The sequence below is a fragment of the Entelurus aequoreus genome, linkage group LG07 (assembly GCF_033978785.1).
Source record: "Entelurus aequoreus isolate RoL-2023_Sb linkage group LG07, RoL_Eaeq_v1.1, whole genome shotgun sequence".
NCBI classification, from domain to species: domain Eukaryota; kingdom Metazoa; phylum Chordata; class Actinopteri; order Syngnathiformes; family Syngnathidae; genus Entelurus; species Entelurus aequoreus.
Genome location: NC_084737.1, coordinates 78,336,586 through 78,395,766, shown reverse-complemented (window position 1 = coordinate 78,395,766; position 59,181 = coordinate 78,336,586). Strand labels below are relative to the sequence as shown.

General features: G+C 37.3%; 1 protein-coding gene across 1 annotated transcript; it reads right to left on the bottom strand.

Moving 5' to 3' along the window:
* Positions 1-3,539: 3,539 nt before the first annotated feature.
* On the bottom strand, positions 3,540-52,979 carry clcnk (chloride channel K). The gene is made up of 21 exons (XM_062054532.1): positions 52,851-52,979; positions 52,468-52,630; positions 52,224-52,380; positions 45,967-46,098; positions 45,006-45,134; positions 43,101-43,240; positions 39,452-39,529; positions 35,351-35,426; positions 35,053-35,178; positions 28,193-28,277; positions 27,794-27,895; positions 24,812-24,896; positions 24,571-24,729; positions 20,288-20,357; positions 17,561-17,671; positions 11,830-12,046; positions 11,623-11,759; positions 9,727-9,800; positions 7,805-7,885; positions 3,872-3,958; positions 3,540-3,780 (listed from the first exon to the last, which is right to left on the bottom strand). Exons 3-21 carry the CDS (start codon positions 52,372-52,374, stop codon positions 3,742-3,744), a joined length of 2,079 nt encoding a protein of 692 aa, XP_061910516.1. The 5' UTR covers positions 52,375-52,380; positions 52,468-52,630; positions 52,851-52,979; the 3' UTR covers positions 3,540-3,741.
* Positions 52,980-59,181: the final 6,202 nt, after the last annotated feature.

The following is a 59,181-nucleotide window of genomic DNA, read 5'->3' as shown; positions in this document are numbered from 1 at the left end:
CCTGTTGGTCCGCCGAGGCGGTGAAAAGCACACCAAAAGGTCATGTGATGATTTCATGGCGGAAGAAAAGCCTACAGCAGAACCGTCTACTCATTTGAGATGGTTTCATTTCATTATTTGCAACACTTCAATGACCATATTGGGAGAGGAAGATGACTTGCATTGCAATTGTTGGTTGAAAGGTTTGTGTTTAAAAGAGTAAGATGGGGTCTTTCACTCTATATTCAACCGGGTGACGAGGAAAAGTATGATCATTTTCTACAGTTTTACTGATCATTTAAATGCTGAAACCTTCAGGAATACAGGAACCACACTGAGTAATTGGGCAATGAGACTTTAAGGCAGGGGTCCCCAAACTACGGCCCGCGGGCCGGATCCGGCCCCCCAGCACCCAAAATCCGGCCCACGGGAAGTCCCAAGTTAAAAGTTTTTATTTTAAAAAAAATTGTTTTTTTAAAATCTTTCCTTTCTAATCCATTTTCTACCGCTTGTTACTCTCTGTGTCTCCTAGCCACTTAGGCAAATCATATTGTCTAAAAATGAATTTTCCCATCGATAACGTGACAATGTTAAATGTCAAAACGGATTAAAAAGACAATGTGTATATATATGTATATATACTACCGTTCAAAAGTTTGGGGTCACCCAAACAATTTTGTGGAATAGCCTTCATTTCTAAGATCAAGAATAGACTGTCGAGTTTCAGATGAAAGTTCTCTTTTTCTGGCCATTTTGAGCGTTTAATTGACCCCACAAGTGTGATGCTCCAGAAACTCAATCTGCTCAAAGGAAGGTCAGTTTTGTAGCTTCTGTAACGAGCTAAACTGTTTTCAGATGTGTGAACATGATTGCACAAGGGTTTTCTACTCATCAATTAGCCTTCTGAGCCAATGAGAAAACACATTGTACCATTAGAACACTGGAGGGATAGTTGCTGGAAATGGGCCTCTATACACCTATGTAGATATTGCACCAAAAACCAGACATTTGCAGCTAGAATAGTCATTTACCACATTAGCAATGTATAAAGTGTATTTCTTTAAAGTTAAGACTAGTTTAAAGTTATCTTCATTGAAAAGTACAGTGCTTTTCCTTCAAAAATAAGGACATTTCAATGTGACCCCAAACTTTTGAACGGTAGTGTACATATAATATATATATATATATATATATATATATATATATATATATATATATATATATATATATATATATATATAGATATATATATAGCGCGGCCCCCGGAGTCAAAAAGTTTGGGGACCCCTGATTTAAATGCTGAAACCTTCAGGAATACAGGAACCACACTGAGTATTTGGGCAATGAGACTTTAAGGAGACAATGAAAGAAAAATATATTTAGTTTTAGTAATAAGAATTCATCGCCAATATTTGTTGCAATACCTCACAGGAATTGAGTCATAAAATTTAAAAAAAATACTTAAAAAAAACAGTAGTTGTAATAATACGACAAAAAAGCATCCTGTTTTAGAAATGAGTACTTGTTGTAATATGATTTTATTTTTATTTTTTAATTTTATTTGTTATTTGTTAAATATTTCAAGAATAAAGTCACAATTTTATAAATAATTGCCAAAATAAGAAGACACATTCTGTCATATTATCTTTTTTACTCCAAGAAAAAATACATTTACGAATTGTTTTTTATGATCAATACTGAAATTTGAAATACAAAAAAACAACAAATATTATGTCTTAAGAAATATTGTTCATAACTTAGACAGATTGTTTTACTTTAAAGAATTTAGACTAAATATTACACAATTTTGTTCTACAAGAATGAAACCAACATTTTATGAGACATAGGTTGGACAAGAAAATATATATTTTTGGTAGTAATATGATAACATTTTAAGTCGTAATATTATGAAAACCATATTTTTTTGAGTAATTTCAGCAACCATTACAAATGGGTTATTCTGGTATAGCGCTTTTTTTTACCTTCAAGGTACTCAGCGCTTTGACATTATTTCCACATTCACCCATTCATTCACACACTGATGGCGGGAGCTGCCATGCAAGGCCCTAACCCAGGGGTGTCCAAAGTGCGGCCCGGTGGCCATTTGCGGCCCGCAGCTAATTGTTTACCGGCCCGCCCCACATTCTGGAAATACTAATGTAAAAATAAAAAAGAACATTAAAAAAAGTGGAATAAGGTGAAATATAACGTGAAAAAGTTGCAATGTTGACACAAAAGCTGCCATGCAGGCTGTTTTTTTCTTTTGTCTTTCTTTATTTTTATTTTTTTGCCATTGCTCAAAAAAAAAAAAATAATGACAAAAAATACATGTTATAATGAATTATTTTCAGGGCTCCAATTACTTCAAATATTTCACTTTAAAATGTTTTATGTGGTAAATATTGCATATATTGTGTAGTAGCCATATAAAAACATCAAAGTTTTCTTTGTCAAAAGCACATAAAACAAACAAAATAATAGTTCCAGCATAAAATCGACAGATATATCTGAAGTTGATCTCGTAACTTAAGTGTTGAAAGTAAAATAAAAACCTAATAAAAATGTATCACTTTATGAGTGGGGCACCTTTTGGATCCCAAATATATTTAGGGATTTTTTATTTATCTTTTCACTGTGATTACTCAAAAATATGAAATAATTAAAATCAATGGTGTCCTGCATTGCTCTAATTACTAAATACTGCATATTTCAGTTTTACTATAAAAAAAACTAAAAACCTAATAAAAATGTATCACTTTATGAGTGGGGCACCTTTTGGATCCCAAATATATTTAGGGATTTTTTATTTATCTTTTCACTGTGATTACTCAAAAATATGAAATAATTAAAATCAATGGTGTCCTGCATTGCTCTAATTACTAAATACTGCATATTTCAGTTTTACTATAAAAAAAACTAAGTTGTTTTTGACAGAAAAGCCATAAAACATTTTTTTTAATTTGTATTACTTTACATCAACTTGAAGTTGATATAGAGATTTACTGTAAGCGTTAAATAATTAAAAATAAATAATAATCTGACTTAATTTTAACATTTTAATGATTGAGACCCTTTATGGTCCCCGGGACCCATAAAGGTAAAATAGATAAAAACTCCATATATTTTGTTATGGTTTGAAAATGAAAAATATCAAAATGGCCCCCACATGCTTTAATTTTGCCGTGTGCGGCCCTCAGTGGAAAAAGTTTGGACACCCCTGCCCTAACCCATCAGGAGCAAGGGAGAAGTGTCTTGCTCAAGGACATAACGGATGTGACTGGGATGGCGGAAGCTGGCAATTGAACCAGGAACCCTTAAGTTGCTGGCACTGCCGCTCTACCAACCGAGCCACGCCGTCTCAATGTATTTATTGTTAAATGAGCTAAAAAGCAAGACAAGTGTGATTACTTCGGTAAAAAGGGCAAATTCCTCATAAAGATCAAATGTATTATTATTCTTGGAAATCAATTTTTACTATTGTTCCCCGTTGAGGTAAAACTTGCAGAATTATAGGAACACAAATCAGTACATTAAGTAATCATTTTATTAGTTATTGTTTCTGTTGTACACACATGTAATGTGTCTTTTGTTAGTGAATCCTGCTGATTAGAACAAGAAGTGAGGAGTCAGTGATAAATGTGTGTCAAAGGCCGCTAGTGACCATTATTAGGAAATATTGTCATGTGAGGCCAATAAGCAACTGACAACATTATTAGAGCCAGGCCAACCATCCAAAGATGATTTATGGGCCGGAGGAGTGTTCTAGATTTCTTTAGCTGCGTCTTCTAATATTCTCTTCATCTGGAGGAGAAAGGAGAAGAAGACTTTTGGCTTTTTTCCTTTTCCACGAGGCCAAATGTTAATAAATACATGTGGATGAGCGTATGTGCACCTCTAACCATGTGATGAGTCCAAGCAGCCTTCCTCTGTCGGTGACAAACACAGTCTGAGCTCCAGAAAGGCTCAGGATGCTGTATGCCTGCAAGGTACATTGTTATGGACCGACTGACTGGAAAATGTTATTTTATCAAACACAATATAGTAGAAGTTCTAAAGTCAAATAATATTCATTCATTGATCAACCTTTGATTTGTTTGTATACTATTTACCCTACAGGAATGAATATAAAGTGAAATAATCTGTTCAAGCTGTCGACATCATCAAACATTTCTTAAAGGCCTACTGAAAGCCACTACTACCGACCACGCAGTCTGATAGTTTATACATCAATGATGAAATCTTAACATTGCAACACATGCCAATACGGCCGGGTTAACTTATAAAGTACAATTTTAAATTTCCCGCGAAACTTCCGGTTGAAAACGTCTATGTATGATGACGTCTGCGCGTGACGTCAATGGTTGAAGCGGAAGTATTGGTACACCATTGTATCCAATACAAAAAGCTCTGTTTTCATCGCAAAATTCCACAGTATTCTGGACATCTGTGTTGGTGAATCTTTTGCAATTTGTTTAATGAACAATGAAGACTGCAAAGAAGAAAGCTGTAGGTGGGATCGGTGTATTAGCGGCTGGCTGCAGCAACACAACCAGGAGGACTTTGACTTGGATAGCAGACGCGCTATCCGACGCTAGCCGCCAACCGCATCAATGATCGGGTGAAGTCCTTCGTCGCTCCGTCGATCGCTGGAACGCAGGTGAGCACGGGTGTTGATGAGCAGATGAGGGCTGGCTGGCGTAGGTGGATAGCTAATGTTTTTAGCATAGCTCTGTGAGGTCCCGTAACTAAGTTAGCTTCAATGGCGTCGTTAGCAACAGCATTGTTAAGCTTCGCCAGGCTGGAAAGCATTAACCGTGTAGTTACAGGTCCATGGTTTAATAGTATTGTTGATTTTCTGTCAATCCTTCCAGTCAGGGGTTTATTTCTTTTGTTTCTATCTGCAGTTAAGCCCGATGCTATCACGTTAGCTCCGTAGCTAAAGTGCTTCATCGATGCATTGTCGTGGAGATAAAAGTCACTGTGAATGTCAATTTCGCGTTCTCGACTCTCATTTTCAAGAGGATATAGTATCCAAGGTGGTTTGAAATACAAATCTGTGATCCACAATAGAAAAAGGAGAAAGTGTGGAATCCAATGAGCCAGCTTGTACCTAAGTTACGGTCAGAGCGAAAAAAGATACGTCCTGCACTGCACTCTAGTCCTTCACTCTCACGTTCCTCATCCACAAATCTTTCATCCTCGCTCAAATTAATGGGGTAATCGTCGCTTTCTCGGTCCGAATTTTTCTCGCTGCTGGTGTAAACAATGGGGAAATGTGAGGAGCCCTTCAACCTGCGACGTCACGCTACTTCCGGTACAGGCAAGGCTTTTTTTATCAGCAACCAAAAGTTGCGAACTTGATCGTCGATGTTCTCTACTAAATCCTTTCAGCAAAAATATGGCAATATCGCGAAATGATCAAGTATGACACATAGAATGGATCTGCTATCCCCGTTTAAATTAAAAAAAATAATTTCAGTAGGCCTGAAACAATGTTTTAAGTCGGAGTGTCACCATCCAATATTGTTATCAGTCTGATATAAGCAAAATAAGAATAAATTTAAAAAATAAAAAATAAAAAATAAAAAATAAAATATATATATATATATATATATATATATATATATATATATATATATATATATATATATATATATATATATATATATATATATATATATATATATATATGTGTATATATATATATATATGTATATATATATATGTATATATATATATATGTATATATATATATATATATGTATATATATATATATATGTATATATATATATATATATACATATATATATATATATACATATATATATATATATATATATATACATATACATATATATATATATATATATATATATATATATATATATATATATATATATATATATATATATATATATATATATATATATATATATATATGTATATATATACAGTTGTGGTCAAAAGTTTACATACAATTGTAAAGAACATAATGTCATGGCTGTCTTGAGTTTCCAATCATTTCTACAACTTTTATTTTTTTGTGATAGAGTGATTGGAGCACATACTTCTTGTTGGTCACAAAAAATATTCATGAAGTTTGGTTCTTTTATGAATTTATTATGGCCCTACGGAAAATGTGACCAAATCTGCTGGGTCAAAAGTATACATACAGCAATGTTAATATTTGGTTACATGTCCCTTGGCAAGTTTCACTGCAATAAGGCGCTTTTGGTAGCCATCCACAAGCTTCTGGTATAATTTTTTTTACCACTCTTGACAAAATTGGTGCAGTTCAGCTAAATTTGTTGGTTTTCTGACATGGACTTGTTTCTTCAGCATTGTCCACACGTTTAAGTCAGGACTTTGGGAAGGCCATTCTAAAACCTTAATTCTAGCCTGATTTAGCCAATCTTTTACCACCTTTGACGTGTGTTTTGTTACGGCGCACGCGCATTCTGCTTCCCCCTCCTCGGCGGGAGCACCTAGAGCAGTGGTGGGCAATTAATTTTTTACCAGGGGCCGCATGAGCAACCCGAGCACTGCTGGAGGGCCACATCGACAATATTTCACTACAATTTTGCTCAATATTATTTTTGATATACCGTAAGATTAAAAAAAATAATAATAATAATAATATTTTCATTTAACCTAACTTAACTTTATACAAAAGCAGATTGCTTTTGATGGTTTTATTTAAACTCTTAATCCTTAAATATTTAGATTAGGCCATGTGAAATGGTCTGAGATGGTCTCAACCCGCCTCGTTACAGTGCGTCAGGAGAGTGACACGTTCTCAAATGCGCCCCTTTTCTCTGGGCATATCAGCGCAACAGAGTCCAATAAGCACTCCTTAATAAACTCTTTGTCAGAAAACGCCTTACTTTTTCTGGCGATTTTGTGAGAAATTACGAAACCTGTTTTGACGTCTTCATCTCTGGGGGTGTGAAATTTGGCAAAAAGTCCTTGTTGGGTTTGCAGTTTTACCATCAACGCATCAGCCTCCCTTGCACGCGCTTCATCAGACAGATTCCGGTATTTTTCCTCGTGCTTCGTCGTGTAGTGGCGATTAAAATGATATTCTTTAAACACAGTAACCTGTGTACCACAAATTAAGCACACGGCTTTACCTTTAATTTCTGTAAAGAAATACTTGGCAGTCCATGTCTTGTTGAAAACACGCCATTCGTCATCAACTTTTCTTTTTTTAGCGTGAGCTGACATCTCGGGGGTAACCGGGCATCACTTGTCGCTGTGCACCTTCACTCACAGGTTACATACGGACATACGTCCATAAATAACACTTTTCAAAATAAAAGCAGCGCATTTGTATTGCACGCACAACATAGATGTTTTTGAAAATGTATTTTGTAATTTGTGATTGCCGCATACGTCCACACGGAAGTAATACAAATAACGCTTTTCAAAACAAAAGCAGCACCATTGTATTGCACACTCGACATTGATAATTTTTAAAATGTATTTTGTAATGTATGATTGGCCTCACGCGGGCCGGACAGGGACGCACAAAGGGCCGGATGTGGCCCGCAAAATGCCCAGGTCGGACCTAGAGGATCCGCACGACACACCCCCGCACTTGCCGCGCAGACCGCGCCCACGCGCCGCCGCAGCCGGTCGCAATCTGCAATCTACGCACCTGGACCTGACGAGAGACAGCAGTATAAAAGATCACTCCGCTGACTACTCCTCGTCGGAACGTAGCCCTGTATACAGTAAGCGTTACGTCTCTGGCTCCTCTCCTGTGTCTCTATCTCTCGCTCGCTTGGTTGAGTTATTCATCAAAATGGACTATTGTGTTCCTACCTCTTGTATGGTGTTGTGAGGTGACAACAGGGCCAAAGCAGAGTGAATAGTGCAGACGTCCTCCAAATGTGGATCCACATTCTAAAAGAGGACACAAACATGTTTTTTCCTTGCAAAAAAACCCCTAAAAAAATAAAAGCAAAAAAAACGCTGTGGGCAAAAATACTTTCTAGCTGTGTTTTCCTTACCATTGTGTCAATTCTGAAAAACAGCATTTACGCTCATTTTTCTACTTTATATTTTTGCACTCAACATGCCATTACTCAACATATTCAAACATAATCAAAGGACAAAATGTGCTTCTTGGCCAGGACTGCAGGTGAGCTTTTACTTAATTACTGTGCTACCTCTGGTTTTTTTTTAAGCAATCTCTTCTAAAAGGTCAAAGTCGTACAACAAAAAAACGAAGCAAATTTTCCAATAAAACATCATGCTAATCCAATTAATTCCTTCCAGACACCTACAAATATTAATATAAAGTTATATCATGTATATACAACCTCAATGGAGGGGTTTGGATGTTTTTTTTAAAGGGCTTTGAGGGTGGAATTGTGCAGCTTCCATACACTGCAAAAAGTCAGTGTTCAAAAACAAAAAAGACCACACAAATTAGGGGTATTTTACTTGAACTAAGAAAAAATGTCTAACAATAGAACAAGAAAATTTGGCTTGTCAAGACTTTCCAAAACAAGTAAAATTAGCTAACATCAATGAACCCAAAAATACCTTAAAATAAGTATATTCTCACTAACAACAAGTGCACTTTTCTTGATAGAAAACAAATATATAAGACCTTTTTTCTCAATATGTTGAAAAATATTCTTAAATGAAGTAAATGCTAGTGCCATTATCTTGACATAATGATATGCGCTCGGCATTACATTTCTTGAAACCAGCAAACTTACACTAAAACTAATTTATTGTTCTTAATGGAAAGGCAACAAGGCAACCGCTTGTTACTCTCTGGGTTTCCTAGCCGCTCAGACAAATTATACTGTCTAAAAATGCTTTTTCCCATCCATAATATGACATCATCGCGCCAAGTGCGTGCTCTTTCAGTCAATTAGTGCGCAAGGAATATATATATATATATATATATATATATATATATATATATATATATATATATATATATATATATATATATATATATATATATATATATATATATACAGCCTGGCCCCCAGCCCAATTTTTTATTACTATAATTTAGAAGAATTTACCTGAATGTACATTAACTATTTCTGTTCAAAACTGTTTGAAATGTCAAATGTTTAAATATTAACAGTCAGTTTACTGTACTGTGCCAACTGTACTACTATGTGAGTACATATTATCTATTGTTTCATTGAAAATAAAACAACAAAGTCCATTTGGCTGTCATCTGTTTTAATATGAGACACAATTGTGTCAAAGTCATGATTTTTTATTTCATGCTTGAAATAAGTAATTATTACTTTAAAAAAGTAGTTTTATACTTGTGAGTGTTGATGACACAGCTTTGCAACAGTTGATATTCTAGTTTCAAGCATGTTTTACTCAATATAGGTCAACAAATCTCAGCAACAAGCTGTAATATCTTACTGAGATCTTCTAGGACCAAAACACTTAAAACAAGTAAAACACTCTAACATAAAATCTGCTTAGTGAGAAGAATGATCTTATCAGACAGAAAATAAGCAAATATCACCCTTATTTGAGATATTTAATCTTACTTAGATTTCAGTTTTTGCAGTGTAGGCTCCATTAACTTTTATCGCATTAATTTAATATTTAAAATGCAAAAAAAATAAATAACAGCTGTCGTCATGTCTTTCATAATGATTGTGAACAATAGGCAACATCCCAAAAAAGTGCAGTTCCCCTTCAATGTGTGCTGATCAAACGGCGGAACCTCACAATTCTCTTCTTTTTTTTTTTACCTGAGCATCTCTGCAGTGACGCAGGAACATCAGCAGCTCTGCTCGCACAACAACGCCCAGCAAGATTGGAGAGTCTTTCAGGGGGAAAGGAGTGGATAGTAAATCAATGTTCTTTCTTTGTCACAGTCAGGAGTTACTGCAGCATTACACATGTGTGATTGCTCTTGAAAGGCTCATGCAGCAGACCGTTTTATTATTTTTTCCTTACAATTTGCTGCTTAAAGTGCAATTTCAGGCTGCCTTTTCATTTTCATGACCATAATGTGTCTGCTGGATCAGTCTAGCATATATTTTTACTACAAACCCCATTTCCATATGAGTTGGGAAATTGTGTTAGATGTAATTATAAACGGAATACAATGATTTGCAAATCCTTTTCAATCCATATTCAATTGAATATGCTACAAAGACAACATATTTGATGTTCAAACTGATAAACTTTTTTTTTGTTGCAAATAATCATTAACTTTAGAATTTGATGCCAGCAACACGTGACAAAGAAGTTGGGAAAAGTGGCAATAAATACTGATAAAGTTGAGGAATGCTCATCAAACACTTATTTGGAACATCCCACAGGTGAACAGGCTAATTGGGAACAGGTGGGTGCCATGATTGGGTATAAAAGTAGATTTCATGAAATGCTCAGTCATTCACAAACAAGGATGGGACGAGGGTCACCACTTTGTCAACAAATGCGTGAGCAAATTGTTGAACAGTTTAAGACAAACCTTTCTCAACCAGCTATTGCAAGGAATTTAGGGATTTCACCATCTACGCTCCGTAATATCATCAAAGGGTTCAGAGAATCTGGAGAAATCACTGCACGTAAGCAGCTAAGCCCGTGACCTTCGATCCCTCAGGCTGTACTGCATCAACAAGCGACATCAGTGTGTAAAGGATATCACCACATGGGCTCAGGAACACTTCAGAAACCCACTGTCAGTAACTACAGTTGGTCGCTACATCTGTAAGTGCAAGTTAAAACTCTCCTATGCAAGGCGAAAACCGTTTATCAACAACACCCAGAAACGCCGTCTGCTTCGCTGGGCCTGAGCTCATCTAAGATGGACTGATACAAAGTGGAAAAGTGTTCTGTGGTCTGACGAGTCCACATTTCAAATTGTTTTTGGAAACTGTGGACGTCGTGTCCTCCGGACCAAAGAGGAAAAGGACCATCCGGATTGTTATAGGCCCAAAGTGGAAAAGCCAGCATGTGTGATGGTATGGGGGTGTATTAGTGCCCAAGACATGGGTAACTTACACATCTGTGAAGGCGCCATTAATGCTGAAAGGTACATACAGGTTTTGGAGCAACATATGTTGCCATGCAAGCAACGTTACCATGGACGCCCCTGCTTATTTCAGCAAGACAATGCCAAGCCACGTGTTACATCAACGTGGCTTCATAGTAAAAGAATGTGGGTACTAGACTGGCCTGCCTGTAGTCCAGACCTGTCTCCCATTGAAAATGTGTGGTGCATTATGAAGCCTAAAATACCACAATGACTGTTGAACAACTTAAGCTGTACATCAAGCAAGAATGGGAAAGAATTCCACCTGAGAAGCTTCAAAAATGTGTCTCCTCAGTTCCCAAACGTTTACTGAGTGTTGTTTAAAGGAAAGGCCATGTAACACAGTGGTGAACATGCCCTTTCCCAACTACTTTGGCACGTGTTGCAGCCATGAAATTCTAAGTTAATTATTATTTGCAAAAAAAAATAAAGTTTATGAGTTTGAACATCAAATATGTTGTCTTTGTAGTGCATTCAATTGAATATGGGTTGAAAAGGATTTGCTAATCATTGTATTCCGTGTATATTTACATCTAACACAGTTTCCCAACTCATATGGAAACAGGGTTTGTACTTTGGACTCAGTGACTTCCTTCCTGCCCACCATGTGAGTCCACCACCGGGATTTGTGTCTCAGTGCTGGTGTTGTCCAGGACATGTTGCACCTCCTGTGGGCTTGCTGCTCTCTGAAGCTGCATCGTCCTCACACCCAGGAGGTGTCCAACCTGTGCGGAGACAAGCCTGGAGAAAACACACATTATCAAGCAGCCACGATTCATTGTGAAAAAGACATAGATATACAGTGATGTACTTGGGGTGTGCCAGCATGAGAGACGGCAGGTGTGGCAGCCTCTTGCTGATGGAGACGGCGTCATAGAAAGATGGGCGGTTCCCAGAGCGAGCGACGGCGTTGGCTAAGAGAGTGGCGAGGAGGGCGGGGACAACATGGCTGAACTGACCGGTCAATTCGACAGCCAAGAGAGCTGGTGATAAAGTGTGTGTCACAGCTCCGGAGAATGCTGCTGCACCTACAGCACACACAACAACACATACACTGTAGAGCAGGGGTGTCCAAACTTTTTCCACTGAAGGCCGCACACTGAAAAATCAAAGCAAGCGGGGGCCATTTTGATATTTTTTTAATTTTAAAAACCAATACAATATATGTATAAAAAATATACATTTAGGCCTCCACTCAGGCTTGATCCCGGGGACCCCAAAGGGTTTAGGTAAAAAAATATATAACAAATTTGTCATTATTTAGTATTATTATTATTATTATTATTATTCAAAGTTTAAATATCTAGATCAACATTAGGTATATCTGTCAATATAACGTTTTCTTTTTTTTTTAATAAAGATTTAAGTTGTATGCCCTTTTTGTCAAAGAAAACCCTGTTTTTTTATAGAAAAAAAAAAAATGCAATATTTTCCCCCAATAAAATTTTAAAGTGGAACATTTCAGATTATATAATAATTGGAGATCACAACATAACCCATAACAACATTGATTTTAATTTATTATTATTTTTTAGCTATGACACTTAAAAAAAAAAAAGTCCCACTAAAATTATTGGGGATCCAAAAAGTAAGTAAAGTGTTAAAAAATTAATCGTACATTTTTTTTAAACTTTTAACACAATAGTCTCGAGATCAACTTCAGCTCTATTTGTGAATTATAACTTTTATTGTTGTTTATTATGTTCCTTGTTGGTTAGTTTTAGGCCGTACTTTAAAAAAAAAAAAAAACATAGTTTTTTTTATATGGCAAACACAAAATATACAACATTTTCCCCAAAAAATATCTCAAAGTGGAATATTTAATGTGACGTAATTGGAGCCTTGAATAGGTTAATAATTCATAATAACATTGTTTTTGATTCTTTTTTATTTTTTTTAAAGAAAGAAACAGCCTGCATGACAGCTTAGTGTTATTAGAGTCAACATAGCAACATTTTCTTGTCATTTGTTTGCTCTTTTATACCACTTTTTATTTTTTATTTATTTTTTTATCGTATTATTAGAATGTGCCATGGGGCCGTTAAAAAATTACCAGCGGGCCGCAAATGGCCCCCGGGCCGCACTTTGGATACCCCTGCTGTAGAGTTACACGTTTTATATTAATACATAATGACAAGCAATGTTTGTTTGTGTACAATTTCACTCATATTTCCTTATGATGTAAATATCAGGGTTTGTGTCCCTTTTCCATGGCCTAATTCAAGCACTTTTTAACGACTTTCAAGATCAATTTTCCAGTTTTTCCAGTACCCCTCAAAAGGCGAAAAACCAGTGTGAATCAATCCATAGCCTCGTTGTTTGAGGTCACCAAATGCTGTCTGTAGGAAAACTACGGAAAACCTGCTAATGTCACGGTTTGGTTGCGGCTTACTGCATGGTTCGTTCTCCCGGGATGCAAAACGGACAACTCCGGACAAAAGCGTGAAGGTAGGATTTGATTTATTCTTCTTAAATCATCCAAACTACCAAAATACAGGCAAAACAACAAAAAGGCAAGCGTGCCTAACACACGGGAAGCTAAGACGCAGCATAGGCTAGGAGACAAGCAAAACTTAGCACTGGAATCATGAAGTAACAAATCTTACGTGACAGTAAAGGGGAGCAAACAAAGAAGCCAGGACGAGTGATCAGCAAAGGCAGGCTTAAATAGTGTCTCTTGATTACAAACAGGTGAACAACAGAGACAGGTGAACAACAGAGGCAGGTGAAAATCAGAAGTAACCATGGTGACTAAATTCAGGAGGTGCACAAACAGGAACTAAAGGAGTCCAAAACAAACAGAAAATACAAAACATGATCCGGATCACGGATCATGACAGCTAAAACTTAAGCCTAACATTGAACCAGCAGTTATCATTAACTGAATGGGCCATAGAAAATGAAGCAGTGTTTCTGTAGACTATTCAATGTCATTGGTGTTTGCAAATGTGTCTCCATTTGTGTTGTTCTTCAAATTTCTTGTTCTTGTTCTTACTTACAGCAGTCAATGACATCGAACAGCACGGATTGATTCACACCGTATTTGTGCTTGTAAACTAACATAATGTGATATGAATACACGCACCCTCAAAATGTCAATTTCACTCATTTATTAGCAAAACTGTTCCACATTAATATAAGGATAATATATTAAAGGAAAATATTGTGTTTGTTTCACAACACCTCGGTCACGTTTCATTAAGCATATCTAGCCTTATAACTGTGGCTATGATAACAAATTGATTTTTAGTTGAGGAAAGTTCTTAACATTATAGTTTATCATTGACAAACGCTCGCTGTTTTCCTTTCATAGCTCGTAATAACTGTCCGTAATTAACATGTAATCTAGCGCTGATCTCACAGTTTAATGTACCAAAAGGTTAGAAAACAAAACTTTAGCTATCGTTAGTTAACTTGTAGGGCTAGTAATCTCTGTGGCTTACCTTTCATATGACTCGAGAGAGCTGACTATCCCATTGCGAAAAACTGGATTTCCTTTTTGCATACTTTGCAGCAGGCTACACATGGATTTAGCCCACATTTTATCCAAAGTTTGTATTTATCATTTTCCATCCAATGTTCATTAAAGGCCTACTGAAAGCCACTACTAGCGACCACGCAGTCTGAAAGTTTATTTATCAATGATGAAATCTTAACATTGCAACACATGCCAATACGGCCGGGTTAACTTATAAAGTGCAATTTTAAATTTCCCGCTAAACTTCCGGTTGAAAACGCCTTTGGAGGATGACGTATGCGCGTGACGTAGCCAGTGAAACAGAAGTATCGGTACCCCATTGAAGCCAATACAAAATAGCTCTGTTTTCATTTCATAATTCCACAGTATTCTGGACATCTGCGTTGGTGAATCTGTTGCAATTTGTTCATTGCATTATGGAGAAAGAAGCTGAGCAAGCAAAGAAGAAAGTTGTCGGTGCGAAGCGGAGTATTCGGCGAGGGAAGTCAGCAACACAACACAGCCGGTGCTTCATTGTTTACATTCCCGAAAGGTGCAGTCAAGATCGAAGAACTCGGACAACAGAGACTCTTACCAGGAGGACTTTGACTTCGATACACAGACGCCTGTAGAGAACTGGGACAACACAGACTCTTACCAGGATTACTTTGATTTGGATACACAGACGCAGAACCGTGAGTACGCAGCTGCGCTTCCAAACATTTGATCGCTTGCCCGTACGTGCGTGTCACGTACGTAACTTTGGGTAAATATATAAGCTTTATGAACCTTGGGTTAGGTGAACGGTCCTTTGGGCTGAGTGATTGTGTGTGTTGTGCAGGTGTTTGAATTGTATTGGCGGGTTATATGGACAGGAGCTAGGAGCTAGGAACTAGGAGCTAGCATAACAAACACCTAGGTGTTTTTATGCGGGATTAATTTGTGGCATATTAAATATAAGCCTGGTTGTGTTGTGGCTAATAGAGTATTTATATGTCTTGTGTTTATTTACTGTTGTAGTTATTCCCAGCTGAATATCAGGTCCCACCTGCCTCTCACAGCATCTTCCCTATCTGAATCGCTTCCACTCCCCACTAGTCCTTCACTTGCACTTTCCTCATCCACAAATCTTTCATCCTCGCTCAAATTAATGGGGAAATCGTCACTTTCTCAGTCCGAATCGCTCTCACTTCTGGCCGCCATCACTGTAAACAATAGGGAACTTTGCAGAAATGTTCAACTGACTACGTCACGCTACTTCTGGTAGGGGCAAGGCTTTTTTTTGTCAGATACCAAAAGTTGCGATATCTATCGTCGTTGTTCTATACTAAATCCTTTCAGCAAAAATATGGCAATATCGCGAAATGATCAAGTATGACACATAGAATAGATCTGCTATCCCCGTTTAAATAAAAAAATTCATTTCAGTAGGCCTTTAAAACGACATGGACATGAACCACTGTCCTCTTGGGGGCTTATATACGGCTCTGGCATGACAACAACCTAGTGTAAGGGCTCGTGCAAAGCCAACAGATCAAGCGTGTAGCTTTCATTTTTAAGAAAATGTATTTTATTTTTTTTCCATTTTATAATTAGCCTATTGAGTCAGACTGCCGGGAAATATGATGAACACTTCCAAGCATTTACAAGCACTTCACCCAAAAATTCAAGCATTTTTCAAACCTTGAAAACACAACATTAAAATCCAAGCATTTTCAAGGTTTTTAAGCACCCGTACGAATCCTGAAATATGCATAGAACTTTAAATTTTTCATTTGTGCTGATGCCAGCCATTATGACTACATTCATCCCCCGATTTTTGCAGTTAATTGGTTACGGACACAATTCCGCAAAGTAGGTATCATTAATAATAATTAGAACGTTTTCATAGCTACGCTGTAAAAAAAAGTCTGCACAATTTCATCTGTGGTTTCCAGGAATTCAATGTAAAAATACAGTCACGATGTATAGGACATTACAGTATGTTAATGTAGATCAGTTGAATTTACAGTTACTAACTGTTTTTGCTTATGTTAAATTATTATGAAAAATATTATATATTCTTAACATGTTTACAAAAAAATAGGGCAATATACTAGCAGCTGTGGTTGCCAGGAGAGATAGCGCTATTGATAATGAATAATAATAATTACCTCTATTATCAACAACACAACTGTTTCATATGCAACAATACATATACAGTATGTAATGATAACTTGAATTACAAAAGAAAGCAGATAAATGGAGGGGAAGAAAGAGAAGCGAATGGCATTAACCTTGTAGATTGTTATAGTAACAATAGACTAAGCTTTGTCAGCCAGTTTCCCATAGGGAAACAACGTTAATATATTTTTGATGAAACGTGATTATATGCATGAGTGTATGTATGTATATGTGCTTGTATACACTACCGTTCAAAAGTTTGGGGTCACATTGAAATGTCCTTATTTTCAATAAAGAGAACTTTAAACTAGTCTTAACTTTAAAGAAATACACTCTATACATTACTAATGTGGTAAATGACTATTCTAGCTGCAAATGTCTGGTTTTTGGTGCAATATCTACATAGATGTATAGAGGCCCATTTCCAGCAACTATCTTTCCAGTGTTCTAATGGTACAATGTGTTTGCTCATTGGCTCAGAAGGCTAATTGATGATTAGAAAACCCTTGTGCAATCATGTTCACACATCTGAAAACAGTTTAGCTCGTTATAGAAGCTACAAAACTGACCTTCCTTTGAGCAGATTGAGTTTCTGGAGCATCACATTTGTGGGGTCAATTAAACGCTCAAAATGGCCAGAAAAAGAGAACTTTCATCTGAAACTCGACAGTCTATTCTTGTTCTTAGAAATGAAGGCTATTCCACAAAATTGTTTGGGTGACCCCAAACTTTTGAACGGTAGTGTATGTACAGTATATGTATGTTTGTACAGTGAATGTGCGTGTGGATGTATGAACTCTGAGTGTGTGGATATGTACTGTACGTGTGTATGTATGTGGGAGCGTATGAACCTATGTGTGCGCATATGTATGTATATATGTATAGAAGCACTGAAAAGATTCAATCAGCTGTTGTACTGTACCTGCAAGTGCGTAGCCTCCAGGATTTATAGACGACCACTCATTGCCTGGTGTCATTGTGGTGGATGATATGTAAATCATTCCCTCTGCAAGCAAACGGCCAATGGCTGCCCCTGACAAAAAACAGTCAGTAGTTTTATATAAATATTTTCTCTTACTGACTCCTCTTTTTAAAATGCTGATTTGTCTTCCAATGGGTGATATTTGCACAAAAAACATGAATCATGCATGATTCATTATTCAACTTCACATAAAACATTTAATTACCTCAGCAACAGATGAACAGAATTTCTACACAGAATTAATTGGACTTAACCATTACTGCCCCATAGGTCAAGTGGAAGCAGGGAGTGGAAGTCAGACAAGAAACTAAAATGTCATGCCCATAGACGACCATAATGTATCCCCTCTGGGGAGCCTCTAATTGTTAATGAAGAAAGTGGCTTAGAAGGCAAAAACTAAGACATTTAGATAAAACACGCCACATTCCAAGTTCACCCCCCATGGAACAATTCCATAATGTTGTTGTATGTACTTTAATTTCACAATTGAGACACTGCTCTGTATTAAATATAAAAACACACACTGGAATCAGAGAAAAACATTGCCATCTGGCATACTTGCCAACCTTGAGACCTCCAAATTCGGGAGATGGGTGGGGTCGGGGTGGGCGGGGCGGGGCCGTGGCCGGGGGGCGGGGTTAAGGGGGGAAGAGTATATTTATAGCTAGAATTCACTGAAATTCAAGTATTTCTTATATATATATATATATATATATATATATATATATATATATATATATATATATATATATATATATACACACTACCGTTCAAAAGTTTGGGGTCACATTGAAATGTCCTTATTTTTGAAGGAAAAGCACTGTACTTTTCAATGAAGATAACTTTAAACTAGTCTTAACTTTAAAGAAATACACTCTATACATTGCTAATGTGGTAAATGACTATTCTAGCTGCAAATGTCTGGTTTTTGGTGAAATATCTACATAGGTGTATAGAGGCCCATTTCCAGCAACTATCACTCCAGTGTTCTAATGGTACAATGTGTTTGCTCATTGGCTCAGAAGGCTAATTGATGATTAGAAAACCCTTGTGCAATCATGTTCACACATCTGAAAACAGTTTAGCTCGTTACAGAAGCTACAAAACTGACCTTCCTTTGAGCAGATTGAGTTTCTGGAGCATCACATTTGTGGGGTCAATTAAACGCTCAAAATGGCCAGAAAAAGAGAACTTTCATCTGAAACTCGACAGTCTATTCTTGTTCTTAGAAATGAAGGCTATTCCACAAAATTGTTTGGGTGACCCCAAACTTTTGAACGGTAGTGTATTATATATATATATATATATATATATATATATATATATATACAAAATAGATACTTGACTTTCATTGAATTCTAGCTATATATATATATATATATATATATATATGTATTTTATTATATATATACATATAAATAAAATAAATAATAGAATTTCAGTGTTCATTTATTTACACATATACACACACATAACACTCCTCTCTACTCATTGTTGTATTTGAAAGTGCAATGCTTTGCAGCCAGTAGCACAGCCTTTGAAGGAGCATAGGTATGGGCAGTGTAATATTCTGGGTTGGAGTCAATAACCAGGCGAGGTGACGAAGTTACGTCTCTTTACTTCATACTTCAGAACCGACTCCCACACTTGCCGTCAGGGGGCGCAATACAACGTAAACCGTTGGCCAACCAAAAAGTAGCCAGATAGTGTTCTGTGGTTACGTGACGACAGGCTGTTCTCACTCAGGTCCGCACGGACCTGGAGGGGGCGTGCCTTAAGTCCGGCTGGAAATCGGGAGAAATTCGGGAGAATGGTTGTCCCGGGAGATTTTCGGGAGAGCAGGCCTGGCCCTAACCAATCTGGCGCCCTAGGCAAGATTTTAGGTGGCGGCCCTCCCCACCCTCCCCACATCGGCAGTGAAGTGTATATACTCACAAAAAACCGAATAGCTTTGTCTTTGACCTTTTTTTTTACTTAAAGAAAGCAAATTAACATATTTTATGAGAATGTTATGTTATGATTATCTTTAACCGAATCACAGCAGTGCTCAAATTAAAAAAACAGCATTTCCTCTCATGTGATATTGCTTACTTAACATTAATGATGTGCACTTTAACAACTAGGCTTACAACTATACCTAATATATAAAGGGGTGGAAAAGTGACTATTACCTGCAGGGCAAACATTAGCTAACCAGAAGGCAATAACAATGTAAACAAAAAACACCTGCTTAAAAGATCTACTACAAATGTCCCTGAGGAATGTAAGGTGGGAGTACTGTAATTACCTAACGTAATGTTGTAACAAATAATATTTCTATTAGATAGGCTTTACTTTGCATTTTAATTAACGTCGGATTATTTTTTGTATTTAGAAATAATAGTACCAACTTTTTCTTCTTTTTTTCTCCAACATTTGTGGCACTGGCGTGGCGCCCCCTGATGGACGGCGCCCTTAGCATTTGCCTATACGGCCTATGCCACGGGCCGGCCCTGCGGGAGAGGCACTGAAATTCCGGAGTCTCCCGGAAAAATTCGGGAGGGTTGGCAAGTATGCCATCTGGTGGTCCTGATTGAGGTCACCACTGGGTCACAGTCACCACTGGGAATCACAGCAGGATGATTTAATAGAGAAGTATTGTTATAGACATTTCAAGGCCTGACTCACCATAGATAAAAACTGGCATGAAGTAACCCGCTGGCAGTGGCAGAGTGCAGGCTAGCACTGACATCCACAGCTGAAAAGCAGACACAAACACAAACAAACACACACACACACACACACACACACACACACACGCACACACACACACATACTCCAATGTGTCAAACATTAGACACAAATCCACAATTCATATGTTTTAATGTTGCAGTGCTACCAGGTAGAATATGAGGATTTTATGTTGTTTATTATTATCATACAATTTATTGTCATTATTATAGTGAATATTTATGAATGTGCGTGGACACAAGGTTTTTCTGTGAATACACACCATTATATGAATACTAGTAAATATTTTCTGGTAACTGTGTACCGTATTTTTCGGAATATAAGTCGCTCCGGAGTATAAGTCGCACCGGCCGAAAATGCATAATAAAGAAGGAAAAAAACATATATAAGTCGCACTGGAGTATAAGTCGCATTTTTTGGGGAAATTTATTTGATAAAACCCAACACCAAGAATAGACATTTGAAGGGCAATTTAAAATAAATAAAGAATAGTGAACAACAGGCTGAATAAGTGTACGTTATATGAGGCATAAATAACCAACTGAGAACGTGTCTGGTATGTTAACGTAACATATTATGGTAAGAGTCATTCAAATACCGTAATTTCCGGACTATAAGCCGCACCTGACTATAAGCCGCACCAGTTAAATTTAGGGGGAAATACAGATTGCTCCATATATAAGCCGCACCCGACTATAAGCCGCAGGGTTTTGATGTGTAATTACCGTGGTATATAGGGGTTCCTGCTACCACGGAGGGGATTGTCGGGACAGAGATGACTGTTTGGGAACGCAAAGCGTCCCATTTATTAACAATAAATCTTTCAATCATTCAATCAAACTTTCACATCTTTGACATGGCGAACAGCATTCGTGCAGAGTACAAATAATACAACGGTGCAAAGTAATACAAAGTGCTCGCATGTACGTTATCAAAATAACCAGCCTACCGGTATATGAAAAGTCAGTCTTTAATCATTGTGTCATCGTCTTCCTCCTGCGTACTAAAACCACCGAAATCCTCTTCGTCGGTGTCGGAGAAGAACAGGCTGTATATAAGCCGCACCCTTGTATAAGCCGCAGGGACCAGAACGAGGGGAAAAAGTAGCGGCTTATAGTCCGGAAATTACGGTAACTATAACATATAGAACATGCTATACGTTTACCAAACAATCTGTCACTCCTAATCGCTAAATCCCATGAAATCTTATACGTCTAGTCTCTTACGTGAACGAGCTAAATAATATTATTTGATATTTTACGGTAATGTGTTAAAAATTTCACACATAAGTCACTCCTGAGTATAAGTCGCACGCCCGGCCAAACTATGAAAAAAACTGCGACTTATAGTCCGAAAAATACGGTAATTATTCCTTAAATGGGAACTGCACTTTTTTTTAAAAAATGTTGCCTATCGTTCACAATCATTATGAAAGACATAATGACGGATGTTTTTTTTTTCCAATGCATTCTAAATATTAAATAAATGTACATAAAAGTCCGCTTAGAGTGGAGCCAATGGGAGCTGCACTATTCCGCCCATAAAATCAGATAAATAACCATTCAAAAAGCGCCAACAATACTCCATTTACATTTCGTGATTTTAATATTAACAAAGTATTAATGATATTGTTATTATAAGTGCTAACGCAGGCGACTTATTTATTGCGGCGACATAATCACTTCTGTGTGTCCTTATGTTTACATCCTCGTTTCCTTGCTCCCTGTAAGTTTATATTGTAGGTCATATATATTATTTACAAGCCTGTAAATGTGTGTTGGTCATGTATGATGTCTTTTTGTTATTTTTGTTTCGTGATGTGTAATGTCTATTGTTCAAATGTACGGCAGTGAAAATGAATTTCCCCAACGGGGACCAATAAATCTAAATCTAAAATCTAAAATCTAATATCATGCATCTCACCTGGAAAGTAGGTGGCCGAGAATATAATCCGACAAGTTGGGATACTTTGACTGCCATGTAGGACCTGACACTGGCGAGGACGACACGGAAAGCGCTTGTTAACTCACCCCGTTTCTTCGCCAGGATTATGAGACATTTTTCATCTAAATGGGAATACATGAACAGCCCAGTAGTTGGCATCCTAATGACAGCAGATCTTGTCAATAAGTGATATTTTATTATGTTTGTTGGCTTTTATTAAGTCTGCAGTGAGTAATAATCAGTGATGAAGAAAAAAGAAAAAGCAAACGCTGTGATGCGTTTTTGAAATTAATGCACCGCGTATGCTTAAAATGATCAAAATATGTAAATAATAAATGTTATTATAAATGTAACCGTTACTACATTACCTATATACTTAAAGCATATATATAAAACCTCAATGGAGGTGTTTGGATGTTTTTTTAGGGGCCTTTAGGCAGAATTGAACATATCCCCAAGGCTTCATTGTAAGCGAACTTCTGATCGCATTTATTTAATATTTAGATTACATTAAAAAACAAACATCCGTCGTCATGACTTTCATAATGATTGAGAAAGATAGGCAAAAAAAAACACAAATAAAATGCAGTCCCCCTTTAAATGTGAATAAAAGGGATAAAGGTGTGAACAGTTTGAGTCCTTAAAACAGATCTGGGCAAATTAAGGCCCGGGGGCCACATGCGGCCCGTTAAGCTTTTCAATCTGGCCCGCCGGACATTCCCAAATAATTTTTTTAGATCTCTAAGATGGTAAGTGTAGCTGCCATTATGATGTGTAGTGATGTTTTCTAATGACCGTAAGTCTTGAACTATACAAATCTTTCAATTAGAGATGTCCGATAATATCGGCCTGCCGATATTATGCTTTAAAATGTAGTATCGGAAATGATCGGTATCGTTTTTTTATTATTGGTATCGTTTTTTTTTGGTTTTTTTCTTTTTAATTAAATCAACATAAAAACCACAAGATACACTTACAATTAGTGCACCAACCCAAAAAACCTCCCTCCCCCATTTACACTCATTCACACAAAAGGGTTGTTTCTTTCTGTTATTAATATTCTGGTTCCTACATTATATATCAATACATTCTGCAAGGGATACAGTCCGTAAGCACACATGATTGTGCGTGCTGCTGGTCCACTAATAGTACTAACCTTTAACACTTAATTTTACTCATTTTTATTAATTACTAGTTTCTATGTAACTGTTTTTATATTGTTTTACTTTCTTTTTTATTCAAGAAAATGTTTTTAATTTATTTATCTTATTTTATTTTATTAATTTTTTTAAAAAAAGGACCTTATCTTCACCATACCTGGTTGTCCAAATTAGGCATAATAATGTGTTAATTCCACGACTGTATATATCGGTATCGGTTGATATTGGTATCGGTAATTAAAGAGTTGGACAATATCGGAATATCGGATATCGTCAAAAAGCCATTATCGGACATCCCTAATTTCAATGGTTGGAATCTGCGCTTATGGCTCACATACCAGTTACTATGGTAATCTAATTAGTTACTATGGTAATCTAATTAGTTACTATGGTAATCTACGTCACAGCAGCTCAGACGAGGCACCAAGCAGTGTGGGCGGGAAGCGTTTCCACAGACGCGGAAGGAGATTTTCACAACAAAGTTCTAAACCTTAGTGATATATCAGATGTATCAGATCGTAGGTGGGTTTATTTTTTACCCTTCACGTTCATATTTCACTGTTTGTTGCATTTTTGTTGCGTTTCACTTGATTGTAAAATATGTCGATCAAAAGGGCGTGTGACATTCCTATTTTGTCAATATTCTGTGTTTTATCGTTCATAGAAAAATGTAAAATTCCATTACGTTTTTAAGGCGGTCTGTCATAACGTTTTTAGCATTCAATCAGACATTATTGTGAAGTTTTGTATTAGTGTTCCTAAAAATAGATATATACCGGCCCCCAGACACATTTTTTTCTCTAAATGTGGCCCCCCAAGTCAAAATAATTGCCCAGGCCTGCCTTAAAAGCTGATTTTTTATTTCGTTAATTAAAAAAAAAAAATGATGCTCTTTTCTGGTGGCATTTCAAATAATAGCAAATTGAAGTTTATTGGGCGATATAAAATAAAATAAAAAGTGTCACATTTCAGACCGTACCACCGCCTCAAATGTTAAGCAGTCTTTATCTGGCTCACAGTGCGATAAAATGTCATCCTCTGCATGTTATTAGTGCTTATTGTGTCTCCAGGGAGCAGGTTCATTCAGTCCCTAATAGGCATTTGCATTGTTTCTACCTTCATGAGCAGAAAGACAGCCAGAGACAGGTAGACAGGACGCACAGATGAGCCCCACTCAGACAAAGCCTCTGGATCCAGTTGCTCAGAGACATTGTGGGATTGAGACGTCCACTGTCTGCAGTCCAGTAAGGAGGTGAGCAGCTGCTTCATGGTGTGCTGACATCAACGCAATGTTATCCATCACGCCTTTTGTTGCAACAATAACACAACAGTCCAGTAGTATGCATGGAAGCCTCACCTTAGAAGCCATGTATTGACCCAGAGAGTGAGAATAGGTCAGAGATGCCAAAAGGAAGGTCACCAAAGCAGAGTACAGACATTTCCTGCAGAGAGATTCACAAGCACATGAACTATTGCTTCCATTGCATTACTGAGGTTATTTTCAGTAAATTAACCTATTCTAACACTTTTTGAATTCCATTTAAATGGAAACATATGAGAAAGACCTCATAGGTGCAGTTCTACACTGCAAAAACTGAAATCTAGGTAAGATTAAATATCTCAAATAAGGGTGATATTTGCTTATTTTCCGTCTGATAAGATAATTCTTCTCACTAAGCAGATTTTATGTTAGAGTGTTTTACTTGTTTTAAGGGTTTTGGTCCTAAATGATCTCAGTAAGATATTACAGCTTGTTGCTGAGATTTGATGACCTATATTGAGTAAAACATGCTTGAAACTAGAATATCAAGTGTTGCAAAGCTGTGTCATCAACACTAAAGGCTTAGTTGGCCACATGCGTGGACAGCACCTTTTAGCTCTTATTTCCAAAATTGTGTACACTACTGAATTGGGGTCTTATGGCCGCTTATGTGGACACATATACTGCCATCTGGTGGTGTCAGAAGAGTATAACATACGATGGAATTTGGGGCGGGGGAAAAGTGTAAAAATAAGAATTAGCATGTCACTACACATGAAGTACACGTTTGTTACTTATGGACTAAGTACATCATATAAAAAGATGATTCTTAGTTTGTATTCTAATTAGGGTCCAATAAGCCCAAATAGCAAAGAGAAATAACAAAAAAAAAAAAGCATGTAAACAAACAGCTTGGGCCTTAAGATTAACACTCACAAGTATAAAACTACTTTTTTAAAGTGATAATTTCTTACTTCAAGCATGAAAAAAAAATCATGATGCCGAGCGCATATCATTATGTCAAGATAATGTCACTAGCATTTACCTAATTTAAGAATATTTTTCAACATATTGAGCAAAAAGGTCTCTTTTTTTTTTCTACCAAGAAAAGTACACTTATTATTAGTGAGAATATACTTATTTTAAGGTATTTTTGGGTTCATTGAGGTTAGCTAATTATACTTGTTTTGGAAAGTCTTGACAAGCCGAATTTTCTAGTTCTACTGGCAGATAATTTTGCTTAGTTCAAATAAAATACCCCTCATTTTTGTATTTTTTTTTTCTTGTTTTTGAACACTGACTTTTTGCAGTGTACCATTCCTGATTAAAAATTCTGTCATATTGTGAACATTTGATTACTTGCATCTTGAGTAGGGACGGGTAACGTTTACATTTTATCCAATACTAGTACCAAATCAGTACTTCAAAAAACGTTGTTGCCGCTTTAACGGTGTTTGAACCAATATAATAAACATTGAAGACATGCATATTTTTGTAAAAGACAAACAAAAACAATGCATTTTTATTTTGTATGGAATTTTGTTCAAGTTAAAGTTCAGATCATCTTCAAGCCGCTTTCTGACAGTCGCTTCCGGGTGAGCCGTTTTGTGGGCGGTCTTATTTACGTGGCTCACCTTTGACAGCGTCTTCTCCTACGTCATCTTTGTTGTAGCGGTGTAGCGTGCAAGGACGGGGGTGGAAGAAGTGTCAAAAGATGGAGCTAACCGTTTTAATGACATTCAGGCTTTACTTCAATCAATAACGGAGCAGCATCTCCTCATCCGGAAACAACAACAACAACGCCGGAAATGTGTCCCGTGAAAAACCGTCTGACCGGAATGCTCTTATAACTAAAGTTCCTTGGGTGAATAATGTAAACTCACTACACCGGTATGTTTTAGCGCTTTCATGGCGAGTTTACTGACAGATATAAGTAAGAACTTTACACTACTTTGTATTAGAAATGGCAACAGCGGAGGATGAATGTCCCATAACAAGAAGATAGAGAAAAAGAAGAAGCTTATTGACTACTGCGGACTACGGACTACAAAGGCAGACGCGTGCAATTTTTCAGGATTTATGCAGATCCCAAATACACATCAGCAGGTATTAGAAGGTAAGAAAAGTTGTTTTGCATAATATTGTGAAACAAAACGCCGGATAATATGTCTTACCTTATACACACACCATAATAATACTCCTATGTTGAAGCACAGTACAATCCATCAAGCGGTGTGGCTTCATAGCTTACCAAAGTCGTACTAAAACATTTTGATAGATTTTTGAGCGCCGTGAGCAATGTTCTATATTTTCAATGGAACATATAAAATGTTGGTGTTGTTTACTTAAGTCATTTTCACTGCGGGGTCATTCTCCCGGGATGCAGAACGGACAACTCCGGACAAAGCGTGAAGGTAGGAGTATGATTTATTGTCATAAATCATAGCTTAAACCAAAAACAGGAAACAAGCAAAAGGAAAGCATGCCGTTCGCACGAGAAGCTAAAGAACCACAACTTAGCACTGTAATCATGAACTAGAAAACTTACGAGCTGTGGCATGAACAAACAAACTTACGTGGACCAGGCATGAAGCGAACACTTGGCATAAATAGAACCGAACAATGACGCCAGGCCGACCGACTGGCAAAGGCAGGCTTAAATAGTGTCTCTTGATTAGAGCCAGGTGAGCGTCCCGAACACCAGCGGCAGGTGAAAATCATACGCAACCATGGCAACCAAAACAAACAAGAGTGCACAAAAAACAGGAATTATGGAGTCAAACTAACAGAACATAACGAAAACATGAACTGGACCGCGGATCATGACAGTCATACTATGTATCTCTTATGTTTGACTGCCATCTACTGGCCACACTTATCATTACACCATGTACCAAATAAAATAGCAAAACCAGAATTATTCCGCACATTAGGCGCTCTGGGTTATAAGGCGCATTGTCGAGTTTTGAGAAAAAAATAATGATTTTAAGTGTGCCTTATAGTCTGGAAAATATGGTAATTACTATCACTGGGGTAAAAAGATTGACTGTCAAATATACAATATGAGTCTCCTCTTACTCGCTTTTCAGCATCTTGACGAAGCCAACATTTGTTGTGGTGAATTGCAGCATGCAGCGATGCAGGAAGAGGTACGAGCAGCTCACAGCGCCACACAGCAGCCTGCCAACACGCACACACACACACACACACACACACACACACACACACACACACACACACACACACACACACACACACACACACACACACACACACAGAAGACAGCATGTTTCTTTTTTTTTCAACTGGAGCAGCCCCAGTCGGAAGTCATTACAAGTCATAAGGATGCTAATTGGAAGAATAGCACATCAGCCAGTTTCCACATGGCCTGATCTGAATATTGATGTCAGGTGTTTTTAGGAAGGCATAGGCAAACCTGAGACTGTAATAAAAATAGAATGTGAAGAGTCTACTCACCCCAAGAGAGCAAACATCAGAATCTCCAATGGAAAGAAAGGTATAGCAGAAGGGAAATGTGTTTTAAACAACACTTGCAGAGTCTCTGTAAGGATAAAACAACATGAATGCATGCCTCATAGTATTGTGTATAGCTACCACATATAGAGTTAAATGCGTACCCTCCTCTATAAATACATTTTGTAAGGCTTATTGAACCTGGCTGTATTGATTTGTGCTCATTGAGGTGGAAGAGCATTAAAAAGGGCTCAGCCGCTGATGTTGAACGATAAGTGCCGACAAAACTGCCTTGCCTTTCAAAAAACGATCGACAACAGTCTGAATGGCTAAGCGTTCGTTTCTGACTTACTTGCAAACTCTTGTAGCCTGGATTTGCTAAAGACAAGTAGACTGGTAGTATAGAGGTCGGATTTAGCCATTAAACAGCTATGAGGCTGAGTGTGTAAAGAAGTACTGTGTACAGAAGAAAGTATGACTATTGGGGGTGGATGGAAGGGTTTGAACTACAAACCCCATTTCCATATGAACTGGGAAATTGTGTTAGATGTAAATATAAATGGAATACAACGATTTGCAAATCCTTTTCAACCCATATTCAGTTGAATATGCTACAAAGACAACATATTTGATGTTCAAACTGATAAACTTTTTTTTTTTTTTTTGCAAATAATCATTAACTTTAGAATTTGATGCCAGCAACACGTGACAAATAAGTTGGGAAAGGTGGCAATAAATACTGATAAAGTTGAGGAATGCTCATCAAACACTTATTTGGAACATCCCACAGGTGAACAGGCAAATTGGGAACAGGTGGGTGCCATGATTGGGTATAAAAGTAGATTCCATGAAATGCTCAGTCATTCACAAACAAGGATGGGGCGAGGGTCACCACTTTGTCAACAAATGGGTGAGCAAATTGTTGAACAGTTTAAGAAAAACCTTTCTCAACCAGCTATTGCAAGGAATTTAGGGATTTCACCATCTACGCTCCGTAATATCATCAAAGGGTTGAGAGAATCTGGAGAAATCACTGCACGTAAGCAGCTAAGCCCGTGACCTTCGATCCCTCAGGCTGTACTGCATCAACGAGCGACATCAGTGTGTAAAGGATATCACCACATGGGCTCAGGAACACTTCAGAAACCCACTGTACAGAAGAAAGTATGACTATTGGGGGTGGATGGAGGGATTTGAACTAAATTAGTACTGCATTTGGTTATTTATATAGCACTTGCAACATAAAGTGCTTAACACCAATTGAATTTAAAAAAACAATAACAAAAAAGGTACACACGGCACCGCATTGACACCGCGTTGACCTTTGAGCAAGACATCTCCCCCACTTGGGGCCTGATTTACTAAGATCCAAAAACCACACGCTAAACAGCGTGTGCAAAAAATAAAATAGCGTGTACTATGAGTCAGCGTGTTGCGTGTGATCTACTGCACGGGCAATTGACAAGTGGTTCAGACCGCCTTATTTAAACGAAGATTTTGCGTGCATATGGGGCTTTTGCCACGGAGACGATCATTTTCTGCGTGTTCATCTTATCATGCTCCTACCTGTGTGTGATGTGTTGAACCAGCATCACACATCTATAATCTGCAACACCTTGTTCTGAATTGCATAAACCCACTGACACTTAATTCTGTGCGCGAGGCTGTGGATCGCATCACCAGCGCATTCGTGTGTCAAGAATGACAAAAGCAAGAAAATGCATAACGGAAGATGTCTTTTCATGTTGATATATTATAGAATTATATTTCCTAAGTAAAAAAACTAACATTAAAAAAAAAAAACTGCCAGCAGACACCAAAATAATTTTTAATCAGCCCCATCAGTCATCCAGCATCTATGAAATTTTAAAAGGAAATTGCTGAGTAGTACGGAGCCCCTAAAGGGACATGGGGGTAATTTTTATTTGTATAATTTTTTATTTTTTTTAATTTATTTTTTTAGACATGTATCTCGTGCGCAAGAGAAACTTTTTATAAAGTTATAAAAAAATAATAGTAATATTTTTTTTTTTATAGGCATGTATCTCGTGCGCACGAGAAACTCTCATGCGCACGAGATACATGTCTAAAAAAAAAAAAAAAAAAATTATAAAATGTTTATATTTTTTGGTATAATTTTATAAAAAGTTTCTTGTGCGCACTAGAAAGTTTCTCTAGCGCACGAGATAGTTTCTCGTGTGCACGAGATACATGTCTAAAAAAATAAATTTAAAAAAATAAAAAATTATACAAATAAAAATTACCCCCATGTCCCTTTAGGGGCTCCGTACTATTCAGCAATTTCCTTTTAAAATTTCATAGATGCTGGATGACTGATGGGGCTGATTAAAAATAATTTTGGTGTCTGCTGGCAGTTTTTTTTTAAAAATGTTTGTGTTTTTACTTATCCACGAGATACATGTCTTAAAAAAAATAAAATTAAAATAAAAAAAATACAACAAATTTCCCCCATGTCCCTCTAGGGGCTCCGTAGAATAGACAAAATGTGTAATGTTTTTTTTATATTTCTGACCGTCCAAAATGTTGACACACACACATAGGACGGAGGATTCTCGTCTGGCCATTGTCTGTCTGTGCAGCGCGAGCACTGATCCTGCAGCCGTGTGTGCAACTGTCAGTTTGCACGCCCTTCTGAAACGTACTGAATACTAAACCCAAAACCAGTGAAGTTGGCACGTTGTGTAAGTCGTAAATAAAAACATAATACAATGATTTGCAAATCATTTTCAACTTATATTCAATTGAATGCACTGCAAAGACAAGATATTTAATGTTCAAACTAATTTCATGGCAGCAACACATTGCAAATAAGTTGGCACAGGGGCATTTTTACCACTGTGTTACATGGCCTTTCCTTTTAACAACACTCAGTAAATGTTTGGGAACTGAGGAGACACATTTTTGAAGCTTTTCAGGTGGAATTCTTTCCCATTCTTGCTTGATGTACAGCTTAAGTTGTTCACCAGTCCGTTGTGGTATTTTAGGCTTCATAATGTGCCACACATTTTCAATGGGAGACAGGTCTGGACTACAGGCAGGCCAGTCTAGTACCCGCCCTCGTTTACTACGAAGCCACGCTGTTGTAACACGTTGTGACATCACAAGAGGCTGTGTCCTGGAGGGAAAGTTTATTCCCCTGAGATGGCTCCAACATACAGGAGTTTTGGCCCCATCTGGTGGAGAGCGGCAGCACACCACCACACAGCGCACCCCTGACACCTGGGGCTAATCAGCAAGTGATTGCCATGCATGACTTTTAAGGCCAGCGAGCATGTCAGTAGGAGGAGTGTGGAAAGAGAGACAAGAACAATTGTAATCAGCTGCAAAGGAGAAGGTTGTTGTGTGGAAGCCAACCAAAGTTGGAGCAACAACGAGGATCCCTGACGTGGACCATTGAGGAGGGTGGGCAACCCTATGAGGACCGCACCACAGGAGAGGTGAGGCCTAACTGTGCTGCAGAGCCATTGCTGCTGTAAATCCCCCTAAAATCCATAATTGAATATTTGTTTTACGTTTATCTTGAGATGCGTTGCACTTCTTGTCATACCCCGCCGAGAGCTAGCCTCTCATGATATCACAATGTGCAGAATGCGGCTTGGCGTTGTCTTGCTGAAATAAGCAGGGGCGTCCATGGAAAAAGACGTTGCTTGGATGGCAACATACAGTATGTTGCTCCAAAACCTGTGTGTACCTTCAGTACATTAATGGTGCCTTCACAGATGTGTAAGTTACCCATGTCTTGGGCACTAATACACCCCCATACCATCACACATGCTGGCTTTTCAACTTTGCGCCTATAACATTCCGGATGGTTCTTTTCCTCTTTGGTTCGGAGGACACGACATCCACAGTTTCCAAAAACAATTTGTAATGTGAACTCGTCAGACCACATTGTACCTGCCAGAGGCTGTTCACCTTGGAGACCTGCTGCGGGTATGGGTACGGCCTGGCGCGAGATTTACACCTTCTCCCCCGGATTTTCAAGACGCCGTGGCAAAGTTGGTAGAGTGGCCGTGCCAGCAATCGGAGGGTTGCTGGTTACTGGGGTTCAATTCCCACCTTCTACCATCCTCGTCACGTCCGTTGTGTCCTTGGGCAAGACACTTCACCCTTGCTCCTGATGGGTGCTGGTTAGCGCCTTGCATGGCAGCTCCCGCCATCAGTGTGTGAATGTGGAAATAGTGTCAAAGCGCTTTCAGTACCTTGAAGGTAGAAAAGCGCTATGCAAGTATAACCAATTTATCATTTATATGTTGCCATCCAAGCAACGTTACCATGGACGCCCCTGCTTATTTCAGCAAGACAATGCCAAGCCACGTGGCTTCATAGTAAAAGAGTGCGGGTACTAGACTGGCCTGCCTGTAGTCCAGACCTGTCTCCCATTGAAAATGTGTGGCGCATTATAAAGCCTAAAATAGCACAAGGGAGACCCCCGGACTGTTGAACAACTTAAGCTGTACATCAAGCAAAAATGGGAAAGAATTCCACCTGAGAAGCTTCAAAAATGTGTCTCCTCAGTTCCCAAACGTTTACTGAGTGTTGTTAAAAAGAAAGGCCATGTAACACAGTGGTGAACATGCCCTTTCCCAACTACTTTGGCACGTGTTGCAGCCATGAAATTCTAAGTTAATTATTATTTGCAAAAAAAAAAAAAAATTTTTTGAGTTTGAACATCAAATATGTTGTCTTTGTAGTGCATTCAACTGAATATGGGTTGAAAAGGATTTGCAAATCATTGTATTCCGTTTATATTTACATCCAACACAATTTCCCAACTCATATGGAAACGGGGTTTGTACATAAATTAAAGATGCATCAATAATCTAGTTTTAATCGAATCATAGCTCTTGAATCGTAATCAAATCGTGAAATTCCCAAAGAGTCCCACCTCTACGACTGACCAGTTAATCCCAGCACACATGAAGACCAAAAACCATTCACACACACATACACTGTGCAATCAGCGATTACACGCCAACTGGACAATAGTTATCATATTTATTTACATATTTAATCCAAAATAAAATGCCTGCACAGCATAGGAGGTAGGAAATGCTGACTCCCACCCCCTCAGCACACTGGGAACCAGCATTACTCCTCTCTAGTCACTTTATACTTGTTACTGTCTCCTTTTTTCTACATTGCCTCTTAGAGTGGTCTTAGGCCATATTGCATATTGTGTATATTGTGTTGTTTTTGTATATCGTGTGGTTTCTTCTTTTTTTTTAAATGCAAAGCACCTTGGGGAAGCAACCTAAATTCCGTTGGACCTGTACCTGTACATGCACAATGACAATAAAGATCATTCACTCATTCATTCATATGGACACTGAGGGGAAATCAATACCATGCTGGCTTCATTAAAGACGGTAGTGTGAACTGCTACACTTACTAACATTAAATCATAACATATACCGTATTTTTCGGACTATAAGTCACAGTTTTTTTCATAGTTTGGCCGGGGGTGCGACTTATACTCAGGAGCGACCTATGTGTGAAATTATTAACACATTACCGTAAAATATCAAATAATATTATTTAGCTCATTCACGTAAGAGACTAGACGTATACGATTTCATGGGATTTAGCGATTAGGAGTGACAGATTGTTTGGTAAACGTATAGCATGTTCTATATGCTATATGTCTATACCAGGGGTCGGCAACCCAAAATGTTGAAAGAGCCATATTGGACCAAAAATACAAAAACAAATCTGTCTGGAGCCGCAAAAATTAAGCCATATTACATGTGTCATGAGATATAAATTGAATTAAGAGGACTTAAAGGAAACTAAATGACCTCAAATATAGCTACAAATGAGGCATAATGATGCAATATGTGCATGTCGCTAGCCTAAATAGCATGTTAGCATCGATTAGCTTGCAGTCATGCAGTGACCAAATATGTCTGATTAGCACTCCACACAAGTCAATAACATCAACAAAACTCACCTTTGTGCACTCACGCACAACGTTGGAAGTGTGGCGGACAAAATGAGACAGAAAAAGTAGCATAAACCACGTCCTAGAAAGTCGGAGAAAGTTAAACATGTAAACAAACTATACGGTGAGTTCAAGGACCGCCAAAATAAGTAGGACAAAGCGGCGCTCGCAAAATACTCGAATGAGTGAAGCATATTTAATATAAACAGTGTGCTTTATAACAATTAGGGAGGTTTGTGTCATGTTTGTCCTCATACAGAAACCATACTAAAACAAAAAAATAGATTTTTTTTCCCCTCATCTTTTTCCATTCTTCATACATTTTTGAAAAATCTCCAGAGAGCCACTAGGGCGGCGCTAAAGAGCCGCATGCGGCTCTAGAGCCGCGGGTTGCCGACCCCCGGTCTATACGCTTCCGTCAGTCTACCCCAGGGCAGCTGTGGCTACGAAAGTAGCTTACCATCACCAGGTGTGAATGAATGACGGGTTTTTAAACATGTAAAGCGACTTTGGGTACTTAGAAAAGCGCTATATAAATCCCAGGTATTATTATTATATTATTATGTTATAGTTATTTGAATGACTCTTACCATAATATGTTACGTTAACATACCAGGCACGTGCTCAGTTGGTTATTTATGCCTCATATAACGTACACTTATTCAGCCTGTTGTTCACTATTCTTTATTTTAAATTGCCTTCCAAATGTCTATTCTTGGTGTTGGCTTTTATCAAATAAATTTCCCCCCAAAATGCGACTTATACTCCAGTGCGACTTATGTTTTTTTCCTTCTTTATTATGCATTTTCGCGACTTATACTCCGAAAAATACGGTACTTTTTTTTTGTTAAAATACCTCGACACACCCCTAGAATCCCTCACTTTGCCCTTTTCCATTTACCTTCATCTCCACTCCACACGGAGAACAAGCGAAAGGTCAACGCCCCGCAGACCGCGGAGAAGAAAGACGGCAGGTAGTTCTTGGTGGAGAAGTGAGAGGACATCACCTCCAAGCTGAAGAGCACACCTTACAGGGGCAGAACATGGAGAAAATACGTGAACATCTGAAGTTATTCATGTTGAGAAAAGAAAGAACATGCTGGAAAAAAAAAAAAATTAGATCTGTGAAGAGGAAAATCCAGTGTGAAGATGAACACAATGCAGGAAGAATTGATTTGCGGAATCATTTTCTTTCTCACCGCTTACTGGTGCACCGAAGCAGCTAGCGACGCCGACGGAGGCGGCTACCACCAACATGTCTCCTTGCGCTTTCTTCTATGCAAGACAATCAACGGATGAGCCAATAATTCTGCCATAATTCTATAAACACTTTTAAAGGTGCCTGCACACTTCAAGGGAGGTGCAGCGGCTTGAGAAAAACATCTGTTTGTAATATTATAATTATGCGATAATACTGTGTTCTTAAACAAACTATTATAACTTCAGCTATACCAGGGGTGTCCATTTGCGGCCCGCAGCTCGTTTTTAATTGGCCCGCGACACCGGCAAAATACAATTTGTGCTTAGGAAAAATGGAACCAGACCAAATTCCCCCAAAATGGGACCTGAAAACCAAAATTGCTGTTAACCTGTGCGTCTTTTACATGGTGTTTGATGAACATATGTACACATTTCTTGCAAGATATGGTAAGATTTAGAGTTTGCGAAAGCTAAATATGAATAATAATAAGTATTGATATTGATTGAACTAAATCGTACTAGTTTTTTGTTACGTTTCGTTTTATGTAGATGCAGAGACGGCAGGCAAGTGCAGAAAACAAAGGTAATGGTAAGATTTTGAGTGTGCTAAGCCTTATAATGTAATAATCATACTAATATTGATAAATAATTAAATAATGAGAATAATTGATTCAACTACTTTGTATTAGTTTTTGTTACATTAGGCACTCCGGGGTGCAGAGACGGCAGGCAAGTGCAGAAAAGAATGGTAATGGTAAGATTTTGAGTGTGCTAAGCCTTATAATGTAATAATCATACTAATATTGATAAATAATTAAATAATGAGAATAATTGATTCAACTACTTTGTATTAGTTTTTGTTACATTAGGCACTCCGGGGTGCAGAGACGGCAGGCAAGTGCAGAAAAGAATGGTAATGGTAAGATTTTGAGTGTGCTAAGCCTTATAATGTAATAATCATACTAATATTGATAAATAATTAAATAATGAGAATAATTGATTCAACTACTTTGTATTAGTTTTTGTTACATTAGGCACTCCGGGGTGCAGAGACGGCAGGCAAGTGCAGAAAAGAATGGTAATGGTAAGATTTTGAGTGTGCTAAGCCTTATAATGTAATAATCATACTAATATTGATAAATAATTAAATAATGAGAATAATTGATTCAACTACTTTGTATTAGTTTTTGTTACATTAGGCACTCCGGGGTGCAGAGATGGCAGGCAAGTGCAGAAAATAAGTCTTCTTTACCAGAGAAAGGCAGGTGCACAAATGGAAAAGAGACGTATGAAGTGCAAAAGGTACTACGTTGGGGTACAAAGCAAAATAATCCAGTCCCCAAAAGCATCCTGATTGGCAACCAGGGACAGGTGACGGCGCCAGCGCTCAGCTGGCAAATGGACGAAAAAAGGACGTGGAACAAAAAATAAGAGCGCTGGACAGGAAATCATGCAAAATAAAAAAAACTAATAATAACTGGCATGTAAGAGGTTTTCGGGTCTTGAATGTACAAAAAAGTACAAAGTGGCCCCTAGAGCCTTCAACTTTTCTGTATGCGGCCCTTGCTGGAAAAAGTTTGGACACCCCTGAACTATACATTTCAGACACATTTGGTTCTTATTGTGATGGAGGCGACTTTGTTCACATACAACTCTGAGGACAGTGCTTACTCCGTAATGAAGACTTTGACATCTGAATCCAGTTTGACTTTTGAATTTTTACCAATGTAATTTGATCAAGTATTTCAATTGTCACTGTATGTAGTTTCCTTGGGTAAAACGAGTTATTTACACCATTATGTCCTAAGTCCTGACCTTTTATAAATCATTTCTATGCCGAAAGGGACTCCACAGTGCAGAAACAAGTTCTTTTTGTGACCACTTGAGGGCAGTATAGCAAGTTGTGATCACAGCAAGTGTCTTCTTGCATTGTTTACTTTACAGGTAGGGACACTTTGTTGCACATTATAAATGAATTAACCGTGTGATGCACACAACATGACAACCTACTTAAGGTAATAACAAAGAAAAAAATCTCCTCCAGTTAAAAACATTTTTTCAAGGAGCTGGTGAAATGTTTAATAAGGTCAACAACATGTGTTAAAGATTTAACCACCCCCCCACCCCCGGAGAGCGCGGCGCGGCCCGCCCCCGGCCACCCCACCCAAGTCCCCTGCAGCAGGACCGCCCAGCATGGGGCCACGGGAACCACCCACCCACCCACCCCACCCGCAGGGACCCCAACGATGGAGATGGAACAACCAGCAACCGCCCTGTCGAGTTTTCCCCGAGGGAGGGGAAAAATAAAAAATAATATTGATAAAATATATTTAAAAAAAATTAAATAAATAAATACATTAATAAAGAGTAATAATAATAAAAATTATATATATATATATATATATATATACATATATATATATATATATATATAAAAATACAGATGCGCGCGCATAAATTTAAAAAGGCGGGTGTGCACAAGGCAGTCTAAGTAGATTTATACCACATATGTTACCTATTGGTGATATCACCAATTGTGCACATTCCAAACAGACAGTTTAGAGGAAGTAGGCAGGAAGGCAAGATTGTTTTATAAACATCGCCGCACTTTGATTTAACATTTTCGGGACTTATGCAGATGCGAAATGCACAACAGCAGGAACCAATATGTAAGAAAAGTTGGTTTTGCATAATAGAGCCCTTTTTAAAATAAGAACTTCCTCACGGCTAATTTTCATGCTTCAGGTTACAAGCAACATTTTTAACTGAACGCAACCCCGTCATTAGTTGGGATAGCAAATGTCACAAAGATTCGCCCAAAATTTATTTATTTTAGAGATGTCCGATAATATCGGCCTGCCGATACTATCGGCCGATAAATGCTTTAAAATGTAATATCGGAAATTATCGGTATCGTTTTTTTTATTATCGTATCGTTTTTAAAAAAAAATTAAATCCACATAAAAAAACACAAGATACACTTACAATTAGTGCACCAAGCCAAAAAACCTCCCTCCCCCATTTACACTCATTCACACAAAAGGGTTGTTTCTTTCTGTTATTAATATTCTGCTTCCTACATTATATATCAATATATATCAATACAGTCTGCAAGGGATACAGTCCGTAAGCACACATGATTGTGCGTGCTGCTGGTCCACTAATAGTACTAACCTTTAACAGTTAATTTCACTCATTTTCATTAATTACTAGTTTCTATGTAACTGTTTTTATATTGTTTTACTTTATTTTATTCAAAAAAAAGTTTTTCATTTATTTATCTTATTTTATTTTATTTATTTTTTTAAAAAGGACCTTATCTTCACCATACCTGGTTGTCCAAATTAGGCATAATAATGTGTTAATTCCACGACTGTATATATCGGTATCGGTTGATATCGGTATCGGTTGATATCGGTAACTAAAGAGTTGGACAATATCAGAATATCGGATATCGGCAAAAAGCCATTATCGGACATCCCCAATTTATTTACTTTCTCGCATTAGATAAGCTCGACATTACTTAGTTTTTCCAAACATAGGAACCACAAAAGTGAGTGAGAAGGACAGTGCTGAGAAGAAGAAGGGTATAATATTAATTGAATTAAAGAAATAAATCATTCAAAACGGTCTGTAGTCTGTAGGCCACTTGACAAAGTAGTACAAGCGTATTACTGCTAGTCTGCACCATGCTGAAGCATAATTAGTCTAACACCAACCAAGAATGTTAAAATAATATCTACACGGCGGACATTTATCTATGAAAATATAGAGAAGCTACTCATGGTGTGTTTGATGGAAGTGTATAAGTCCACTGTCTAAGGTAAATACTGTACATTATTATAACATTACTTTATAAAGCTACTCTAGTTGTTAGTAGCACATTCTATTGCATTGTTTTTATACAATATTTCTAATCTAAAATGTTTATTTTTATTTTCAAAAGGCATGTTACATGTACAATTTGTGCTGTTTTGGTGGACCAAGCGCTAATGAAATTGATTAATAATTTAAATGGGTGATGTTTGTTCATCCTTACCTGGTGTTTGAAATATTGCCGAATATTTTAACACACTGGAACAACGAGATAGTCCCTTTACCTTTTTAGTGACTTGTACAAGAGAGATGAGGTTGCTGAGATAGTCTCCCATCATGGTGGAAAGATGCACAAATGGACCCTACAATGCAGAAAAACAACAAATTTACTAGACCAGTGATTCGCAAGCTAGTGGTACGCCACACTGTAAAAAAAAATTCTGTAAAAAAACGGTCATCTACTGGCAGCTACGGCTGCCAAATGAAAACCATAAAATTTAAAGTAAAACATTGTAAACCAAATAATGATCAAAAACGTTATATTTAGAGAAATTTTCATGAAACTTTTTGCGGAAAAATATCGTAATTTTACAGATTTTTACTAAATTATTTAGATCAACCACCTTTAATAAAGTGACGATGCAAACAGTTCTGCAGAAAAATACCTTTATTCTACAGATTGTTAGCATGGACATAGACTTTTATATAACAAGCTACATATTTAATGAAAGATAATTACTGTAATTTTACATGAATTTGAAAGTAATTTAAGAAAACAGAAAATGCTATGTATAATTAATTTGGTATTTTTCTGTAAAAGAAATGGAAATATACATAGTTTGTCATTACTGGCATATTACTTAAAATAACAGGGGGATTGTTTATTTACAGATAATGTCTTCAATTCTACAGTTTTATAAACTATTTAAAAAAATGGAAACATTACAGTAGAAATTTAGAGTAAATTAACCATAAAAATAAGTTTTTTTTTTTTTTACAGTGCAAGGAATCACTTGATTAAAAAAGCGTATTTTTGGACCATAAGGCGCACTTAAAATCCTTTCATTTTCTCAAAAATCAACAGTGCGCCTTTTAACCTGGTGCGCTTTGTGTATGAATTATTTCGGCATGTGCGGACCGCAAACTTATTCTATATGGTACATGAAGTAATGATAAGTGTGGACTGCAGGTTGAATTAAGCCTTTTCAATAAATGACTCTAGCAAGCACAGGTAAGACCAAAGCTTTGATGTTTCATTGAGAACATATTGAACATTACATACGTCACTCAAAAATCTGCCAGAATGTTTTAGTACGACTTTGGTAAGCTACGAAGACGGATTGTCAGAGCGTTACGGCTACCGTAGTCGGCTGTGCTTCAACATACAGGTATTATTATGCTGTGTGCATAATGTAACCTATTCAGAGACATATTACCTGGCGTTTTTGTCACGACCCAAGCCCCCCCGTTTGAGCATTCATCTGTGCGCTGCGTTGGGCGCACCTCCAAGCACGCTCCTGTGCAAACCTGCGTTCCGGGCCAGAACGTAGCGACCTGTTCCTGTACAGTAAGCCGAAAATCTCTAAGCTCACTCTCTCTCCCTCTCTGTGTTTCTCCCCCTCCGTGTTCATTTGTCTCGTGTGCCTTGTCGTCTTCCGGCAGCATTCCTCCGTTCCCGAGTCACGAGATGTGTGTCTCGTCTCCCCGTATTCCTTCTGGTTCCCTGGCTGCCTCTTGCATCTCGACCTCCCGCCCGGACACGGACTTTGACGCCTCTCCCCTGCCCTTGACCTCACGCCTGCCCACAGACCTCCGAGCCTGCCTTGACCCTCTTGGTCTTCCGCACTCTCACTCAAAAATTCCGGTAACACTCTACAGATACGGGCTACACGTAGTCACACACATACACACTTTGGATTAGTTTAACACTCCATTCTATTGTTAATATATAAATAAATATAGAGTTAAAGAACGTCCTGCATTCTGTGTCGTCTTCTTCCCCTGTAACGTAACAGTTTTGTTTCGACTTATTATGCAAAATCAAATGTTCTTACATATTGGTCCCTGCTGTTGTCTATTTTGGCTCTGCAAAAGTCTCGAAAATGTGTGCGCGTCCGCCATTGTTGTCTGCGCTGTAGTCAATAAGCTTCTTCTTCTCTATCCTCTTGTTGTGGGGAATTCATCCGCCGCTATTGCCATTTCTAATATAAAATACCGTACAGTTCTAACTAGAGATGTCCGATAATATCGGCCTGCCGATATTATCGGCCGATAAATGCGTTAAAATGTAATATCGGAAATTATCGGTATCTGTTTTTTTTATTATCGGTATCGTTTTTTTTTATTATCTGTATCGTTTTTTTGTTTTTTTTTATTTATTTTTTATTACATCAACATAAAAACACAATATACACTTACAATTACTGCACCAACCCAAAAAACCTCCCTCCCCCATTTACACTCATTCACACTCATTCACACAAAAGGGTTGTTTCTTTCTGTTATTAATATTCTGGTTCCTACATTATATATCAATATATATCAATACAGTCTGCAAGGGATACAGTCCGTAAGCACACATGATTGTGCGTGCTGCTGGTCCACTAATAGTACTAGCCCTTAACAGTTAATTTGACTCATTTTCATTAATTACTAGTTTCTATGTAACTGTTTTTATATTGTTTTACTTTCTTTTTTATTCAAGAAAATGTTTTTAATTTATTTCTTATTTTATTTTATTCATTTTTTTTTTTAAATTACCTTATCTTCACCATACCTGGTTGTCCAAATTAGGCATAATAATGTGTTAATTCCACGACTGTATATATCGGTTGATATCGGTATCGGTAATTAAAGAGTTGGACAATATCGGAATATCGGATATCGGCAAAAAGCCATTATCGGACATCCCTAGTTCTAACTCAATCCGTCAGTAGACTCTCTATGGAAGCGCTAAAAACTACAACAAAAGATGACGGGGATAAAGACGCTGTCGAAGTGGAACCACAAAAATAAGACCCGCCCAGTGTTTTATTTTCCTGTTTTTAAACACAGTGTTACGGTCAGAATAATTGTATCTAAGTTATCACAAAACTTTGTGTTGCCATGAGTTCCCGGCGACTAGACAAAAGCTGTCTTTGATCCTACCAAGAAGAAGGCTTGTAAAACTCCACTGTGTAGGATGGGAAGCAACATGAAGGTGTTCTGTTTCTTTGATGTATTGTAATCAACAGAAAGATTTTGTCTCGACCCGAGAACTACAAAGCGGAGAGGAAGCAGGACCAGACTCCCCTCCAGGGACCTTTTCTTTGAACTGTTTTTAATCAAAGGCGATGGCTGTTTACGACCCCCCTCCCTTAGAAACAGCTGTTGCCATGTAATCAGGGACAGTCCAAATAAAAGAGGAGGCGTACAATCTTTCGTCAGGAGCGTGGGACGACACTGTACAACGGTAAAAAGTTTCTCCTCATTAAGCCAAATTTAATTCTGTCTCTGTTTAATTCCTTGCTTCTTGTCTTGTTTAATAGACGTCATCAGTGTTTGAACCTGACAGTTACTGTGTTACATGGGCCAAAATATTATAATATTATTATAATATATTATGTTATTATATTATTATTATATTATTATTATAATAATAATATTATTAATAATAATAATATTATTATACTATATTATATATTATTATAAATATTATAATATATAAATATACTTCTTAAATAAAACCTCTGCCTTGTTTTTTTTTAGTGAATACTTAGGCCTACTACGCTACTGTATTTCAATATTGGTGAATATGGTGGCACTTGGAGAACGTTTTCTGAGGTGGTACCTGGTGAAAAAAGTTTGAGAACCACTGTACTAGACACCATTTTAGGAGTTAATTCTGACTTGTAGATTTTGAAATCACAGCGGGTTAATGCAGAAGCCTCTCACCACTTTGCCCAGGAAGACCGTGCTGCCAGCTGCCAGCGTACAAATAAGGCCCAGGAACTTGGTGAACATGTTGGTGAGAGACAAGTAATTTGGCATTTCAATGCCGGCCAGCATGGTTCTCACCTCAGGTATCCCTGAGCCTGAGGAAACATGAATGCAATATAACAACTAAAAGAATAAAAACTAGACGTCTGAGCAACGTATAATGTGGATGCTAAGAAATTCACTTTTACCACACTTAATAGTATAGTAGTGCCATCCCTCAAAACAGATCTGCCAAAATGTGTCATTTGCCAGTGATGACGGTACTTTTCTGTCTGCTGTGGGCAGATAGTGTGGAATTGCTTCTTGCAAGCTTTCTGCATTCAAATGATGAAGGTGCCAAGAGTGAATCACGACAGTAAACATATTTATTTTCTATCACCTTTATCCCCTTCAGGGTCACAGCAGGGGGCTGGGGCCTACCCCAGCTGAATAAAAAGCGATCCCACAACAGCTGTATGAAAATCAGCTACATTAAACACTACACTGCCAAAGGATCCTGTCATTCTATATACAAACCCCGTTTCCATATGAGTTGGGAAATTGAGTTAGATGTAAATATAAACGGAATACAATGATTTGAAAATCATTTTCAACCCATATTCAGTTGAATATGCTACACAGACAACATATTTGATGTTCAAATTGATAAAAAATGTTTTTGCAAATAATCATTAACTTTAAAATTTGATGCCAGCAACACGTGACAAAGAAGTTGGGAAAGGTGGCAATAAATACTGATAAAGTTGAGGAATGCTCATCAAACACTTATTTGGAACATCCCACAGGTGAACAGGCAAATTGGGAACAGGTGGGTGCCATGATTGGGTATAAAAGTAGATTCCATGAAATGCTCAGTCATTCACAAACAAGGATGGGGCGAGGGTCACCACTTTGTCAACAAATGGGTGAGCAAATTGTTGAACAGTTTAAGAAAAACCTTTCTCAACCAGCTATTGCAAGGAATTTAGGGATTTCACCATCTACGCTCCATAATATCATCAAAGAGTTCAGAGAATCTGGAGAAATCACTGCACATAAGCAGCTAAGCCCGTGACCTTCCATCCCTCAGGCTGTACTGCATCAACAAGCATCAACTTTTTATAAAAAGTTTCTCGTGGCCACGAGAAACTTTTTATAAAAAAAAAAAAAAAAAAAAAAATATTATTATTTTTTTTTAATTTATTTATTTATTTTTTTTAATAAAAAGTTTCTCGTGGCCACGAGAAACTTTTTATAAAAAGTTGATGCTTGTTGATGCAGTACAGCCTGAGGGATGGAAGGTCACAGGCTTAGCTGCTTACGTGCAGTGATTTCTCCAGATTCTCTGAACTCTTTGATGATATTATGGACCGTAGATGGTGAAATCCCTAAATTCCTTGCAATAGCTGGTTGAGAAAGGTTTTTCTTAAACTGAGAAAGTTTCTCGTGGCCACGAGATACTTTTTAAATTAATATTTACTTTTTTTTATTTATTTTTTTAATAAAAAGTTTCTCGTGGCCACGAGATACTTTCTCGTGCGCACGAGATACATGTCTAAAAAATAAAAAATGCCCATGTCCCTTTAGGGGCTCCGTATAATTGTTATATGGTATTGTGAATAAACTTGAATTGAATTGAATTGAAATGTAGCGCGTTACTACCCACCTCTGCCTGACAGTATCTAAATGTTCTACCATTCTTCATTTTGTACACACGTCTGTTTTCCAGCAGAGGGCATGTGTTAGATACCTGGCCAGGGTTGCGTCAGGAAGTGAAAAAAACGAAGCTAAAACCATGAATGCGGTTAACTCGCTTTGGCAAACCTTGACAGTGAAAAGCCAAACAAGAGAAGAAAAAATAAGATATCATGTCAGACAGACCTGTAGCGAAGGGGCAGATGTTGTGACAGAGCGAAGACGATAAAGCACAGAGGCATGCTGGGTAAAGAGTCCAGCAGAGAAATTGCAGCAGGTTGTTGCCATCCAGTTTGGTATAAAGCCACTGATGGGCTGGAAATGAATAAAAGAGAGAAACGTGACAGTAATAGTGGTGTAAGACTTTTGTGCAGCACTCTTCAAGTTTTAAATACAGTGTATACCGTATTTTTCGGACTATAAGTCGCAGTTTTTTTCATAGTTTGGCCGGGGGTGCGACTTATACTCAGGAGCGACTTATATGTGAAATTATCAACACATTACCGTAAAATATCAAATAATATTATTTAGCTCATTCACGTAAGAGACTAGACGTATAAGATTTCATGGGATTTAGCGATTAGTAGTGACAGATTGTTTGGTAAACGTATAGCATGTTCTATACGTTATAGTTATTTGAATGACTCTTACCATAATATGTTACGTTAACATACCAGTTAACGTTCTCAGTTGGTTATTTATGCCTCATATAACGTACACTTATTCAGCCTGTTGTTCACTATTCTTTATTTATTTTAAATTGCCTTTCAAATGTCTATTCTTGGTGTTGGCTTTTATCAAATACATTTCCCCCAAAAATGCGACTTATACTCCAGTGCGACTTATATATGTTTTTTTCCCTTCTTTATTGTGCATTTTCGGCCGGTGCGACTTATACTCCAGAGCGACTTATACTCCGAAAAATACGGTACACAGAATACACCGTAAACTTTAACCCAAAATATATATTTTTTAATGCATCATTGCATTTAATTGCAATGATGCTCATGCTGCTAAAAAATAGTCCAGTACACACACAATAATACTGTGTAACGCTTACTTTTTTTGTTCCAAACGACCTGTGATACAATACATTGCATCACGGTTGTGTGTGTGTGTGTGTGTGTGTGTGTGTGTGTGTGTGTACCTGCCAGCAGCTTTGATACACTCAGGTCCATAACAAAGCTGAGAATGGCAGTTAAGATACCAAGAGCGGCATAGCCATACCACTCCATCCCACACACTCTCTCCAGCCAACATCGGAGCCACAGAAGACAACCTGTAGAAACAACCATGTTGTCCTTTGGAGACTTTGTGTTTTATGGCAAAAAAAACAAAACGTACACTGCAAAAACTGAAATCTAAGTAAGATGAAATATCTCAAATAAGGGTGATATTTGCTTATTTTCTGTCTGATAAGATAATTCTTCCCACTAAGCAGATTTTATGTTAGAGTGTTTTACTTGTTTTAAGTGTTTTGGTCCTAAATTATCTCAGTAAGATATTACAGCTTGTTGCTGAGATTTGATTACCTATATTGAGTAAAAAATGCTTGAAACTAGAATATCAACTGTTGCAAAGCTGTGTCATCAACACTCACAAGTATAAAACTACTTTTTTAAAGTAATCATTTCTTATTTCAAGCATGAACAAAAAAAAGTCATGACTTTGACACAATTGTGTCTCATAATTAAAACAGACGGAAGCCAAATGGACTTTGCTGTTTTATTTTCAATGAAACAATAGAAAACACGTACTCATATAGTAGTACAGTTGGCACAGTACAGTAAACTGACAGTTAATATTTAAACATTTAACATGTGACATTTCTAACTATTTTGAACAGAAATAGTTCATGCACATTCAGATGAATTCTTCAAAATTACAATTAAAAAAATGTTTTGCCAGGGGCCGGGCTGTATATATGCGCACTAATTGACTGAAAGAGCACGCACTTGGCACGATGATGTCATGTTATCGATGGAAAAATGCATTTTTAGACAATATGATTTGCCCGAGCGGCTAGGAGACCCAGAGAGTAACAAGATGTTGCCTTGTTGCCTTTGCATTAAGAACAATAAACTAATTTTTAGTGTAAGTTTGCTTGTTTCAAGAAATGTAATGCCGAGTACATATTATGTCAAGATAATGGCACTAGCATTTACTTCATTTAAGAATATTTTTCAACATATTGAGCAAAAAGGTCTCTTATTTTTTTCTACCAAGAAAAGTGCACTTGTTATTAGTGAGAATATACTTATTTTAAGGTATTTTTGGGTTCATTGAGGTTAGCTAATTTTCTTGTTCTATTGGCAGATAATTGTGCTTAGTTCAAGTAAAATACTCCTAATTTTTTGTATTTTTTTTTCTTGTTTTTGAACACTGACTTTTTGCAGTGTAGTAGTATGTAGTCGCTTTTGTTCTTTTTAGTTAACATACAGTAGCAATCAATGCATGAACAGCCATTTGGTTGCAGAGGGAGAGGGGGAAAGGTGAGCCAACAATTCTGTCAAGTGGCCAAATAACGTAAAGACGCACATCATTGCTTGGAAAGACTGTTTGATTGTAACATGCATGTTACTTGTAGTTTTCATTACCGCATTTGGAGGTGTTAAAATCGGCATGTAAATGCGTTAATGCAAATTGGTAGCTTGTATTGCAAATTAGCATCAAGCTAGTGCATTTTGAAAAGTGGAGCCATACCTTACTTTTGAGCACCTTCTTCCGGCTTTGTCGGCATGGAAAATTGTAACATTACCTAGAGACAGTCTGCTCTGAGTGCACGACTGCTTGTTTCCCAGCCAAGTGTTTGAGCTGGTGCTGAGTCTTCAACCGGACGTGACATTACTTGCAACAAAGGTATCGAAATATAGCAGTACTGACGGACTTTGGCTGGTACCTACAAAAGTACAACCATACCTACTTAATATGGACAACATTTGGGGGAGAAATGGGACTCACTATTTGTTGTATTTTAAGACAGTAAATATTGTAGTAACTGTCTGTAATAACTGTACAGTACATGGTAAGTTATGACAACAACTATTTGACTACATTACTCTTTGCTAGAATTGTACATTACTTTCTGAAGCATATAACTTATATATTTGTATTTTAAGTTATAAGAGTTAATTACACAGTTTAGGCATTTTGCACCAAAAAAAAAAAAATCTAAATCCGTACTTATTGTAGATTTAATGCTTCTGGGTGATTATTGGCTTATATGTGTTAATGCACTAATACATTAATGAAAAGAAGAATTGGACAGTCACACACATGAAGTTGTGGTGAAGGAAACCAACCCACGCAGTATAGGATTAAAAACAAAAAGAATGTAAAAACGCTAAAAACTACCCAGTCCTCATTGTACAAAACCTTTTCGATTTACAAACCACAGCCCGGATAAAAATATGCTATGGTGTACAAACCTTGTCTCCGTTTTCTGTGTGCTCAATCAGTCAACACAGCACTGCTGTTCTTAGCTACTGAGCTAATTTGATACTTTGTGTGCTTTTCAAGCGTTTTTTTTTTTTAGCCTTTTCACATAATTTTTTGGTTTGCTAGCTCGTCTGGTGAAAGCTGGACAAGTGATGTATGCTTTGAAACATTCAGGATTGTCAACATTGCCTTTCCCCCCTGCCTTCTGCTGCATGTAAATATGATTAACCACCAAGGTAAAGTGGATTTTATTTATTTTTCCTAATCATTGTAGGCACCTGGCAAAGTTAAGGGGTTTTGTGATGCCAAACTATGAATGTCGGTAGGGTGGCGGCAATAAATGTGGAGGATAGTTCAGCTAGTTGTTGTTGTTTTGACTTTGTTATTGAATATAATGTTGATCATCACCCCCTTGTTGTGTTATGTTATGTGTTTAAAGTAGGGGTGTAACGGTACACAAGAATTTCGGTTCGGTACGGTCACGGTTCGGTCAATTTTCGGTACAGTAAGAAAACAACAAAATATAAATTTTTTGGTTATTTATTTACCAAATTTGTAAACAATGGCGTTATCCTTTTAACATTGGGAACACTATAATAATTCTGCCCACGTTAATCAACATTAAACTGCCTCAAGTTGTTGCTTGGATTAAATACAATGACAAAACTTTTCTTCTACATATAAAAAGTGCAACATTAAACAGTTTCAAGTCAACTCATCAAGCTTAATTTATTACAGCATTTGGGAAGCCTGTAGTGGATTTTTATTATGTAAATGTTATATTTTTATCAACATATGATAGCAGGGACCCTGCCATTCAAAACTAGGCTGCTGCATTTCTAATAATGAATGTATCTATAGCTGAAAAAATGGTACAATAGCAATAGGAGAGACTATTCATCCCTGAACACCATGGAGTTCATGTAGGCTTAATGATGCACTTACATTATTATATCAACTATCAGAGACAGAAACTCTTCATTTAACATAATGTCCTTTTTTTGCTGCTTCAACACAGCTCAATCAACACAGAAAAAGGTAAAGTGAAATAACAGACAGACAGGGCTTTGCAGTCCGTAACACACACACACACACACACACACACCGCAAAATGAGCTAACGTTACGCTAAAAGTGAATTAGCCTTCACCTCAAGCCAGGACTGCGAGCGAGCTGAACTGCCTTTTATATTTCTAGAAGGTCAACAGGCTCAAAGTGATGTTACTAGTAGTTGACTGGGAGGTGTTCATTATAATTTGGGGAGAGTCCGCTGCCTGATGCTTACCTGCTAAACGCTAAGCACTGACTACATGCGCTCTGAATACGCACTGCTGATTGGCTGATTGGTTTGTAACCAATCAGATGGTTGTGTGGGTGGGACAATGCTGGGTGCTGTGTAGAGGACTGACAGAGACAGAGGCAGAAGGAAGCGGAGGCGGCTACTTAATATGTTCATGTGGAAACTCGTTCGGTACACCTCCGAACCGAACCGAAACCCCCGTACCGAAACGGTTCAATACAAATACACTTTTTTACTATGATAACAACTTTTGTCAAGCCTGAAATCCATTATTCATGTTTACATTGTTTCATATAGGGAAATGGGCTTTGATATACCAACTTTTCTATTTAAGAACCCTGTTCAAGAGCGAAATTACGTTCATAAATCAAGGTTCTACGGTGTTTCGAGGACCCTTAAGGATTTACAGTTGCAAAGGTTACAGAATGTCTTCTAACTTAATAGTCTAAGCCCTATTAACTTCTTGTTAGTGGTTGTAAATGACGGCAGCAGTTTCTCTTAGCCAGCATAAACAAATTGGATGGACTGCTATTCGGAGCCAAGTAACTGTGGAGCTCTAAGGAGAACTGTAGATTTACACAAGTGGAGCCATTTTTAAACAAGTGGAAATTCCAAGAGACTTTAAATTGATTATTGTGACGATTATATATTGACCAAAACAATAAATAAAATGGTGTACACTATTGTTGCACCTTTAAATGTCAATGGTTCAACTTTTTTCCCCACACGTTCCCTCTGACCTAAATTATTTAAAGGCCTACTGAAAGCCACTACTACCGACCACGCAGTCTGATAGTTTATATATCAATGATGAAATCTTAACATTGCAACACATGCCAATACGGCCGGGTTAACTCATAAAGTGCAATTTTAAATTTCCCGCTAAACTTCCGGTTGAAAACGTCTATGTATGATGACGTATGCGCGTGACGTCAATGGTTGAACCGGAAGTATTCGGACACCATTGTATCCAATACAAAAAGCTCTGTTTTCATCGCAAAATTCCACAGTATTCTGGACATCTGTGTTGGTGAATCTTTTGCAATTTGTTTAATGAACAATGAAGACTGCAAAGAAGAAAGTTGTACGTGGGATCGGTGTTTTAGCGGCTGGCTGCAGCGACACAAGCAGGAGGACTTTGACTTGGATAGCAGACGCGCTATCCGACGCTAGCCGCCGACCGCACGGATGATCGGGTGAAGTCCTTCGTCGCACCGTCGATCGCTGGAACGCAGGTGAGCACGGGTGTTGATGAGCAGATGAGGGCTGGCTGGCGTAGGTGGATAGCTAATATTTTCAGCATAGCTCTGTGAGGTCCCGTTGCTAAGTTAGCTTCAATGGCGTCGTTAGCAACAGCATTGTTAAGCTGGAAAGCATTAACCGTGTATTTACAGGTCCATGTTTTAATAGTATTATTGATTTTCTGTCTATCCTTCCAGTCAGGGGCTTATTTCTTTTGTTTCTACATGCAGTTAAGCCCGATGCTATCACGTTAGCTCCGTAGCTAAAGTGCTTCGCCGATGTATTGTCGTGGAGATAAAAGTCACTGTGAATGTCCATTTCAAGTTCTCGACTCTCATTTTCAAGAGGATATAGTATCCGAGGTGGTTTAAAATACAAATCCGTGATCCACAATAGAAAAAGGAGAGAGTGTGGAATCCAATGAGCCAGCTTGTACCTAAGTTACGGTCAGAGCGAAAAAAGATGCGTCCTGCACTGCACTCTAGTCCTTCACTCTCACGTTCCTCATCCACGAATCTTTCATCCTGGCTCAAATTAATGGGGTAATCGTCGCTTTCTCGGTCCGAAACACTCTCGCTGCTGGTGTAAACAATGGGGAAATGTGAGGAGCCTTTCAACCTGTGACGTCACGCTACTTCCGGTACAGGCAAGGCTTTTTTTTATCAGCGACTAAAAGTTGCGAACTTTATCGTCGATGTTCTCTACTAAATCCTTTCAGCAAAAATATGGCAATATCGCGAAATGATCAAGTATGACACATAGAATGGATCTGCTATCCCCGTTTAAATAAAAACAATTTAATTTCAGTAGGCCTTTAAGGCTCCAATTATTATATAATGTCAAATATTCCACTTAAAAATTTTATTGGGTGAAAATATTGCATATTTTGTGTTTTTTCCATAAAAAAATGGGTTTTCTTTGACAAAAAGAGCATACAACTTAAATCTTTAAAAACGTTATATTGACAGACAGACCTAATGTTTATCTAGAGATTTAAAACTTGAATAATAATAAAAATAATAATACTGAATAATGACACATTTTTTATATTTTTTTGACCAAAACCCTTTGGGGTCCCTAGGATCAAGCTTGAGTGGAGGCCTAAATGTATATTTTTTATACATATATTGTATTGGTTTTTGAAATAAAAAATTTCAAAATGGCCCCCGCTTGCTTTGATTTTTCAGTGTGTGGCACTCAGTGGAAAAAGTTTGTACACCCCTGGTGTACACTATTGTTGCACCTTTAAAGGTCAATGATTCAACTTTTTTCCCCCACACGTTCCCTCTGACCTAAATGATTAACTTTATTAAACTATTAAGTCAACCTTTCAGTCCTTAATATATGTAATTGCACAAATAGCTTGTCTTGCATTGATTGAGTCTGCATTGATCAGAATAAAATGGATTCCTGCTCCTGTCTGACCTTTGATGAGTAGACGAGAGCGTCTGTGTGGTCTCCATGGATCAGAAGGGAGCAGCGTCACATTATGGAACGTCTCCCATTGATTTCCTCTCTCATGTTTGTGGCTGCCTCTGTCAGTTTGTCTCCCCTGAGACTCATCCGGGATCTCCATTTTGCCCTAAATGCAAACAAACCTTGGCTTTAAATGGACAGAAAAGGGAACATACCTGCAGATGAGATGCAGAGGAAGTGTTGGTATGCTTACATGTGTGCAGGTGTTTTTGCTGGGAACACGGGTGACCTCTGTGCAGGTATTAGCATAGAGGTAATTGAGAAGTCACACTTGGAAGAACCGCAAAGATTAACTCTTTGGAGGAATGTTGGTCTATGGCAAGGGTGTCCAAACTTTTTCCACTGAGGACCGCACACTGAAAAATCAAAGCAAGCGGGGGGCCATTTTGATATTTTTTATTTTAAAAACCAATACAATATACCATTGGCGTTGTTAGGCCTATTTTAGGGGGCTCAATTTTTTTTTTTTTTTTTTTTTTACAAATACATGCCGACATATTCATTATAAAGTGGCCCGAATATGACTTTAAATACATAATCATATAACCTGTCATTATTCACTCAGTTTCCCCTCACTTCATAGCGTGAGGTAGAGAGCCTCTTTAGTGCGTCGGTATCCAATCCATTCCACTTGTTCATATAGAAAATGCCCACATCACTCAAAATCCAGTCCGCATTTTCTCCGCAACTTTGCTTGCGGTCCTGCAGGTGTACGAAGCACATTAGCACACAGCACCGCAGAACAAGAACCTTGTGTCTGCAATTGTAAATAATTTAGTTTTTAAGTTTTGTGTTTCTTGTAGAATATATAAAAAGTAACATGCATTAGCCTATTGTTAAAATAATGAAAAAAAACATCATTAAATATATATTTGTTTTATTGTATTGTTACATTAATAGCTGTTGTATTATTATAGGATGGCTTGTTAAACATTTCATAGGATTTTCAGAGGGTGGAAAAACCAAGACATTTAATATAAAATGAATAAATACATTTAATTTCGTCCCGTGCATTTTTTTTACCGTCCCCGGGTTTGACGGGAATACGTTAATCTCAAGCCCTGGACGTTACATTTTATTGTTTGCATTATTTGTTTCAGCATTGCACTTTGAAGATGGTCCCTCAGCTCTTTGACAGCTTTGGCTCTTTTTCAGATCAGCAGACGGACTCTAAGTCTTTCTTATTTACAGTTTATATAAAAGTTTCTTATTTCTATTCAGACTTTCATATATGTTTAATTTCCTTAACGGCTTGCCATAAAATATATATATAAATGTATTATATACAAGCCAAATTATCCCGATCCAGATATTACTTTAATTCAAGTAATCAAGTAATATTTCCAGGGCTTGAATTTACAACCATTTCAGTCACATATCTGCCCAAAATGTAATCTGTGCAACTTCAAAATATTTGGGAACAAACAATTATTGTATTGTGAGCTAAAGTTGTGGCATTAGCTTCTATGTTGTGAAGTAATAACCTAGAGGCTAATGCCATGACTTTAATCGTGTTTCAGTGTATCTTGAAGGATCATGCAAGTCATTGTTTCTTGTTGATGCTGTAAACAAAACGTCACTGTGCAAACCCATGTTTGTGTTGTACTGAATACAGATTGAAAATAAACCCACTGAAATAATAATAATAACAATGATTAATTTCTAAGTCTTTGTTGCCGTTTGTGAAGTTTTGTGCTCGTGCGCTATGTTCGCTCGCATCCTGTGTCTCTCCTGGGGGCTAAGCCCCCCCTGTCCTTAAAAGCTAGTGACGCCCCTGCAATATACCGTATGTATAAAAAATATACATTTAGGCCTCCACTCAAGCTTGATCCCAGGGACCCCAAAGGGTTTTGGTCAAAAAATATTTAAAATGTGTCATTATTCAGTATTATTATTTTTATTATTATTCAAGTTTTAAATCTCTAGATATCGATCTGTCAATATAACATTTTTAAAGATTTAAGTTGTATGCTCTTTTTGTCAAAGAAAAACGTTTTTTAAAGAAAAAAAACAACACAAAATATGCAATACTTTCACCCAATACAATTTTTAAGTGGAACATTTGAGATTGTATAATAATTGGAGCCTTAAAAAGGTCAATAACTAATAACACCATTGATTTTAATTCATTATTATTTTTTGAGCAATGACACTTAAAAACAAATCACACTAAAATTATTGGAATCCAAAAGGCTCCTACTCATTAAAGTGTTAAAAAATAAATTATAATTTTTTTGACTGTTTACTTTTAACACAATAATCTCGAGATCAACTTCAGATCTATCCGTTAATTATAAGTTTTATTGTTGTTTATGTTTTTTGTTTGTTCGTTTTAGTCACTTCTTTAAAAAAAATCTGCTCGGTTTTTTATATGGCAAACATAAAATATGCAACATTTTCCCCAAAAATATATTTAATGTGACGTAATTGGAGCTTTGAATAGGTCAATAATGCATAATGACATTGATTTTGATTCATTATTATTTTTTAACCTCTAAAGGCTTATAGTGTTATTAGAGTAAACATTGTTATTAGAGTAAACATTGCAACATTTTCTTGTTACATTTCACCTGTTTTCTCTTTTATACCACTGGTTTTGTTTTGTTTTTTATCATATTTTTAGAATGTGCCGTGGGGCCGTTAAAAAATTACCTGCGGGCCGCAAATGGCCCCCGGGCCGCACTTTGGACACCACCTGGTCTATGGTATTCACGCAGTGTGGCCTCTTTGAAAAGAATACTTTACTGAAAGAGAACAAGACAAAATATGATTAAAATATAGCAGAAATATCAATTCAAACACAAAAATAACACGACCCGGATACACATTTTACATTTTTAATCGGGACAATGCACGTTAGTGAACAATCTGCTTTACGGACTCTATGATGTACTGTTAGTTTGTTCGATTAATCAAATTATAAGATAAAACACAATGCGTATTTTAACGAACATATTTGAAATAAACAATAAACAATGACTTTCATTCCTTTTTTCCATATAACTGCAAATCATCAACATTAAAATTGCACTTTTAACATGTGTGCATTAACCAAAAAAAAAAAAATACTACACTGCAAAAACTGAAATCTAAGTAAGATGAAATATCTCAAATAAGGGTGATATTTGCTTATTTTCTGTCTGATAAGATCATTCTTCTCACTGAGCAGATTTTATGTAAGAGTGTTTTACTTGTTTTAAGTGTTTTGGTCCTAAATGATCTCAGTAAGATATTACAGCTTGTTGCTGAGATTTGATGAGCTATATTGAGTAAAACATGCTTGAAACTAGAATATCAAGTGTTGCAAAGCTGTGTCATCAACACTCACAAGTATAAAACTACTTTTTTAAAGTAATCATTTCTTATTTCAAGCATGAAAAAAATAATCATGATGCCGAGCGCATATCATTATGTCAAGATAATGGCACTAGCATTTACTTCATTTAGGAATATTTTTCAACATATTGAGCAAAAAGGTCTCATTTTGTTTTCTACCAAGAAAAGTGCACTTGTTATTAGTGAGAATATACTTATTTTAAGGTATTTTTGGGTTCATTGAGGTTAGCTAATTTTACTTGTTTTGGAAAGTCTTGACGAGCCACATTTTCTTGTTCTATTGGCAGATAATTTTCCTTAGTTCAAATAAAATACCCCTCATTTTTGTATTATTTCTTCTTGTTTTTGAACACTGACTTTTTGCAGTGTAGGCTGTTTACTGCCACACAGATCACCCACACACCACTTTGTGTGTGCGCCATTGCAGTGGCCGTGCAGAAACTACGTCCACATATTCAAAGTTCTGTGCACTGCATTCAGCCTGAATTTTGTTTGTTACACCCAAAAGAATAATCAACAGAATATGAAAAAAATGTCTTGTAATCAAATTAATTGCTTCAATCGAATAATTGTTGCACATATTGTCTATTCAGCAATATCCTTTTACAATTTCATATCTGCTGAATAACTTAATTAAACTAACTCATTTAAAAAACGCATTTTGGTGTCTGCTGGTGCTTTTTAATTGCCGTTCATATTTTTATTTAGGAAATATATTATTATAGGATATGCATTTTCTTGCATTTGGATCATTCCAAACGCATGGATGCACAGCGCGTCCTCAACATGCTAAAAATAATTTCCGTTGTCTAAATTGCCATTCTATGTTGCAGAAAAGGTGTTAAAGATTATAGATTTGTGTTGTTTGCTGAAAATTGTAAAACGTCACAGGTATGGGCATGATAACACGACTGTGGAGGAAAATGAGTGTCTCCATGGGCACATAATGCCAGTAGTACACACAAAAGCCTTATATAAATAGCATGGTCTGCGCTACGTTTACACTTGTTATCGATTGTACATACACTACCGTTCAAAAGTTTGGGGTCACATTGAAATGTCCTTATTTTTGAAGGAAAAGCACTGTACTTTTCAATGAAGATAACTTTAAACTAGTCTTAACTTTAAAGAAATACACTCTATACATTGCTAATGTGGTAAATGACTATTCTAGCTGCAAATGTCTGGTTTTTGGTGCAATATCTACATAGGTGTATAGAGGCCCATTTCCAGCAACTATCACTCCAGTGTTCTAATGGTACAATGTGTTTGATCATTGGCTCAGTAGGCTAATTGATGATTAGAAAACCCTTGTGCAATCATGTTCACACATCTGAACAACAGTTTAGCTCGTTACAGAAGCTACAAAACTGACCTTCCTTTGAGCAGATTGAGTTTCTGGAGCATCACATTTGTGGGGTCAATTAAATGCTCAAAATGGCCAGAAAAAGAGAACTTTCATCTGAAACTCGACAGTCTATTCTTGTTCTTAGAAATGAAGGCTATTCCACAAAATTGTTTGGGTGACCCCAAACTTTTGAACGGTAGTGTACATGCAGTCTTAGTACTATAGATCACACAAAACACGACTACTAATAGTACACACGGTTTTGTTGTTTGCACGCAGATTCTAGTATTTGGATCTTGGTAGATCAGCTCCATAAAGTGCTAGTCACACTCTGCAGGAAGCATTTCTTATTTTAGTAAAGTACTTCCATCTTGAAATACCAAATTAACAATACTAAAGTAGTAAAAGGTCTACAATAATGTGGATAAATGTTTGTTTGAAAAAAAAAAGACAAACTAGATGTTAAAAGTCTTAAATAAACATGTTCGGTGCATATATACTCCCTTCTTTTATACAGTAAGAATCCTTAACTCGGACGTCATATATAATGTGGAGTTTGACTCTTTGTTTGTGTCAAAGTCAGCTCCCCTTAAAGGGGAACTGCACTTTTTTTTTGGAATTTTGCCTATCGTTCACAATCATTACGAAAGACATGACGACAGATGTATTTTTTTTAATGCATTCTAAATATTAAATACATTTGATCAAAAGTCCGCTTACAATGGAGCATGTGGGAGCCGTTCAATTCAATCCATCTGTCGTCATGACTTTCATAAGGAGGGTGTAGAAACAGATTTATGGGTTTTATGACCCCTGTTCCTAATACCTGCCTTCAGGCTTTTTATTAACACAGTTAGTTTTTTACTTTCCTTACTTTACTTCTGTCTCTATTTCACGCTTTCAATTAGCACCTCTGCTATTTTAGAGGTTCCAGATCTGCAAGCTGTGAGCATTGGTCACACTTGCGCACACACACACACGCACACACACACACACACACACACACACACACACACACACACACACACACACACACACACACACACACACACACACACACACACACACACACACACACACACACACACACACACACACACACACACACACGCACACACACACGCACACACTACAGAAAGGTGCAAACATACTAAACTTGTGTCCATGGCAACAGACCTCCAAAGTACCTGGAGGCCCTGACAAAGAATGACTTTATTATTTTGCGAACAATTATTATTGTGTTCAAGCACATGGAAAGTTTTTATTTTCCTGGAGGCAAATAAGAAAATGTTGCAAAACACATCACAAGTGAAATAAAGTGTGTTGTCTGAGAAACATCTATTTAGAACTACAAACCCCGTTTCCATATGAGTTGGGAAATTGTGTTAGATGTAAATATAAACGGAATACAATGATTTGCAAATCATTTTCAACCCATATTCAGTTGAATATGCTACAAAGACAACATATTTGATGTTCAAACTCATAAACTTTTTTTTTTGTGTGCAAATAATCATTAACTTTAGAATTTGATGCCAGCAACACGTGACAAAGAAGTTGGGAAAGGTGGCAATAAATACTGATAAAGTTGAGGAATGCTCATCAAACACTTATTTGGAACATCCCACAGGTGAACAGGCAAATTGGGAACAGGTGGGTGCCATGATTGGGTATAAAAGTAGATTCCATGAAATGCTCAGTCATTCACAAACAAGGATGGGGCGAGGGTCACCACTTTGTCAACAAATGCGTGAGCAAATTGTTGAACAGTTTAAGAAAAACCTTTCTCAACCAGCTATTGCAAGGAATTTAGGGATTTCAACATCTACGCTCCGTAATATCATCACAGGGTTCAGAGAATCTGGAGAAATCACTGCACGCAAGCAGCTAAGCTCGTGACCTTCCATCCCTCAGGCTGTACTGCATCAACAAGCGACATCAGTGTGTAAAAGATATCACCACATGGGCTCAGGAACACTTCAGAAACCCACTGTCAGTAACTACAGTTGGTCGCTACATCTGTAAGTGCAAGTTAAAACTCTCTTATGCAAGGCGAAAACCATTTATCAACAACACCCGGAAATGTCGTCGGCTTTGCTGGGCCTGAGTTTATCTAAGATGGACTGATACAAAGTGGAAAAGTGTTCTGTGGTCTGACGAGTCCACATTTCAAATTGTTTTTGGAAACTGTGGACGTCGTGTCCTCCGGACCAAAGAGGAAAA

Bases quoted from the DNA above. Each gene is read 5' to 3' on its own strand.
- clcnk (XM_062054532.1), bottom strand. From the start codon at position 52,374: ATGGAGATCCCGGATGAGTCTCAGGGGAGACAAACTGACAGAGGCAGC. The intron at 46,099-52,223 runs GTCAGACAGGAG...TTGTTTCTACAG, and splicing joins CTCTCGTCTACTCATCAAAG to GTTGTCTTCTGTGGCTCCGA. The intron at 35,179-35,350 runs GTGAGAAAGAAA...TGCCCCTGTAAG, and splicing joins CTTCGGTGCACCAGTAAGCG to GTGTGCTCTTCAGCTTGGAG.